Source organism: Callospermophilus lateralis, chromosome 13 (assembly GCF_048772815.1).
Source record: "Callospermophilus lateralis isolate mCalLat2 chromosome 13, mCalLat2.hap1, whole genome shotgun sequence".
NCBI classification, from domain to species: Eukaryota; Metazoa; Chordata; class Mammalia; order Rodentia; family Sciuridae; genus Callospermophilus; species Callospermophilus lateralis.
Window position 1 is genome coordinate 69,111,214 of NC_135317.1, and position 72,089 is coordinate 69,183,302.

The 72,089-nt window shown below is 39.0% G+C and overlaps 1 long non-coding RNA gene across 1 annotated transcript; it reads left to right on the forward strand.

The window, feature by feature from the left end:
• Positions 1-5,130: 5,130 nt before the first annotated feature.
• Positions 5,131-54,034, forward strand: LOC143379348 (uncharacterized). Its single transcript, XR_013088471.1, has 4 exons — positions 5,131-5,242; positions 5,794-5,881; positions 13,461-13,578; positions 52,819-54,034. It is a non-coding gene; the product is annotated as an uncharacterized LOC143379348 (long non-coding RNA).
• Positions 54,035-72,089: the final 18,055 nt, after the last annotated feature.

A 72,089-nucleotide genomic window follows, 5' to 3' on the forward strand; every position in this document is an offset into this window, starting at 1 on the left:
GAAGAACCTTGAGTACATTATGCTAAATGAAATAAACCAGTTACAGATGGATAAATACGGCAGGACTCCACGTTCTGAATATCTAAAAGAGTCAAATTCATAGAATCAAAGAGAGGAATGGTGATTGCTAGGGGTTGAGAGGATGAAAAGGAGAATTATTCATTAATGGGTTTAAACTTCATTTAAATAAGATGAGCAAGTGCTAGAGCTCTGCTGTACAGCATGGAACAATAACATTTTGTATACTGAAAATTTGTTGAGAAGCTAGATTTCATGTGAAGTGCTATTACTGTAATGAAATAAAAATTTGGGAGGGGGTGGTTATCAGGGATTGAACTCAGGGGCGCTCAACCACTGAGTCACATCCCCAGCCCTTTTTTGCATTTTATTTAGAGACAGGGTCTCACTGAGTTACTTAGTACCTTGCTTGTGCTGAGGCTGGCTTTGAACTCACAATCCTCCTGCCTCAGCTTCCTGAGCCACTGGGATTACAGGCATGTGCCCCCATGCCTGGCTAAAATAAAATTGTTTTTAAAACCTAAATGGCTGATCATTCCAGATCAATGTGCTGTTACTTGAAAACAAAAGCAAACCTGCCTAGTCAGATCCAGGAACATAGTCACAGAACTTCTTTTAGATGTGAGATCAGGTGCAGTGGAGTCAGGAAACTGCCTGGCTTTTCAGCTCCATGTTTTTCAGGTTCAGTATTGTTTTGAAGAGCAGACTAAGAAAATGCTCAACTATTTGTGAATTATTGAAGTATGTTCTGCCCTAGAGATTTGACTGGACATCTTATGAACCTTTAAAGTAAATGGCAATCTTTATCTTACTTGTTTTTAGAGAAATTATGCAAAAGTAGGAAAAAAAAGACAGATATTAGGTCAACAATGAAGAAAATCAGTAATGAGCCATTTCAGGCGAGGAGTCAAAGGTCAGCCTTGCCAGGTATCCAGATGTTTCCTCTTGCCTCGCTTCATCTCTTCAATTTTATCTCTGTTGCACTCTTGCCAGTATCTTCTACTTAAATGCTCTTCCCTCCACTACCAACCAATACTCCCCATTATGCCTTTAAATGAGTCAGAGGTCAAGGGTGGAGGAGAAAGCCTGTTGACAAAAGTGATCACTACACTCCAAGTAATATCTACTTATCCGTAAGTGTAAAAACACATCCTTATCTGTTTTCAACTCACTGAATGATATTTCCATGCCATCTCCAGAAGGTGTTAGTGTGCCCAAGCCACTAGCCTGTCTGAAGCCATGGAGTAAAAAAAAAAAAAAAAAAAAAAAAGGATTTTTCCCCCAGAGGACAGAAGACTATTTATGTTGGAACCAAGCAGATATTTTCCAGGCTCTGGTATTGTCATTTCAGCCAGCGACGAGCGGAAGTTAACTTCTTCTGATGTGCAAAGGAGGGCAGTGTTCTCACAGTCCTGATGTCATTCTCTGATTGTTATTTTTATTATATTTCTAAATAATAGGATTTGGGCATAAAGATTTATCTCAGGATTTCAGCACAGTCGTGTTCCGAGAGCAAGGGTCACAATGATGACAGATTCATACTGCCTGTGATTCTGACTAATTTGCTTTGAGTGAAATGAACACTTGGAAAAAACAAAACATTATTCCCAAGATTTTACATCCTAACTCAAAATATAGCAGGAAATATAGGGAAACAAAAACAATTTATTTTTCATTATGGAATGAAGAGATGGACTTTCTCATTTTAATAATTAAAAAAAGATAAATCCAGTTGTGGTTTTTTTTTTTTTTTTTCCTTACAGAAAAATGACAAGGCCTTGTCGCACTTTTTTCCCCTCCCTTTTTGCCAATGTAAATTTAGCGGGGAAAAGTGAATGTTTTCATGGCTTTCTCCTTCATCCTACAGGGATGCATGCATTAATGCTTTCACTCTCCACATCAGGGAACCAGAGGGGTCTGTATTTGTCTTCTAGGGCAGGCATAACAGAATATGACAGACTGGGTGGCTTAAACGGCGTTTATTTTTTCACAATTCTGCAGCCTGAGGGTCTAAAACCAAGGCTCCAGCAGGGCTGGTCTCTGGAGAGGTCCCTTATTCCTGGCTCGTAGATGGCTGTCTTTGGTGACCTCCTATGTCTTTCTTCTGTGCCTACATGCTACTAGTACCTCTTCTCTTCTCATGAGGACACTCATCCTGTTGAATCAGAGGCCTCACCCTTGGCACCTCATTTAACCTGAGTTACCTCCTTCAAGGTCCTGTCTCCTGGTACAGTCTGTAGAATTGGGGGTACATGATTTAGTCCATACCAAGGTCTTTGATGGGAACCCATCTTTGACAAAAGGGAAAAGATGTGTGTTGGATTCTGATGTTGGTCGGGGGATAGGGGAAGAAAAACATCACTTATATGTAACTGAGATCAGGTAGCTATTTGAAATTTATATATATATATATATATATATATATATATATATATATATATGTATTTAATTTTATGTTTTATGAAAAGTAGATGAATTAAAGAACTGCGATTTCCCTTCCTTTCAGGAGAAGTGGCATGGCACTCCAATGTCATTATACAGTGACAGGAGGACTCTGGGTCCAGGCAGCAAGGCAAAGTTCTCGCAAACCAAGACCACAAGAAGAACAGCTCTGCCTGTTTTTTGATGTGTGAGAACTTGGACTGAATCAAATAATCTCCTTTAACTTGGGGAGTTTCTTGTACATGGTGATCAGTCAATCTATTTTCAGGCATGGGACATTAACTTGATCTTTCTTTTTAGGCAGTATTAATCCCTTCTGGTTTCCTGCATAAAATCTGAGTTATGTCCAAGTTTTCTTATAAATAAAAGTATGTTGTTTTGTAATTTGTCATCAACTTGCTGGAGTGGAATAGAGAAGGTATTTCTTATTTTAAACACTGTGGGCATACACTATTTTAGCACTGTAAAAGTTAATTCTTTTGAACCCTTATAATACTCTCCTGAGGCAGGGTATTATACCAATTTGAAAACTAACTCACTGAGAAGTTTATACTTTGCTCAAGTTTCCTCATCTGGAAAAGTCTGGGTGATTACTTAGTCCCACCCAGGGCTGTGATTCTTAGTGGAAGGTTTTTTTCCCAAGTAGCTTCTGCAGTCCTTCATCTCCAGAGGTGTTCTGGAACACATCTGGACATTTCTGAGCTTTGCTGAAAGATCACACAAATAAGGTCACCTGGGAAAACCAGTCCCAAAATTAGAACACAGAAGAAAAGCCGCCATCCATGAATGACTCCTTGTTCCAGGCTCTTCATTCCCACATGCCCATGAGCTCACAGTGTCCCCTGAGGATTACTCATGAACCCAACTTTATAGACATGACAATTTTGGCTTACAGTGAGTGGGTCAGTAATGTACCTAATTTATAGAACCAATTAGTGTGGGAGCAGGGATGGAAACCCACGTGTACCCAGCTGTAGAGATCATTAGTTATATCACATATTAATTATAGTTGGATTGAGAGGTGGTGTGCAGAGTTCTGAGGACCAGAAGTTCTTGCTGTGTGGGCATTTGGATTAAATTAAATAGGCTTTGAATGAGCTTCTGCAAGTAAATGGTTATTATCTTTTTCTAATTCCTTAGCCATAGACGGTCCTAAAATAGATGCCGTTCAAGGAGCTTGCCCTCCACCCACTCCTTCTGGGAGAACTATCTACATACAGCTGAAGGAGAAGCAACTTCATGGGCTCCTGTGTCATGGAGGTGAGAAAGTGGCCACCAGGTTGTTGCTAAGACCCCAGTTATCCCCAAGGCTGGCTGCCAACCTACACATTGTAACTTTCGTGCTTCTTCTTTGGAAGGGTCCCTTTTTCCATTTAAACCAGTTTTCTTCTGCATCTGTGTGTTGACTAAAAAGACAGAAAAAGATGTGATTAAGACCTGGGTCACACACTTCCCTTGGCTTGCCTAATGCCTACAAAGGAAGTTAATATGATTTTAAAGAAGTTCATTAGATTTGTTCTTGGAAACTATCATCCATCTGTTATTTTCTTTTAAATAGTATGATGTTTTGCATGAACAAATAAGACAAACTCTGCAGGCCTTCCAGTTACTAAAACTATGAAATGAACAGGGCCGGATAATATAAAATAAAATGTTTTTTTAAAACAAGGGTCTGCAAATCAGAATTGTGTGGCTCTACATATCACTTTTTAAAGCAAGAATGCAGCAGCAACTAGCTCATGTAGACCATAAGTTCTTCAAGGGCAGGGACCACCTCTTTAATTTTTTTTTGCTTCCCCCTAATGCTCAGTGCTTAGCACTGGGCAGGTGTTGGGTAAGTGTTTGTTGGCTGTCAAGCCAAGTGTTAATACGCAGAAGCTTTATTTGTCTGCATGAATCTGTGCTGGGGGCCATGCCTGCCAAAGTAGGCCAGTGAATTAAAGATTCTATAATTAGAGCTACGGTGTTACAGCAGGCACTCTGTGTCCCTACTTGTCAGTGTGTCCCCACGATGGCGTAGTGACAGTTGCCAGTCTCTCTGGGGCCTGTGCTCAGTTGATGAGAACGTCACTTTCACTTTATTTTTATTCTTGGCAGAGGAAAAACTCATCATTCAAGCCAATTACAAAGGGCTGTCATTTTCCAACTCAAGAAAGATTTCCCCCAGCTACCCCACCTAAATTTATGAGTAATGGGTTGGAGGCTTAAATTAGAAAAAAATTTAAAAAGTCTGTAAAGAAAAGCAAATGCAGCGTGAGCAGGCTGAAAAGGGAAACACATGTACAGCATCCTCTCATTTGTTGAGAATTTATTATGCCTCAGGAATTTTGCATATAATGTTATTAATCCCAATTTATCATCACAAAATCCCATGGTGAAACTATTATCTCCCCATTCTACAGATGAGGGAATAAGTTCAGAGAGAGAAAATAGCTTGCTTAATGCTTAATGTCATGAAAATGGTGTTACGTAAAATTTATTGGGGTCCATTGATTTGGATTGAGCTCCTGTATTGGGCCCCTACAGAACAAACTGAAATGGAGTCACTCATGTTAATGATCCATGCAGTCAGATTGAAACTGAGCTGTTTGACCTTTTAGAAAGTCAGGAGAGAGAGAGAGAGAGAGAGAGAGAGAGAGAGAGAGATAGCCAAATCCTGAACAAGGCCAGCTTTAGCTAGTACGATATGGGAAGTCTGCTTAACCCTTACAAGGAAAGGAACTTTGAAATGACCAATTGCTGTTCTTTCCTTGTTTCTGCTTTCTTCAACCTCTTCATTTCTGTAAGTACTCACTACTATTGTTACAGAGTAGAGCTGGCTGCCCGATTAGCAAATAGTTACTTGCTCAAAAAACTGTTAAGTGTACTTTGTACTAAGTTTTTCTTTCATCAATGGTGTCTGGCAAGAAACCTTCCTCCCTTCTTTGGGAAGCCTGCTCTGGCTCTCCTCCTCTCCCTACCCTTGCTTTCTATGTGGCAAGGGAGGAGGCACGGGGGTATGTTTGCAGGTACTTTCCTTCTTTCTTGCTGTCTGTGGTTTTTGCTGAACAGACAAATCTGCCATTTTTCTGGAAAATACATATGGTTGTTCTGTTTGTGAGCGCTTTCCTGTAGGTCTCTAGCAGCAGCTATATATATATTTCATAATTTTTTCAAATACTTTTCTCTTCCAGTTCTATTTCTTTAGGAGAGAGAGAGAGAGAGAGAGAGAGAGAGAGAGAGAGAGAGAGAGAGGGAGGAGAGGAGGATTGAGGAGAATAGCAAACACAAGAATCCATCATGTCACAACTGACTTAATTGTGTTTTATTTGATCCTTACAATGAATCCTGGAGGCATAAGGAGAATTATGGCTAATTGTCAATGACCCATGAGGAAGAGGAGCCCAGTGTTTTAAAGGACATGCACTCGGTCACTCAAATGGTGAGTAAAATTTTAAAGCCAGATAGTTGACTCTACATGTGAAAATACAGTGGAGTGTGAGTTACTTGTTCAGCTTCCAGAGCTTTCCAGGGCATTTGGGGCCAATGGCAACTGACTTCATCCCACTTCCCCTTCATTCCCAACTCTAGACCTTGTTGTCGGGTCCTGAGCCAAGCAGCTGCAAGAGATGGCAGGTGGCTTGCAGCAATTAAGGACACAAACTCCATGGGAGTCCCAACAACTGGGAGAGGCCCCTATGATCAGGAAAAGACACACAAAAGGACACATCCAAATATCCAAGGACACATACAAATCTGAAGATCAGATAGAGCAACATGAGTCAAGCAGAGCAGCCTTGGACATATCTGTTGACTTGAAGAACAATAAGACCACTTAAGGAAATTCAAAGACAACTCAAAAAAAAAAAAAAAAGACTTGCCAACAGAACACTGATTTGGAACCAGGGATGTAGTTCAGTGGTAGAGAGCTTGCCTAGCATGTGTGAAGCCCTGGGTTCATCTCCAGCACAACCAAGAAGCAATCAATAAATTAATTAAAACAAAACAAAACAACCCCCCCTGTAATTTAAAAAAGTCAAGTTAATAATTTGGAAGACCAAGTTGGGGGATGGATATCTTACAGCAATAAAGAAAACAAAATCAACCAAATAAGGGAAGCAAATAATAGGGAAAAGATAAGGAAATTGAAGAATAAATCCTGGCTGGCTAACATGTGACTGTAAGTTTATAGAATATGAAAAGGGCTGGATGCCATGGCTCAGTCCTATAATTCCAGCAGCTCGGGAGGCTGAGGCAGGAGGATCACATGTTCAAAGCCAGCAACTTGGCAAGTCCCTAAGCAACTCAGTGAGACAGCATCTCTAAATAAGATATAAAAAAGGACTGGGGATGTGGCTCAGAGTTAGTTAAGCCTCAGGGTTCAATCCTGGGTACAGAAAAAAAAATAAATAAAAGAAGGATAAAATGGGAGAGATGGAGGAGAGGCAATAATAAAGTAAAGAATAAGAGAACATTTCTCTGAATCAAGGCTACAAAAGAAAAAGGAAGCAGCTCCTCTAGCTCACTGATGCAGATCTGATCAGCAGTGATGAAGATGTTATTAATTTGCACTTTTTTGTGTATATACTTAAATATGTACATATGTTCCTAATCTCCAGGTATGTGTATCTCTTCATACCTCACACTAAGTTTTCAAAGGCAAAGTCTATATGTTCGTGTCCTTTGTATGTCTCTTTGGTGGATTATATGCTGAATCTACAAGAAAAGGTTGGTGACTATACTTTTATCTTTCTGTTCCATTTCTTTTTCTTTGCACTCTGGCCAGAACTGCTGGCCCTTGGTAAAGACTTGTTGAATACTGTTGCTTAAGGAGGAAAAGAAACAAGGAGAGATGAGTGCTGTGAATATCTAAAGTCCTAATTACTTAAGAGACTGAGGCAGGAGGATCACTTGAGCCATGAGTTAAAGATCAGTCTGGGCAACAAAGCAAAAGAAACCAGGTGGTTAGCATTTTTTTCTTAAAATTCCAGCTGCCCTCAGACAAAGTTATAAAGAGTCAGGTGGTTCCCTGACTGCCTGTCCCTCAGGGTCAGATATCTCCTTTCTCCATCTTATTCTCAGCTACCTGTCAATGGAGTCCCCTGCCCAAATAGGTATAATCATGACTTTAATATTCAAAACCTCCCAAGGCTGTGCTCCTTCCTTTGGAAACAACCTAAAGGAATAACTTCTGAAGAGGTGAAATTTCAGATATTGCAAGTCATAGAAGAAAGTATTTGGGATCAAGAAATCCTTTCCTGAGCTCCTCAAATGACAGGAACTGCCCCCTAGATGAATCATTAACTCATTCAGTCTCAAGTTTTTAAATATTTCAATGAAATTAACACAGGTAGATAAAAAATAGGTTGCAAATAATAATCTAGAGCTTACATATCTTTTACATTTTTTTCCATAAATCATTCACCTATTCCTTTTTTTCCGAAAGAGTAGAACTCTAAAAACATGATATTTATTTTAAAAGTTACCCCAAGTGGTTTGTTTATTGTTTAGTTTTTTATAGGTGTCTGGGACGATGGGACTTAACAGGATAAATGAGGAATACTAGCAAGTGTGAAGGGCAGTCATTCATCCCAATTGAGAAAGAAGCTGAGCCAAGGGGCTGTCATTCCAAGGTGGCATCCAGGTGGCCACCTTGTTTTTGTACAGTCTTCTTTCTCACACCCCTCTGGACCGCTCAGCTCTGGAGGGCACCTCACGTCTAACATACTTGGGCTGCTTTTAAAGTCCCAAGAAAGGCTGACAGAAGAGCACACAGCACGGATTGAGGAATGCTGGGAGAAGCTGAGTAGAAAGAGAGAAGTAAGCAAACAGTTGAGAGAGCTTCCCATTAGTATTAATTTAGGCATCAAAGAGAAACCTGAAAACACAATGAAAGCACTAGTCAAAGACCATGGTTATAAGAATAGAAGATAATAAGGCAGGATTAAAGAGCTGTAAAACACACAGGGCCAGCCCAGCACCTCCCCAGAGCCAGGCATGGCAGCTCCTAATGAACAAGGAGGGGGAGAGGGAAGGCAGGAAGAATCAGGTGCTGGGGGCCCTGCAGACCAGGCCTGACACAGAGAGGAGCTCCAGAGAGATGGGTTTATCCTGATTACATTTATTCCACATGGACATGGGAAGTCAGGAGTGGTTTATAGGTAAAGCCAGCTGGTTAGGGCGAGGCTACCACCTCTGTTCCTCCCTGATGATTTAGTGTGCATTCAAAGAGGATGCTCCATGAACGTTTGCAGAACACCAATTATTTGCATGAAGCTTGATCTACATTTAGTTGAGTCTTGGCTGATGGTAATTTCTCCTTTTCCTTATTCTCGATATAGAGTCTGAAATGGAAAAGAGAGGGCCAGTTATCTTTTAATAATCTGGGGAAAATGCAAAAGGAAATAAACTGAAATGAAACACACAAGAAGTCCCTGGAGGTGAAAGTATAACATTCAGATCCAGGGATCTGGTTTACTAGTCAGGAGGTATAGATCCTTCTTTTCTCTTCCTCCTCTCTCCCTCCCCCAGTTTCTTTTAGATCTTTAGAAAATATTAAATTTTTGAACACTTTTTAATTTTGAAAATACAAAATAATATACACATATATGTAAATATACATGTGTATACACACACACACGCGCGAGCACGCGCGGAGAGAGAGAGAAAGAGGGAGGTAGAGAAACATAGACAATCTCTTAGGTATTCCATTATAGTTTTAATGTGAAATTCTCTAACAACAAATAATCAAATAATGCTGGATATTTTTTAATATACTTATCTGCCATTTGATTATCCTCTTCAATGAAATACCTGTTTATTTGTTTTGTTAACTTTTAATTGCATTATTTGCTGATTGTTGAGTTTTCCAGTTTTTATATATTTTGTTAACAAATATGTGTATTACAAATATGTGTATTGCAAATACTTTTTCAGTCTATGGATTACTCCTTTATAAATGATTTGTTGACTAAAATTTTTTTTTAAAAGAGCAATAAACAAATAAAATTTGAAGATGAAGCCAGACTTGGGAGGGCTTATTTAGGCCTTTGTTAGTTCTCTCCTAGACCAATGCTTTTCAAATTTTGATGTGCATTCATCACATGGGAGATCTTGCTAAATTGAGGTTCTGGTGCATTAGGTCTGGGGTGGGGTCTAGATTCTGCATTTCTAACAAGCTGTCAGATAACCAACCAGTGTTTCTTGGTTCATAGTTCTTGTTTCCTCTTGAATTATCCAGAGAGGTTTTAAAAAGAATGATTTCTGGCTCTCACCCGCAAAAATTCTGATTTTACTGATCTGGGTGTGACCTAGGGTTTGAGACTTTTAAAGGCTCCTCAGATAATGTGCATATGCCAATCAAGGTGGAAAAGAGCTGATATAGAAGATGGGGGTGGTGTGGACACACATGGGCTGTTTCACCCTGGGGTAAAATCCGGATCTGCCTTTGATTGGCTAGGTAACCTTGGATGTGTACCACCTGAGACTCCCAGGGTGAGAACAGGGGATAATAATATCTCCGTCTTAGAACTGGAAGGTTTAATTAAATTATGTTCAGTTCCTAGGACAGTGCTAGATATATACAATCAATATGATTACAGTTCTCCCTTGGTATTCATGGGAGATTGATTCCACAGGGCCCTGCAAATATCAAAGCTTGAGGCATCTCAAGTTCCTTATATAAAATGGAATAACCCTTGTATATAATCTATACACATTCTCCCTCTACCTTAAGTCATCTCTGGATTACTTATGATATTTAATACATTGCAAATGCAATGCAAATAGTTGTTGCACTGTATTATTTAAGGGAAAGTGACCAGAAAAAATCTATATATGACTGAATAGTCATATCCAGTTTGTGTGTGTGTGTGTGAATATTTTGACACACAGTTGGTTCAATCTCTGTATGCAAAACCCTTGGCTATGGAGGGCTGATTGCATTTGGTTCTTTCCCTCAGGTTCCTTTGTAGTTTAGCAACACCTAGAGCAAGAATAAAACTCAGGTTTTATAGTTGGTTTGGTCAGTAAATGAATTTTAATTGACTTGGATAGTATTTAGAAAAAAATTCAAAGCAGTCATCTAAACAAAAATCTAGATACTGGCTTCCTTGGAAGATTATGAAGATTGGCAATAATAGGTACCATTTGACCTGCTTGGAGCTGAGTACAGCCTCTGTTCAATGAGCAGCTGCCACTGTCTTCTTCATACTGCGACTGTGTGTGTGTGTGTGTGTGTGTGTGTGTGTGCACCTGGGTTGGCCTTCCAACTTGATCCATGTGCTTCACCTCCCTGGGTCTCAGTAACATTTGAGTTTGCCACTTCTACTCTTAGAACTCATATTCCAATTCCTCTTTTTCCAGAATCTGGACACAAAACTGCCCTTCCTTCTTATGACTTCTTTTTCTTTGGGCATATGATGCTCTTGGCATACTCTTATGAGTGAAATCACCTTCCTTCTCTATGTGTTAATCATTGCATTTATTCATTTAGTGGGGGAAAAATGGGTGGTATGGACTGTTTATGCACCTGCCCCCGAAAATGATACGATGAAGCCCAAACCTCTGGTACCATTGAATGCGACTGTATTTGGATCTAGAGTCTTTAAAGAGGCAATAAGGTTAAATGAGGCCATTAGGGTGGAGCTAGCCTAATCTAAGTGTGTCCTTAGAAGAAGAGGAAATTGGGGCCTGCAGGACCCAAGGATGTTCTTGCCTAGAGGAAGGGCCACATGAAGACCCACAAAGAAGATAGACATCTAACCCCAGGCAGGGAAGAAGGCTCAGAAAAAACTAGCCCTGCTAACAATTTGGTCTTGCACTTTCAGCTTTGGAACTGTGAGAAAATCCATGCGGGCTGTGGTTCTCCATTATGGCAGCTCTAGGACACTAACACAGTAAAAAAAAAAAAAAAAACAACCCTTTTTGTTTTTGATCCAATCAGCTCTTTGAAAGGAGTATCTAGTTAATGACACGGAATAGTCCAGCAGCTTTCCACAGCTTCTATCTTTTGGTTTGTCTCAGCTTTAACCTGAGAGATTTTTCCCACCTAAAATGATTCTTTGTCTTTCACTTTCATGATTTAACCTCTCCTTTATATAGTTTTTCTGAAACTGTAGTAGGTGTTTCCAGGCCAAGAAAGATGGACATCTCTCTAGTTGACAATGAACCTTTAAATTAAAGGAAAAAATGTTTTTTAAAAATTTAAAATACACATGCACATAGTTTGAAGTCAAATTGTTATGCAAGGCTAATTATAAAAATCACTAATGCTGCCAGGCATGGTGGCACATGCCTATTAATTCCAGTGGCTCGGGAGGCTGAGGCAGGAGGATCATGATTTCAAAACCAACCTCAGCAACTTAGCAAGGCAGTTAGCAACTTAGTGAGACCTTGTCTCTAAACAAAACCTAAAAAAGGTCTGGAGATACAGTTCAGTGGTTAAGTAACCTTGGGTTCAATCCTCAGTATCAATAAACCAAACCAAACCAAACCAAAACAACAACAAAAAACCACTACTGCTTTGTACACTTCTGCCTCCCTTGGCATTAAATACTTCTGGCTCCTCTGCCTTTTCGTCTTATTTTCAGGTACTCAGAATTCCTCAGTTTTAGAAATCATTCTTAAATGGAAGAGAAACATTTTTTTTTTCTTCTTCACTGTCCTCCTCCACTATACACAGATTCCTTCTTGTCCACCCACCTGCATCCTCCCCGTATATTTAAATTACACTTTCAGTTAGACTCCTATCCAGCATTGACATTATTCAGACTATATGAGTGCTCTTCACACGTGAGCCATGTAATACATTATGATTATGCCTTTTTTCTTGCACAATGGTTTGTTTTCCTGAGTTGATGACTATCTCATGTTTTGCTTTGCTTGGTTTTCTATGTACTCATCAGAATTCATCCTTTGATCCCATCCCCAATTGTCTCCCTATTAATAAGAGCACTCCTACCTGCTCCACCCCCGCCCCCTTCCATCAAGTTCCCTGTATTATTTCTCCACAGAAAACTTGCTATTATCTCTTCCCACAACTATGCTGGATTTTCCATGGGGAGTATGGTCAAGGAAGGAGGGAAGAGATGCATCCATCCAATTTCCTGATGAGTTGCTACAAGCCTTTCCTGCCTGACCTGCCCTTAGAAAGAACTGCCGGCTAAGGCATATATTGATGGCCAGGAGAACTAGGGGCTGTGGGGAAGGCTGAAAAGATATGCAGACTTGTAGGGGAAAATCCAAAAAAGTGAAGGTTAAGTGCAGGAATTGCTAAATTTAAGTGGAAATTCTTTGGAAAGAGTTTGAAAGGCAATTTATCTTTGGACTCAAGATTTAAGTTTGAAAGGTTTATGGTTATAGAGAACAGGATCATTCAAATATCTTCTTTTACAAAATGAACAGGAATAGTCCCACTCCAAAAACTCTTCTCTTAATTTTAGATTTAGTAATAAGAAAGATATCTGGATGGAATTGAGCAGAAGTGTTACTGAAGAATTTTAGGAGCTGAGCATGCTTTTCTGCAAATAAGCAGCAGGCTCGGTTTTGCAAAGTATTCTTTAATAAATGTCACTAAGGATGGAGCTTCCATTCATTTTTCTCTGAGTTGGGTAACTCATAAAACCCACAAAAACTTTACCCAGTGTTTTTGTTTGTTTTTTTTTTTTGGCGGGGGGGGGGGGATGATGTGATAGGGACTTGGCCTAAAAAGGAGAAAGAAGATTTAGAACAAAGCCAGCTTCTTAGGACATTTGGCTTAGTTTTAACCAAAGGTAAAAAGGCCAGGCCATAAAGAGTGGCAGCTGATGGGATTACATTGTCCTGAACAATCATCAAAAATGGGCAACTCAAAATCCACTTTTTCCTGTCTGCCTCCTGGGTCCAGGTCTCATTGGCTTTCATTTTGGACTTCTCTCGATATTCCTCTGTACTCCTCTCACCCTCTCTCCCTCTGTTTCTCAGCTGCCATGAGGTGAGTAGCTTTTTCCATCATACAATTTTCCTATGATGCTTCATTACAGGTTCAAAAGCAATGTGGCCAGCTGATAATGGACAGAAACCTCTGAAACCTAGGAGGATGGAGATAGGGAAGATTTGAGAAGAGAAAGGAAGGGAAGAGGAGACCCACTGTTAATGGAGGTTTGCTGTGTCTATTACACACCCTGTGGGAGCTTGGAACACAGGGGAGAGGTCTGGTCTGGAGACTTACTTTGGCCCCATTGGTCTATGGGAGATGTTCACAGAGAAGGGTCTGGGTGGCTGCATGGTAGTGGAGGTCCGGAGAAAACTCGAATTTCTGAGTCAAGGAAAGGCCAATATGCTCCTAAATGTTGTCAAATAGTCTTTGAAAAAGTTTCACCAAACTAAACTTACCAATACCCCAAGAGAATGCTGGACTTGTATAATCTGGGGTAAAAAATGGGTTATGGTTTTTTTCTTAAATTCTTATTTATTTATTGTGAATGAAATTGAGCACATTTCTAATGTTTTATTGGCCCTTTTCTTCTTTTTCTTATGGGTTTCCTGTTGTCCTTTGCCGATCAGTAAGATTAATTTATAAGATTACTGATTTATAAGATTTGCTGACATAGAAATTCATGGACTTAGAGAGGCATTCTTAGAATATTTGTATATAAAGATATTAATTCTTTGTCATATGACTTGCAATTTTAGATTTTTTCTCTTGATATTTTTTTTTTTTTTGTACCAAGGATTGAACACAGGGCACTTAAATACTAAGCCACATCCCCAATCCTTTTTATATTTTTTATTTAGAAACAAGGTCTTGCTAAGTTGCTTAGGACATTGCCAAGTTGCCACGGCTGGCTTTGAACTTGTGACCTTCCTGCCTCAGCCTCCTGTGCTGGGATTGCAGGCACGTACCACGGCGCCTGGCTTTTCTCTTGATTTTAAAAATGCTTTTTGTAGTTCAGAAGATTAAGATTTTTATGTAATCAAGTTAATCATATGTATTCTTTTACAGCTTCTGAGTTTTCTTTTACACTTGAGAGATCTTATAATCTAATGATACGATTCTCTGAGGTTTTCTTTAATTAGAGTTTCCAGCATGTCTTTGGTTTCTCTCATTTTCATGGCACAGCTGCTCAGGAATGAACCCACAGAAACTTCTTTCCTGGATCATTTGGCCACATTGTACTGCTGGCTGCTGATGAACCAGGAGGAGGTTCAATTGCTCTTCAAATCCAAGTCACAACAGGTGCTCAGCTTTGTTGAATGATCTCTGCTGACTTGTGTTTTAACTCAACGGGGATCCACTCTTCCTAAGTTGCCACATACTTTCCCAACTTTATCACACGCACAGCGCCAAGCTTTTCTCCCCTAGAAAGAGAGGCTGTTGACAAGGATGGGGTGACCTGGTCAGCTCCAGCCAGAGCTGGACACAGCTTTATGGAGTCAACACCTTGCAGGGCTGCAGAGGTAGTTCCTCCTCGTCATTACCACTTGGCGACAGAAGAATTAAAACCAAAACACAAAAAAACCCCGACGATTTCTACTTAGGAGCAGCCTTTGAGGGAGGATTTATTCCTTTAAATAAAGCATATTGGAGGTAAAATGCATTTTGTCCTGCTAGTTGGGAACTAGACTGGAGGTAGTGGTGGGGAGTCCCACTGTGGTTTCCAGTCCTTTTCTTGTCACTTCCTGCCATCTACCGGCCATAGTATGAAATACTCTGCAATTACTTCAGGAGATGCCAGGGAGGAAGTTGAAAGCTTTTCAATTTGAAGTGTGATTTCCCAGATAAGCTGGGTCACAATGCACCAGTATCCATCATTTATTTCCCTGAAAACAGCTCTAGGGAGACTGAATTTCTGAGAAATCGTTTTATTATTTTTGTTCCTTTGAGAGGCAGTGTTTGAACTCTGATCACATGTGCCTATTTTTTATTTTATTTGTAAAAAACAGATTGGTGCATTATAATCATACATATTAATGGGATCTGTGGTTTCATAGTCAATTGCACCTGAAGTAATTTTGACCACCTGTGTTTAAATCTTGACTCTACGTGATTTATTGTCTGTTTGATGTTGGGCAAGAAATGCAACCTCTTGCTGCCCCAGTTCCTCATTTTTGACTTGGAAATGATACTAGATCTTGCCTCTCAGTTTTGACTCCTGAGTTTACCTATGTAAAGACTTTAGTACCGGGCACCTCTTAAGCACTCAGTAAGTATTATCTGTTACCTGCTTGAAATCTACTTAAGCATTTAGGCAACCGTTAGGACATGGAACAGAAAGCATTTCCTAAATTAGTTGTTGTAATTGTTGCCTGCTGTGTCTGTAGCAGTGTTGCTTCCAGACTGCCTCCATTTAAACTTTGGAGACTCAATTCGAAAGCAGCAACTTTCCTTATCACCTCTTGCTGGAATAATTCATATTCCTTGTGAGCTCTGACAACCCCGTAACTAGACGTCTCTTGGACTGACGATTTCCATTATGGAATCTAGATCTGCCTTACCTTGAACATTTCTTGGGTTCCTAAGAATCAGAACCACTCTGGTACATCATCTTGTATGTTATTTAGCAACTACTCAATAAATGTTTATTGAAAGGAGGAATGAATAATCTCATTTGATTCCCCCAGGAATTCTGAATCAGATAGAAGAAATACGAATTGTGTCCATCCTATAGATGAAGAATGGAGAGACTTGCCTCACATGAAATGGCACTAGGATTTAAGGCTGGGGACTTTGTGACATGCCAAAAATGTACATGAAGAAGGACAAAGGGAAGGACAGGGAATAAGGCTCACCTTTAGACTGTACGCAAGGAGTTACGTGCTGGATACTAATTTTTGTGAGACTAAGATGTGGGTTCATATCTGAAGCTGGTCTTCCATGCCTCATCCACATCCTGTGGAACTGTATTTTCATAGCCTGATGCCAGGTTCCTTACCTCTGCCATTCCATCATTGATGGTCAGTCTCATTTGTGCTGAAATGACCTGAGCTTTGGGTCTAGATGTCAAAATATTTATTCCCCAATTTCACTTGCAATTGTTGAGAGGTAAACAGAAACCCATCAGAACATCACTGCTACCTTTTATTAGATACAAAGACCCTGGTCTGTTGAGACCCAGGGACCATGTGGGATCACTAATCTGTTGTTCCCTGTGATCCTTTTTACACCTTACTTCTGCAAACCGCAGCCAAAGGAGACTTTCTTAATGATATTCAACATTTATTCATCACATTCTTATTCAGCACCTACTATTGTGCCAACAAAGGCACCAAGTGACCAAGTATCAAGGAAAGGTGACCCCTTCCCATACCCTCAGCTACCAGCTGGGTATTACCTAATGAGAAGGCCCACTGAGAATAAAAATGGTACATCTTTACAATCTAAGTTCCCAGAAACACCAGGACAGGGGTTTGAATCTTCTACCGCTAAATTTGCACCTGTGGGCAAATCATTCACCTCTTGATATTTATTTCCTCATCTGAAAAGTAGGAATATATTCTTTTCAGAGCTGTAATAAGGATTCAAAATGTGCATAAAGAATGGATTGTGAAGAATGTGTTTCCTTCTTTCAAGGGACTTGGAGTCTAGTTGGAACACTAAAACCATCATCATCATCATCATCACAATAATAGGATCTATAACAAATGCCTTTGAAAGTCAGATAGGAGTTGAAAGCAAGGAGGGAGGCATCCCACCACATTGTTACATCTGCTCAGTTTTGTTCAACATGCATTTATTAAGCTACCATGGACTACCATGGACCAGTCCAATTCACAACTTCCAGAGTCAGAAAGACTTGGGTTGGAATCCCATCTCTACCACTTACCAGAGGTGTGACTTTAGGCGGTTACTTAATAACCCTCTGAATTCGTTACTGAGTTTCCTCAGAATAAGGTTGTTAACAGTACCTGCCTTATAGGTTGTTGTGAAGAATAAATAAATTAATGCATATACGGGATGTAATGCAGTCCCTGGTACACTGTAAATTCTCAACAAATTATAGTTGCTACCATAATCATGACCACCACCCTCGCTGGTGTGTGTGTTTAACCTAAGGATTTAAAAAATGAATAAAAGATGTTCCTTGTCCTCAAACCCCTCACAGTTTCATAGATTCTGGAATTTAGTAACAGCCTTTCATAAGTGATCCAGGTAGAACATGGCCTACCATTCTAGAAAGGGAAAAGATTTTCCTTTGAAAATTTGCAATATTGTGACCTAGAGGAGGAGGGTTCTGGCTTTTACTTACCACACTCACTTTGTTTCTCTAGAGCTCCCTATGAAACTGGGATAGAGATTAGAGTCTTCACTAGACCTATTGGTTTTTGCCAGGCTGAAACTTAGCCTTTTTAGTATTTATGTGCATGGACAGACTTCTAGATTAGGAGGCCCGGATTTTGTGCCTTTTATTATACATTTATGCCAAGCTGTGACTTATATTGTTCAGGGTATTCCCAAGTTCCCCAAAATAAAATAGGCTTGAGTGCTATCATATAGCACAGGAGTAGCTAATTAGGAAAGTAGCATTTTTAGCATTAATGGCCCAGAAGTTACAAAGTGTGTTTCAGAAGAAGAAGAAAGGGAAGGGGAAGGGGAAGAGGAGGGGGAAGAGGAAGAGGAAGAAGAAGAGGAAAGGAGAGGAGGAAGAAGGAAGGGGGAGGGGTAGGGGGAGGGGGAAAAGAGGAGGAGCAGAGGAGGAGAAGAAAGAAATTCCATTATCTAAACTGAGAAAAGGGCCTTTGCTGGTTTATAGCAGGGAGGAGATGGGGAACCAAGAGTGTTTATTAATCTCCTTTAATCTAAGAATTTGCAATGTTTAAGAGTAACTGTTCAGAGGTAAGGGCCACAAAGCAGAGGACTTTAAAGTTTCTTTTACATTGTGATGTTTAGTTCAGTCAGTGAAAGGATGAACAGAAGAGTTAAATGGTAACCCCATCAATTACCAGCAACACTGAATTCTCCTAAAAAGTTTTTCAAGCTGTCCCCCAACTATCTATAACAAGTTCGAATTCACTAAGGGGAAGGACATCTGTGTATTTTTAGATGGGAAAGTGCTGTCTCCTTGTCATTTTGTAGAAAATGCTTTTCTCTCTGCTTCCCTTCATTGGCCTTCTGGTATCTCAGTGGGGAAAGGAGCTACCTGGTAAATAAAGATAAGCTGTGCTTATTAGCAGAGATTTGCAAGGGAAGAGGCTGTTTAAAAATGGATAAGGAGGTCATTGTGTTCCTCTGGCTCTAAAGCAGGGATTCCTTTTCCTCAGGCAGGGCAGGGCAGCCAGCAAGGAGCTGAGCACGTTTGCCTGCCACAAGGTGTGACCCCTAGTCCACAGCAGGAAGCTGCACTCCTTTCAGGGACCCTCTGGCCTTTGAAACTGCTGGGTTGTTCTGACAGTAGATCCCTTCTGTGCAGGACTGAGGCTCTGCCAGGAAAATAAAACACCATCCTTTTTAGTTTGTCCTTTGGAAATAACAGAGGCCGCCATGCAGTGAGCCTTGGTGCAAGGGTTATGTCTGACCCAGGTACCCTGTTGTGTCTCACTATCCTCTACTCCCAGGTGGAGGTGAGGGAGCACCAGGATAATTTAGGGCTCTCCAACAAAGCCTCTCCGAAGGTTCAGGTAAACAATTAGCTACGGAAATGACCACCACAGGGGAGAGGACATTGTCTACATGGTGCCTAACATTAGTTGGAATCTGAATATGGTCAGCTCTCCAGGTGTTTCCACAGCACAGATGTTTGCCCAGGGGACTACAAAACAACCTCCTGGCCATTTCCATCTGATTGTTCTAGAGAAACCTGTCTCTTCTATCACCTTTGCATTTAGACGGGAAGAAGTGATCCAAGCTGAAAGATAAAGGTTTCCCAGTTTCTTTGCCTCAGGTGGTTCTCTGGGTTTCCCTCCATCCCGCCCCCCTCCCCCCAAGCTTTGTAAAGCGGGGAGCACCAAGCTCAGGGGACTTTGTCTGCTCTTTGTCCAAGCCTGAGCTTGGCTTATCCTGATTGTGCTGGCTCTGTGGGATTCCCAGAAAATGAAAGCCAGGGATAAAGCACCAGGAAAGCGGCCTGGGCCACTTGAGCCTGTCCTCTTTCCCAAACTCCCGCAGCCTGTGAGCAAACCCAGGGGAAGCAGAGGTGGACTTGGAAAGGAACTGTGGGTTCCTTTTAGGTTCTGTGTTTCCTTCTTCTCACTGTAGCTTATAACAGATGTGTGTGTGTGTGTGTGTGTGTGTGTGTGTGTGTGTGTGAGAGAGAGAGAGAGAGAGAGAGAGAGAGAGAGATCTCCCGAGGTATCATGGAGCAGAACACAAAAACTGTTTCCTAGAAGTTAGTTGGAGATTTATTGTCACCCTTGTCCCATGAGGTTTTTGCTGAAGGTATTTTAGATATCATCTGGTTATTTGGTTGTTTCTGAGGAATAGAAAATAACTGAATGGAATGTTATTAAAATATCCACTTGTAACTGATTTTAATTGGATGGAAATCCTGTTTTTAAATGTTTTAATATCATGTTTTTCTGTCACTTCCTTTCAAACTAACAGATTCCATACACTTCTGGAACAAATCTATAACTCAAGGATACCCTCAGTTATAGATGGTTTTATCATGAGTGAATGATGCTTACTGGCTTCTCACCTCCATATACTGTTTCCAAGGCTCCAAAAGATGTTTATGGACACACACACACACACACACACACACACACTTTTTTTCTTCTTTTTATGTGGTACTGGGGATTGAATCCAGGGCCTTGGGCATGCGAGGCAGGCACTCTAACAACTCTAGCCCCCATGGATCCATATTTTTGTTAATGTTCAAAAATAAGATACTTTAGTTTTTAAAAAAACTAAATGTTATAAGCTTTAGCCCCCTGAGCACAATCTTATATCATTGGTGATTAATTTCTTATCAGCTGCCAGTCTTCATCTTAGTAAGGGAGTCCAAATTAGGCTAACTTAGAATAATTGAGCAGAGGATTTTTTTTTTTCTTTTTTGCAATTTCCATTATCCTTTCAACATGCAAAACACCATTTATTATACTTTGATTTGTCTTGAGGAAAATAGCTGCTGATGATTGAAGAGTTTCTGGAGGATTTCACAGCGCTAAATAACAAGGAAGAAAATAACAACTCATGTTTCATGATGGGAAAGAGCTGCCTCCCTGCTATTTGGCAGAACATTAGCTCTTGACAAAAGAACTGCAAGGCACACTTTCATCTATCACTTTTTGGGGGTGACAAGGTTTGGACCTAGACATTTCCTGTGATTGGTTGTGATGAATTGAGCAGTTCCAGACAGGCAGGGAGAAGACAAGATCCTTCCAGCAGCCTGCAGGCACAGGAGGGGACTTATAAAGCTCTCTGAGACTCTGGGTTGCATGAACCCCATCTTTGGTCCTCCTAACTACACCATCACGAGGGAAGATTGGTGAATCAGAGGCAGGACATGTGAACTTGATGTACCCCAGGATTTAGTTAGCAAGGTGTCTCAGTGTGTTAACTTACCCCTCTCTTTTCTTCTTGCTCTCACTATGTGTTAAAGTTAATTCAGTAACCCGTGTTATTGGAACACTTTCCCATGCTCACTGAGCTCTTCTGTTCTGTGACCACTGAGGCAGTGTGCCTGGTGATGTACTTGAAGGCTGCCAGGTGATTTCCACATAATATTCATCAGAGCTGTTTCATTCTGGTAATAACAAATCCCCCATCAAACTCATTTAACAAACTGGTTTTTGGTTCAACACCAATCCAACACAAATTTGACCTAGGGATAGGGAAACCTGCCATCTTACGGCCACACATCCTTTAATCCTTGAAGTTCTCTCCATTAAGTGGGCAGATAGGGAAGTTTATACGTGGAAGGATTTTATGGGCCAGAACTATAAGTGGCCTGTTACTCCTGTCCACATTCTATTGGGCAAAACTAAGTCACCTGACTTTTCAAATGCAAGGGAACCTGGAAATGTAGTCTAGCTGCGTGATCAGGAGGAAACAGGAAACTGGACTGTCAGCCACCAGCCAGTTTCTGGTTGAGTGTGACTACAAACTAACAGCTACTGTGAAGGGAGGCTATTTTACTGAAGGCAATGTAGTTGAAAATGGTGCCTTCTTAAACTCATGAAAAATGACACAGTTCTTATTTTTGGGAGAATAAGAAAGTAAATACAGATTCAGGCAATTACGTAATACACATTTTAGTTCATGGTGTAATCTAGTGATACATTTCTGCTGGAATGTAAGGAGCAATGTCTTATGATTACACTAAATCATAAAACACTTTTAAGCCAAGAACTAAGTAGAATAATAGAACTTTAGGATTAAAAATAAACTTCAGAAATTCTTTAATCCAAAGTTTTCAAGGAGGTTGAAACTGAAAGCAAAGCAGAGGGAAGCTACATTTGCTGAGCCCCGGTGATGTTCTGAGGTTGATACTCTTTCCATTGCACAGAGAAACATAATGACTGGACTTACCCAAAGTCAGGCTGGTGGTGTGAGAAGTGAGCCTGGGATGGAGCACTTCAGATTATAAGCCAGTGTGCTCTTCACATATACTTAATGAGTACCCCTGGGGTATCTGTGTATGCATTCATGCTCCTCTACCCAGCCATTCATGTGAGCCTTATTTATAGTCCACTGGAATGGAAGGAAGATATGACAGATATGCGTTATTTTCAAAATGTGAGGGTCCTAGCTGGTCTGTATTATACATTGTAATAGCATCATTTTCAAGTTCCAAGTGAAACAAGATATTCTTTTCACTGGTCTGGAAAAGAGCAAGTTGCAATGGCTGACTTCAGAATGACCCATTGTTCCAAGCCTAACAGGTGCAGGTTTTGACACTAAGGGTCGGATCCCATCACCACTTGAGTTGCATGGATCACTGACCTCGAAAGGGGATTGCACACACATCAGTGTGGGATCTGTCCTTTAGGAACCATGGCCACTAATCTGAATGGCTATTTAGAGTGTGAATGGCATTTAACTGGCGTCCCTCCATTCTTCCATGCTCATTGAAGAATCTCAGTCCTTCTCCTCCTGCTCATTAGAACTGACACTTCCCAGGCCAGAGGGATGACCAGGGTGAATCAGAAAGATGAGGTCTTCATCATGAAGGACAGGGTACAGTTTGGGGCCAGCTGGGAATGAAAGCAGGCACTATAGGACTTGAAGCTTATGATTGTGTCTCCATTATAACGAACACACAGTAATGTGAAATATCTCATAGACACTGTAGCTTAAACCTAGGACGATCCCATCAATCAATCTGGTTTTTAGTTTAAACGAATGAATCCTCCAGCTCTCATGTGTACACTACTCTTGCCTGGTCCTGATTTCCCAAATAAACAGACATTTCTCCTCTGAAGCTGGTTTAATATTCTGTTTTCATTTTTATTAACTTTTTTTTTTTGGTATTTAAGTTTACTTTTATATGCATGGAGGTCCTATTTAGCTCTTTAATTTCTTGAAATTAAAATATAAGAAAGGGTACTACAAATATTTTAGGGACCCAGCTGAATTTTGAGGGCACATGGCCACTGTACAGCTAGCTATTTCATGGAGCAAATGTGTTTATTTATTACTGGGTACAAATTAGGCATTTGCCACTTGCAATCCCCTGGTTATAATCAGTCATTCAATTGATTTTCTACAGATTGATTGAAGGCACTGGTATTATATAGATGCATAGAAATAACTTTGGTCTGAAGAGGCCAATTGGAAATGATTTTCTTGGGGTTTGGTTAGCTAGCTATTCCATCTATTCTAATTAAAGTAGATGCACTCGACAATGTGAATGTGATTATAAGGAACGATGCCAAAGGGGAGAATGATCTTTTACTTGTATACTTTCAGGGCTATTAGGAGTGATCTTTAAAAAAAAACAACACTCTGGAAACTTTTCTATTACACTGAAGAAGTAGCACTGTGGATTGCTCATAATAATTATTTATAATTTTAATTAATGCTTTCATTCATTCATACAGCAAATGACCTTCCAAGGAAGGTCTGCATTCTAGGCAGAAAAAGTAAGTGTGCACAGAGGGCCATAGGAGTGTTCAGGAAGGGAAGAATCTTCAGTGCAGCCAGAGTATGGAATTCATAATGCAGTAAAGTAAGGAGGAGGGTAGCAATCTCTGTCCACAATTTTAGGTACAAGGGGTGTAGGACTCCATTTATTTTTCTATAATCAACTTATTTTTCAGAGCTCTCATTTGTCATGTGTAGAATATTGAACTTCCCTCAATCCAGGAATCCTCTCCCCTATTTTTTAGTTTCCCCTAAATCCCAGGGCTTTAGGAAGACATTGGTGGATGTGGAAGATGGGGGTGTCAGCCCTTCAGTCATCGACTCTCCAAGTTGGCATCTGATGAGATGACTAACATTATTAACCTGCTGACTCTCATCAGCTCTTGATGGTTACTCCTAGGTCATTCTGGAAAGACTGCCGTGCTGCTCCCAGGGTGGCAGGACCCAGCTCTGGCTTCTTGGCTCTGTGAACTAGGTCTTGCTTTGCTTCATCACAGGCACTTCTTTGAGTTCCAGTTGCCACCTATTTAGGAAGCCGGGCAGTGCACCCTCTGGTCTTGGAGCTTGCAACTGCATCATTTAGGGGTCTGTCTCCCTTCTGTCCCCCACTCTAGGATGGTCAGGGGCAGGGTTCCCATTTCCCAGGGACTACCAGCTTCAAAGCTTTCATTACCTCCTTTTGGAACTTTCTTTCCATTCCATTCAGGAATTTTCTTTCCATTCATGTAAATGAAAATGTGCCATATTTTTCTCTAGCTTTTGGAATCTTCAGGTTGTGGGATAAAGACATGGGGGTAGTGGGAAAAACTTGGCTTTTAGTTTTCATGTATTTTCCAAATTTTTTTGTTTAGGTCTTATGTTCTCATTTTCTCTGAGATATCTCTCAAATCTGTGTCTTCCCTTGTCACCTTTTCTGAGTTACAGAATCCAGGAAGTTCTAGCTTGGGGCTCTCAATCACACGTGTATATCTCTTTGAGCACCCAAAACTGATACGCATGCAGTAAGTCCACTGGCAGAGTTTCTGATTTGATGGGTCTGGAGTGGGCACAGGCATGGGGGTTATTTTAAAAGTTCCTCAGCAGGTTCTAGCTGTAGTTAGGTTTGAAAACTGCTGTTGAGCCAAGTTGTTAAGGACAGATCCAGAGTGTTAGAGAAAATGCAGAAAAAATATCACCTAATATAACAAAGTGTTATCTAGTTCCAGGAGGTTAGAAATGTATTTAAAGATCCATGCTTTCTTAGGGAATTTTGAATTTGTCACATTGGGAATGTAAAATATCAAAAGAAAAAACTAACTAACATCTCCTTGTTTACCCTGTGCAAAGTGTTATGCTTTACTTATTATAAAATTTTTCTTGTGAATTGATAAATTATAGTTGTATATATTATGGGATAATGTTGGTTTATGACTACAGTGCAGACTAAATCAAGCCAGACTGCTAAATCTATCACTTCAAATACTTCTTTTTTTGTTGTGAGAACATTTGAAATTCACTCTCAGGGATTCTGAGATGTGCAATAGCAATACACTATCATACCATGCTGTGATACTAAAAAAAAAAAAAAAAAAAAAAAAAAAAAAATCAGACTAATCTCCTCTCTAACTGAGGCTTTGTTCCTTTTGACCATCATCTCCCCATTTCCTCCACTTCTCCAGTTTCTGGTAACCATGATTCTACTCTATGCTTCTGAGAATCCAATTATTTCATAATCCACATGTAAATGAAAATGTGTGGTATTTTTCTCTTGTGCATGGCTTATTTCACTTGACATATTGTTCTCTAATTTTATCCACATTGTGGCAAACAACAGAATTTCTTTTCTTTTTTTTTTTTTTAAAGACTGAGTAAGGGCTGGGATTGTGGCTCAGTGGTAGAGTGCTCGCCTAGCATGTGCAAGGCCCTGGGTTTGATCCTCAGCACCACATTAAAAAATAAATAAATAAAATAAAGGTATTGTATCCAACTACAATTAAAAAATAAATATCTAAAAAAAAAAAAGACTGAGTAAGAGTCCACTGTTTATATATACCACATTTTCTTTTTATTCATTTGTTATTGAGTGCTAGATTCATTCCGTAATTTGGCTGATATGACTGGTGCTGTAATGAGCACGGGAATGCATACATGTCTTCAACATACTGATTTCACATCTTTTGGTTAAATATCCAGAAGTAGGATTGCTAGATCATAGGGTAATTCCATTTTGAGTTCTTTGAGGAACCACCATACAGTTTTCCACAATGGCTATATTAATTTGTATTACCATCAACAGTATACAAGGGTTTGCTTTTCTCCACATCTTCACCAATGCTATCTTTCATCTTTTTGATAGTTGCCATCCTAATAGGTAGGAGGTGATATCTCATTGTGGCTTTATTTGTACTTTCCTAATGATTAATAATGTTGAACATTTTTTTTTTTTTTTGTATATCTGTTGGCCATTTGTATGACTTCTTTTGAGAAATGTCTACTTATGTTCTTTGCCATTGGTATGCTTTATGCTTTAGGTATTTATCAATTCTAGCCAGAGATGAATCTTGCATTGTAGGTCTTATTTTACCATCAGTTTTGCAGGTAGGGAAATGGGGATCCATGAAATTGTATGAAATTTCTAAAGGTCTTTGGTTAAGAAAATGGCAGATCAGTGATTAGAATCTAGTCTGTCTGATTCAAAACCCAGGTTATTTTGAAATATTGATGCCTCCCAAAGTGAAATCATAAGATAATGTACTAATTGAGTAAGTTAGTGACTAGTTCTAGCAACAAAATGGTTGAAGGGCAAAAGTGGAGCTCTAGGAAATGAATTAGCTTCTTGGCTATAGTTACCTTCTCTCCTGGTGCTTGTTAGCATCTGTTGAATGGTTATTCTTTCTTAGGCCTTCAGCTTTCTTTCATTGTGGATAATTAAGGGAACCAGAATTTAACACAATTTAACACACTTGCTTGTATTTGTTGTACAAAAATATAGTTTTTCACTAAGTAAAAAGTTTTGTTTTGTTTTGTTTTTTGGTGGGGGAAGTAATTGGGATTGAACTTAGAGTCCTTTTTTATTTTGAGCAGAGTCTTGCTAAGTTGCTGAGGCTGGCCTTGAACTTGTGATCCTCCTGCAGTCTCTCAAGGCACTGGGATTACAGGCATGGGCCACTGTGTCTAGCTAGCAAACAGTTTTTTAACAATAGATTTTAGTATTTTTTTGATAAGTAAAATAAATGTCATAGAGCAAAGGTAGAAAACCAAAGTCTAAAGTATTTTTGCTATGACTGTGGATGAGTTTTTTTTTTTTTTGCTAACTTTTTTTTTTTTTTTTGAAGTTATATATGGACAGGATGCCTTTATTTTTATGTGTTGCTAAGGATTGAAACAGTGCCTCACACATGCTAGGCAAGCGCTCTGCCACTAAGCTACAGCCCCAGCCCTGTGAATGAGTTTTAAACCTTTGCTTTTTTTTTTTTTTTGGATGGTGCTGGAGCAGGCTAGGCAAGTACTCCACCACTGAGCCACACCCCCAGTCCTGCCTTTGCTTTATTTATATATTTTGGAGGAAGGTCTTTATTTTATTTTCCTTCACCTGTATGTTATTTGAATCCATTTTCATCAAAGTTATCAGCATTATCAAGTAAAAGTTGCTAATTATTTTCTTAATGGTGACAATTTTCTTACTTTCTGCTTGTCATTATTTAGGGCACATAAATATTCATGCCTAAAGTCTCTATTTTTATTTCTTAAGGAGAAAGTGAGCAAAATTCCTTCTTGAAAGCTCATTGCTGAAGCATGTGCATGTGCACAGTGGCACATCCTGGTTACTCAGCTTCTTAGGAGGCTAGGGAAGGAGGATTGCAAGTCTGAGGCCAGCCTGAGCAATTTAGCAAGACCCTGCCTCAAAATAGAAAGAACTGGGATATAGCTCAGTGGTAAAACATTACTAGGTTCAATCCCCTGTACCAACATACAAACAAAAGCCAAAAACACTTATGTCTGCTGAATAATTTACTTGCTTAAATATTGTCATTCATTTTATATGTGGTTTCTTATAGAAGATTCCGGAAAACCAGAATCTATTCAAAGAATGACTGGCTTCCACTGCCTATCCTGTGTTTACTTATCCCAGTAACTGAGGCTCTCGTGGAGCACCCATTCAGCTCAATACACGTTGATTCTAATGTGATCTTTGTGTTAAAACACTGTGGATGAGCCAAACACAATTTACCATCCAGTGTGAAATGCAAATATCCTTGTTATGCATTGAGCGTCCAGAGGCCTAAGATTCTGATTTGAGAGGAATGCATAATGAGTCCCTCCTCTTCCAACATACAACATTAATGCACAACCCTCCCTGGACATGATGGTGAGCTTTCCTTTGATGTCCCACAATCTCCATATTTGTTTCATTTCCTCTTCTAGTCCCACACACTTATTTATTTTCCCTGTGTATGTTTTGGGGATGTATCTACTTAGGGAAAGAACATTTGCAATAACCTCTCCTGCTTTTATGATGTTTCTGTTAGCCTTATTCTTTTATTACACAAGTTCACCTGGGCCCCATCAAAGCAGGAAGAGGCCTTCTGGATCCAGGTAGGACAAAATAGCAGTGGAAGCAAAATTTGGTACTAAACCCCAGGGCAGTTTGAAAACTGGAAAACTGATGGCTAAGTGGAGAAGTAATGAAGGTGGGTGGTGAGAGCAGAAAGGTGTGCCGAAGGAGGCATGTGTGTTTTTGAAAACCAAGGGTGGAGAAGAGAAATGGCCTAAGAGCTAAAACGTAAATATGTTGGTTCATTTTAAAGAATTATAGTTGAATAGGAACCCTGATTTTTCAAGTCTCTGATGAATTCTCTTGGCTTATTTACATTTGCATTTTGTTAAATCCTATTTTATTATTATTATTATTATTATCATTATTACTGAGTCCTCGATGTTGTTCTGATCCTATGTTAGAGGAGTGGCTTGGAGGGCAGAGGGGAAATAATTTTTAAGAGTATATAATCTGGGGACTGGGGTTGTGGCTCAGAGGTTGAGCTGAGTTGTCTACCATGCGTGAGACACTGGGTTTGATCCTCAGTACCACAAAAAAATAAAATAAAGATATTGTGTCCACCTATAACTAAAAAACAAATATTAAAAAAAGAATATATAACCTGATGGGGGTTGTTTTGAAAGTTTCATGGTCAAAAAGGGAGGGGCAAAAAGGAATTGGGTATCATTCTCCTACCAGGAAGGAACATTTAGAAGTCATGAAGTTTGAGCAACTGCTCAACTTAAGGCATCACTTTAAACTGCAGGGTTTTTAAAGAGGGGAGGATGGAAAGAAAGAACAGAGGCATTGAAGGAAGCTGCTGCTCAATGCTGTTAAATAGTTATGAATTTGATGCTTACTCTGTGGAAATTGGTGCCCCAAATTTGTCTGTATTTGACCCCCTTGGAGTTCTCTGAGCTGGTTCAGCCTCAGTTCAGGATGAGGCTGACTCTTTCTCTTTTGTCTTTTATTCCATTTTGATGAACGAGGCCTGGGTCAGTGATAGTAAGCAACTGGGTTGCCATGTAGGAAAATAAGATGGAGGAAAATGGTAACAAAATGGTGGCATGGAAATGGCTTCCTTAGCCAGGCATGGTGCACGCCTGTAATCCCAGTATCTTGGGAGACTGAGGCAGGAGGATCACGAGTTCAAAGCCAGCCTCAGCAACTTAGCGAGGCCCTAAGTAACTCAGTGAGTCTCTAAATAAAATACAAAAAAGGGCTGGGGATGTGGCTCAGTAGTTAAGCACCCCTGGGTTCAATCTCTGATACCAGGAAAAAAAAAAAGAAAAGAAAATGGCTTCCTTCAGATTATAGATAATCGTACACAGACGCCACATGCTCTCCCCAGTTTCATCTCTGTGGAATTCTACTCCAACTCAATTAATCTCTTTTCTATCAAAACTATCCTACATCCCCAGGAGGGCATATATTTGCTCCCTTTTCACTGAAACAAACAAACAAACAAACAAAAAAACATTTTCAGTGTTCTTTTATTCTTCCTTCAGAAAGTCTGTTTTAAAGCTTTAACTTATATATAACAAGCGTGTAATAAATATTTTTTAATTAATTGCAGGTTAAAATGCATGGAAAATATTAAAGCAATGTTTCCTTTTGGATTGAATTGGCATGTTCTGCTTTCAGTTTCTGTATGTACACACATGTGCACTAATCTTTAAATGTGCATGCACATGTTTGAAGGCAGTGGCAGTAAGAGGTCTGTCATTTTGCTTCTGGGCCCATGGCCCACCTTGACTCTGTATCCTGGATTTGCCACTCCCCAGCTGTGTGATCTTGGGCAAGGTCTTCAACCTATCCTAAAGATGTGTGTTCCTTTGTGTAACTGGGGATAATTCTAGCATCTGTCTTGTAAGACCAATACTCAGAGGACAATGACATAATGCCTGCAAAGGATTTAGAACAGTGCCCTTCACTAGTAAATATGTGATAAATATTAGCTATTGACATCATCATTATTATTAGGATACTCTTGCTTATAAGTTCTTTCATCTGTGTAAATCTTGTGTCTTGTCCCAGGTTATAAACTCCTTTTGGATAGGGACTGTTTCTCTTTATTCTGTCTTCTCTCTCTTCTGTAATCCTAAGCATAGAGCAAACCTATATATGATTACAAATTCCTTAATTGTTGGAAGTAGAAGGACACATCAGAGTCCAGAGGACCCAGGGTGCTTCCCAACATTTCCCTGAAACATTCCAGGCAGTAAAAGTGTAAAGGTAAATGATAGTTCTGAACCCAGAAGAAAACCATATTTGGTCAGAAAGGCCAGTGGCCTCTGAAACTTTCTGAGATAGTCATAAGAAATATTTATAGCTATAGGCAAACCTTTTTTCAACAGATAACATTAAAAAGAAACTATATATATTCCATGCTCTAACCAGGCCCATATTTTAGGGGTCCTACATTCCATGGATGATGAATTTGGACAACTTTTGTTTTTTTCTTTTTTTCTCTTGTTCTTGTTTTATTTTAGAAATATGATTTGAACTTAAAGTTCTGCTTCATTTCTGTGTCCTGAATTAATCTTATCTAGGACAGTGTTGGTTTCTAGTCAGTGCAAAATTAGCCTGAGACTATTTAGTGCAACTTTTTAGTCTCTGCATTTGAGAAGGAAAAGGAATAGAGGGCCAAATAAGACTGTGGTATTAGAAAAATGTCTTCATCTCCTTTTTGAACATTTTGGAATGAGTGAAACCCCACATGCATATTATTAATAAATATCTCCTTTACCACAAAACTGTCAAATATTACAAGAGAAATTAAATCCTTCAGACTCTGATTCTTTTACACTCGACTCATCAGAATCTTCTTTTGTAAGAGCAACTTGATAGCTTAAAAAAAAAAAAAAAAAAAAAAAAAAAAAACCTCAGAGCCTTTATTCTTGAACTAAGAGATCACATTTTTGCCAGCACTCATTGCAACTTGAACCGAAGAGAATCTCAAGTTCAAATTTAGAACCCACAACCTTGAAGAGTTTCCATGCTGATAAAATCCACCCTCCCTGCAAACTCACTCGGGTTAGATAGGTTGAACACCTTTGAAAACAATGTGTTCTAGGGAAGGAAAGCACTGTTGGGTCAATGGAGTTATGTTCAATGGGTCAGGTGATAGGCAGAAGTCAGTTCCTGCTGTGACATTCTGGGAAAGCTGAGAAGTGGATTCCAAGGTAGTGTACCATGAGCCAATCAAAGAATACAATATCAGGGGTGTAGATCAGGTGAGTGGGCTTTGTGGACTGAAATCTCAATGAGTTATCCATAATGAATACTCATTATATGTTAACATATAATGACTATATGTTATGTGTTCTTTATATGTCATTATATGTTATGTGTTTTTTCTTTCTTTCTTTCTTATTGTAGATGGACATGATACCTTCCTTTTATTTATTTATTTTTATGTGGTGCTGAGGATCGAACCCAGTGCCTCACATGTGCTAGGCAAGCTCTCTATCACTGAGCTACAGCTACAGATCATGTTCACTTATTCTTTTAACAGATACCCATTAAGTAGATGCTGTAAACAAACAATGTACAAACATCAGAAATACAGAAATAAATACAACAGAAGTGTCCCTTCTGTCACAGATAACCAAAGCAGGACACTAGATCAACTGCTCAGGACAGATTTTAATTAGTAATAACTACTGAAATAAGAGCAAAAGCCCAGCATGAACTGAACTAAACTTCAATTTGTATATTGGCAACTGAGTATTTTACAAATAGAATGGGGGAGAAGGGAGAAAGGTGAGTTGGGGCTTGACAGAATCAAAGATGTGAAACATTACCAAAGCAGGAAGGGGTTGTGTTGGTTCATGAAAACCATCTGGCCTTGCTAACTGGGGCTTATTGAAGTTAGGTTCCTACCTTCCCACTGAAACTGGGAGTCAGTGGCTCTGTCTTCAGCTGTTAACTGGAAAGAACAGAAAATCCTTTGTAGAAAGAGTGCTTATTATACACTCGAGATTGTCCTAGCAGAACTGGTAAAGAGGTAACTTATTCACTTTACATGAAATAAATTAACTTGGGAAATATATGCAAGAACCACATGGTATAGTGTATAAATGAGGCCATCTTCTTTTTGAAGTGTTCATTTTCAGGTTCTCAGAAATTGTGTTGGGATGCCTGAGGAGTCAGTCCACTCTTCCACCTGGCATAGCAGAATGCGTGGACACTATGTTCAAGACGAATGTCACGTTCACAACCTGTGAACTCTCCCAAATCAAGGGTTCAGATGAGTCAATTCAATACATGAACACATACTTCTTCCCCTATTTTAATTTTAACCAGATGATTTGAACTTTTAGAATCAACCATGGCCCAATTCTTAAGATAACATCTTAACTCAGTCACTCTCTCAGTACCATCTTCTGACCATGGTTTATCTTTTCAAAGTGGGAAACTCATCATCTCTGGTCACAAAAAATATGAGCAAAAGTAGAACCCGAGTGCTGGTTTCATTTCCGTCCTACTTGCTCCGTGATACAGGATAAGTCAACACCTTGGTGCTTCCATTTTCTGCTCTCAGCTCAGCAGGATGCAATAAGATATACCCAGATGAAGGAGTACAGTGATTACCGGAACATACCCTGTGTGTGTGTGAGTTTCTATTAATTTCACAAGTACACATTGTGCATGGAGCATCCAGCTCTGGATTAGGCACCACAGAATTGTCCCTGTGCCTTCACATATAATAGCAGATGAGAGATGAATCAACAGCAAGGGCAAAGCAGTGGGGGGTACAGGACACAGTACAGGTCCCTCTGGTACTTTCCTTTATATAAAAATCATGCTACATCCCTCTGGGGAAAAAACAGTCACAGCTTAGGAAGGGCATTAATAACAAAAACTCGCCGAAAAGCCCAAAACGATGGAACCCCTAGGCCTGATTTTCCTTTACTTGAAATGCATGTTGTTGCAAAGGCAAGTGACCTTCCATTATTGATGAAATACCTTGAAATCTTCTTTCACAGTTGGTGGCTGCCATGCTCCACAGAGCATATCGTGCTGCCTTCCTGTACTCCCTAGAGGAACACCTCAGGACCACACTGGAAAAAGTGAATGATCGATTAATGATGAAATTGGCCAACTTGCCAATAACAACAAATCGCTTTGTTCAACTCACAGCAAGGATGCCTGCTCAGTGTGTGGCCTTGTGCCTGGAGGAAAAGGATGGGAAGTCTGGTCAAAATTAACATAGATGAGTTTTCAGGCCCATAATGAGCACAGTAACAACAGTAAGAGTGGCTCACACGTCTCTCTTGTTTTTGACCGACTTTGTTTCAGGCAGTCTCAAGATCAGATATTTATATTTGCAGAAGAAATGCAAGAGATAATGGAACACTTTCTGACTTTGCAGAAGATCAGCAATGGTAGCAGTCAGAATTTGGTCAGAGCAAGCTTTTTTCTCCTTTATGCGCGTAGATGAGAGTGTCACAGATGAACATGCAAACTTCAATGTGTGTAAAACTCTCTGAAGACAACAAAACAACTAGAAGATCCACTAGGAATCAGCAGTCCCCTTGAGGAAAGAAAATCTGCACATGAAAGAACATGAAAATAAATACAAAACATCATGTCAACAAGGACAAATTGATATACACAGTCACTATTTTTATTGAGTATTTGTGAAATCATGGAATGAACTTTTGGCAAAATTCTAGAGTAATGTTAATTATCTTATGCAAAATTTTAAAAATACATAAAAAATAAAGATGAAAATGAAGTAACTATTAACTGCAATTGACTCTCTCGAAAAAGGAAAAGTCATCACTGACCATTATTTCTTTTTTCTTTTAAACTTAGACTTTTTAAAAATACCTTTATTTTACTTATTTATTTTTATGTGGTGCTGAGGATTGAACCCAGGGTAAGTTTTTTTTTTTTTTTTTTTTTTAGTTGTAGATGGACACAATACTTTTATTTTAATTAATGAATTTATTTATTTATTTATATGTGGTGCTGAGGATTGAACCCAGTGCTTCACACATGCTAGGCAAATGCTGTCTCTGCCTCTGAGTTACAACCTCAGCCCTAAACTTATAGAGTTTGATCAGAGAAGAATTATGTTTACTCATAATGTGAAATTTAACATTGGGAATCAATCTTAAGTGTTGCTAGCTGGAGCTAATTGAAGTTAGGTTCTTCCCTTCCCCTGGAAACTGGGAGATGGGCTTTGCATCCAGTCATTGACTGGACCAAGCAGCACTGTGAAAGGGCACTTGCCTATTATGGAGCCAATTCTCACCTTTAAAAATATTTATGTATACATAGATGTGGTAGGCTTGGATTATGCTTATTTTTATAAGTAACGTATTTTCCTAGTGTGAAAAATGAGCCATTTTTAGTACAGAAAACACCCATTCATTTAAGAAAAAAGAAGGGTAAATTTCGCTGATTATCTTTGCAATGTTTTTCCATGTAAGTGTGTGTGTGTGTATCTCCATCATTAATATTTGAATTTATGAAGACAAAATTATACCAAAGATATCAAATGCCTTTTTCTTCAGCATGATTTTGTAAATTATCTTATGAAACTAAATATGTATATTGCCTGATGTTTTTCTGTTTCGTTGTAGTATGGCTTCATGCAGTTACGATCCATAAAGAGGCCAGATGGATTTAAGATAAAGGGAAGTGAAAGAAGGATTGTAACCCATTAGGATGGAGCTTTCTGGAGCAAGCCCCACATCCACTGTACCTGCCAAGCTCCTCTCAGTTGTCTTCTGTGGCTCAGGCCTCTGAACCTCGTAAAGCATTGCAGGCTGGGTTCACTTTCTACTGTAGGTGCAGGACAAGGGCTCGTTTTGTGGATCCTAGCGTTGTAGGTGTCCTCCCCGTTGGAAGCCAGGCTTCTCGGTGAGAGGCGTCCTCCTGATAGACTCTAAGATCAGGGTGCTCTTACTGAGCACTGACTTGAACATCAAATTGGAGAGGAGATGATACGGAAGGGCAGAAACTTCTCTGCTGCCTGCTAAGGGATTATGTTTCAAGGTACACAGAGAATTTGTAAGCACTCCTTAAAATATGTAATCATTTCGAAAAATTTCAAGCTCTTATAACCAGTAGCACGTAGCCAGATTATAGAAGGTGTGAACTGTGTCCTGGGGCTCAAACACATTGAGGCCCTGTGTTTATAGCTATCCTCCTTAACTGGCAATTCATATCAACTGATGGTAAATCATTTTGTGCAGTAGCCACACAGATTGCAGACAAGCTGAGAGATTTGCACTGAGGTTGTCTGTAGGGGTGAAGTGGCATGTGCGACTGAGGTTATGGTCATTCACTTACTATGGAAAACCCTAAATACACAAGCTTCTCAGTGTAAAGAGATCTTACTACTAGATCAGTGGAGTGATCTTGGACAGTCTTAACTTTCTCTGTGCTTTGGCTTCCTTTTCAGTATAATGGGTTTACTACACTTTTTGTGAGGCTTGTTGTTAGTAGATATGGAAATACTTTAAAATACAATAAAGATATGTTATCGTTTGAGGTCTTTTTTTTTTTTTTTTTTTTTTTTTTTTTTACAGTGGCCCAATAAAACGATTTGGAAAATGAATTAAGAGTACAAAATTTGTTTTCCTTATGGATTCAAGTAACTGAATGGCTATTATATTTGGCAGTATGTGGGGGAAAACTTTCTATGTAAATGTATATTAACATAAACTCCTAAGAAAAATTGAGCATCTTTAAAAAGACATATCACTAAAAACACACCTTACTAAAAGGAATATAGTTATTTTCTATACAGCCTAATTTCATTTTCTAATGACCATGTTTAAATTTGCATTAAGGCATCTGGTTGCTGCTTGGGGCAAGGACTGTGAATTAGTTATAGCCCCATCTCTAGCGATTAGGACAGCGTCTGGCACATAGAAGGCATTCTATGCTTATTGAATGAATGAATGAATGAATGAAAACTGGTGCTAGACATAGGCTTTAGCTATTTAGAAGATGATATGGTAGTTACTGACAGCTATTAGAAAATCTAGTTTGTATTAGATACTAGGCTTTTGCTCCATATACTATAACATTAATCAAAAATTTCTTGTAAAATACTCTTATGTTATAATTTGCTATTGCATGATAATGACTTGTTCCCCAAAAGCACACAAATGAAACATGGATAGAATATGAACTATTTGCACAATTCATGCAAGCTATGGGACACACATATCCATCCACTTACCATTCAGCAAATACATGTGCATGAAATGAACACACACAAACATGTATATGAGCATGTACACATACAAACATACACACTAGATAGAAACACAATGTGTATTTCCATTGTCTGATTGGGTTATAAAATCTCATAATTTTGAGGCAAACCAGAAAACAATGTATCTTCTTGTTTTATAGTTGAAAGAGTTGCTGAATGACTTTGCTTAAGGAGACACAGCAGATTAGTAATATCTGACTTTCTCTGATGGGGACTCAGGGGACGTTGATTTGGATTGGAGTCCAGGGATGGGTGTGTGCAGAACTGATATGTGACAGCAGGTCCTGGAAGTCAAGTCTGAGACCCAGAGATAGACCTCTGAAGGGTGAAACTGGGGTAAAGTTAGCATAGGATGATTTAAGAAGCAGATCCCGTAGGGTAACTCAAACAACACTAGGTTAGGAAGGAGAGACAGTGTGTGAGAGTAAGCTAGCTTTTTACCAGGGACCTGCCACACAAACTGTTAAAGATGCTCAGCTAATTCAGACCTGTGCAGAATTATACCTAAATCCTGAATGTTTTGACTCCTGGAAATTCCTGAAAACCAGCACAGAAAATTAATACATTCTGCTAGCAGGACAATGCACCGGGCATATTCCAAAAGTAAAAAGCCCAAAGCAAAAGATCAGCATGGTGCCTGTTGTGATGGGTGCTCCGCAGGTCCCTGCTCAGAACAGAGGACTTTCCCTCCTGCTGGAAAACCCTAGCCTATCAGTTGCTTCTAGGCATTTGCCTTTGCTGAAGAAACCCTTTCAGGGAATGCCTGAGTCCAGTGACTGCTCAAATAGGGAGAAAAAACTTAACAGCCTCCTCACACCAATCCTGAAGGGGCACTCCAGCCTCAGAGCTCCAAGCAGGATGGGTTGAGGACTGCAGAGTTGGCCTCACAGCTCAACGTTCCCCCCTGCCCCTTTCTGTTCCTTTCTCTCTCCCCTCTTCCTTCATTTTCCCAGGTGTTGATCCCAAGAACACACCCTAAAAATCATCTGTAAGTTCATCTCCACCCTAGAGCTAATTTTCAAGGCTGACCGGCTTCCTGGTTGACATCAGCTTGTCTTTCAGGAAATTAGTAGTTACACTAGTTTGTTAACATGGTATGGAAAGCAATGTTAAATTTTAAAGAAGTGGGAAGACCCGATAAGATCATACAAGTATTTTACTCTTCAGGAATACAGTCAGTTCATTTTAAGTTTTAGCCTTTTCCACATTTGGTCATCTCAATAACCTTGTAAGGTAGGCAGGACAGGTTTGTCTGTTTTTGCCCATTTTGCAGATTTGGAAACTGAGGCTGACAGAACAAGAACCTGTGACTAGAAAGTGCAGAATAAGAACTTTGGACTGAACTCTTTCAATCCTGGCTTTGAGCCCTTATAAAATATGATGGAGCTGTCCTAAAAAAAAATCTAAAGGATGGAGATTTGTGGGAAAACCACTGATAGGGAGGCAGAAGAATTGTAAAAAGGATCTACTGAGGTATATGGCATAATTATGTGACCAGTGAAAATCACAGCAACGGAAATGCCCGCTGGCCAGGGAACTCTCCCAGACCCTGGGGGTGAGAGATATGGGGATCCTTGAAGATGCTTGGCGCTCTCTGATGAAACTGAAAACAGACCTGGTTAAGGGTTTCTGGGGTTGATAACTCTGTTAACTGAAAAAGCAACTTTTCTGTTTCGGATTTCTTGGTCCTACGTGACTCACACCCCTTCCATCAAGATGGTCATCTTTTCATAACGAAGGACGATTCTCTCTTTGGTTGCACAAATGACACACATGTACCTATAGATGTGACATTTAATTTTCTACTGTATGGATGTTGTCTTAGATCTTATATATGTACCCCCCCAGTCCCCCCGAATTGTTTTCCACGGCTTGCTGTACTATTTCCAAGCATCCGATATTTTTGCTGCACGGACGATTTCCAGATTAGTCTCTGATTACATTTATTTCTAAAGGCTATCCTGCGTCCTAAAGCACACGCAGGAGAGCAGAGCGCGGGAGCTGTTTTCTCACGGGTTCCTGTCCCCGAGCTCGGTGGTGCTCGCTCTGAGCGCTCACGGGCAGCTAAGGGCTTGGCTCTTCTCGCGCTGTGACGAGCGCTGCCTGCCCGCTCCTCTTGCTCTGCCCTATCCCCTGCATCAGACCACAAGGTACAAGACGATGATGAGACCGAGAGAACAGCCGCTCTCGGGTGTCTGTGACCCGCTAAGGCGACCGCGGAGAGCACACACCGATTCCCCATTCCTCGTAGGCAATTAGCTGATTGCTGCCCGCCCGCAGCCGCAGCCAGCGAGCGAGGAGCGCGCAGGATCTCGCTGCCTGCCCACCTCTCCTGCAAACAGAGGCACGTTCTCTGACTTTGATAGCTCCCTGGGTTCCCGTGAAAAACAACCGCCGCGTTTCCAGAGCGTGTTTCTCAAATACCAGCATCAGGGGATCGCAGAATTACAGCAACAAATGTTACGAGGTAATATTTTCCAAATAGACACGAGGAAAAAAAAAATCCAAATAGGACCATTAAATAATAATCTTCATTAAACCCCAACCAAACCAAACACAATCATTCTTAAAAGTGTATTAAAAAGAAGGGGAGAGGGTGAGCCTCAAATGTTTTAAGAGAAGATTAATAATTTGCTCATTAATTTGATTGGATAATTACACACCATTGGTCTTTCCGGAGTAGTGCACTTTTAAAAATTATTAGAAAAGCCTTTTAGATTTCTCCCATGCAACATACTCATCAGGTGTGCAGAAAGCTTTTTAGCATGCAAAAATGAATCACGATATTAGACAATGTACTGATGTTTTTTTTTTTTTTCCCCTATAAGGAGACAGCCTTTCCTAAAACATTAATCTGCTGCAAAAAGATGCTCCTAATTTAGAAGAAATTAGACTCAGAGTCTACTCAGCAAACACCTCTGCTAACGCTTCATTAGTATGTATTTTCACATAATTCAATTAGCCAAAACACATACGCATGCTAGCAGAGCTTTAGCTGCTCTGGGAGTGTCAGCAAGGCTTTAAGCAGATCTGAAACAAAATTGCATAAATGGCATGTAAAGCTCTGTGCATACAAAGATACCTTCAGGGTTCTAATAAATTCATGAAACTTTTTAAAGTATGATTTCCTAGCAGGCAATCACTTTTAATTAACAGGATCACCTACAGCAACACATGTCCTTCAAAAACTTACATTATTTTTTCTTTTTGAATTTCAAAGTTTCTGTAGTAAAAGTTGAATAGCTGAGTAGCTTAACCTCAAAAGGATTCCAGGCTTTTATGACAGTTATAAATCACTGTGGTGCCTTCTTTATAAGAAGAAAAGATTCTTAACACAACAGAGAAAGAAGGAAATCTCTTTTTAGTCATAGCTAGAAGCAAGCATTTTCTCCAAAGGTCAAAAAACTTTTCCTCAGTTAAAGAATAATTTTAAGGACATTGCAGCTACTTGTACAAGTAATCTCTTGTAATTTACTCTATGAATTAAACATTCAATTTCTAGGATTGTGGTTTGACACAGGATGGACTCCCTGCTTTTTCTGGAGCTAGCTTTGTAGAGTTTTCCCTCTTTTCGTTTTTTAGTAAACATGGGCCATGGCTGAATGTAGGGTCTTACACTTAATGAGCCCTTCTCCTTGAGGAAAATCAGAATTTTGTAGATTCGCCCAAAGATTCATTTGAGTGGTTCTTGCCATTTCTTTTTAAGGCCTTTGTTTGAAAAATAGGGATATGCTCAAAGGCTGTCTAGGGCTAATGATTAGGTTGCAGAATCAGAAAAAGAGACTTTGACAATTTTGAGATGAAGAATGAAGGACACTGAAAAGAAAACCTGTTCTCCTTCCCTCCTGTTGTCCTCAAGCAGAGTGGATCATTGCGGAAGGGTAACTGCAGCTCCAACAGGACACCTTGGTGGAGAGACTTGCCCTAGTCCCTTTCTGCCTCCCTGCCACAGCCCCTCAAACCCAGTATTTTTTCTCTACCTTGTGAGACTCCTTTGTTTTGTGATTTTCCCAAGTGCAGGAGAGTGATCACTCAGCGGGACATGTGGGGAGTGTAATCAGGATGGTGACTTCTGCCCTTCAGAAAGTTGTGAAGAGACATGATCAGGGGGCAAGGGAAGAGGGATCAACCTTTGTAGATGGTTTTATATCTAAGCATTTCTCTCCACCGAAGGGTATTTCCTGAAGGCAGCCAACATTTCTCAGGTGACTGTAGAAGATTTGGGGTTGGTCCACCACCTCTACGAGTGCTCCTCTCAAACCCATTCTCCATATTGAATTCATTCATTGATATATATTTCTTTAGTTGTAGTTGGACACAATACCTTTAATTTTATTTATTTATTTTTATGTGGTGCTGAGGATCAAACCCAGCACCTCGCACATGCTAGGCGAGTGCTCTACCACTGATCCACAACTCCAGCCCTCATTCATTGATTTTTTTTTTTTTTTTTTTAAGAAATTAGCCTAGCCATAGACTTTATTTAATGTCAGGGATGAAGAACTTTTTCAAAATGTAAATCTGACTACTAAATGCCCAAATTTGGAGCAAAACTACTTTATGATCTTACTCTCTGCTTATATTTTCAGCTTTAACTTTTGCTCTCCTTTTACATATTTGAGTTCCTGCCATATGGGACTATTGGGCTCTGCCGCCTCTACCAGGTTATTTTCTTTATCCTTTTTTTTTTTTAAATGTGACTTTTTAGTCCCACATGTCTCCAAGGTACAGACCCTTCTAGGCTGTGTCAGCATACCTTCTGTCTATGCTGGTGAATATTTATTGAACACATAATCTGTATTGGGTACTGTTCTGGAGACACAATGATGAATAAGACAAACCTATGTTCTAATGGAGCTTATATTTTAGTGGAAAAGAGATATCATATAGCTACTCAGTAAATAAATAGGAAAATTTGTGACTGTGATAATTGTGATGAAGGTAGGAGGCCAACTTCAGGCAGGTATTGAGCAGGTCTCTGTGAGGAATACAGATCTGAACTGAGGTGTGACTATTGAAAAGGAACCAACCTGAGAATATCTAACAAAGCTCATTTCTTTGCAGAAGAGAAACAAGCACAAAGTTCCTGAGAGAGGTAGGAGATTGGTGTGTTGAAGACAGAAAGCCAGTGTTGATATTATGTATCAAGCATGTCATACTTTTCAGGACCTGTCTCAACCTGGGGTCCTGTTAGCAGGCCCATCCTTTTTACTGAGCATTACAACTAAGACTTTACCAGAAATAAAGTTGCTATTTCTTTTCCTTCTTTTTAAAGTATTATTTATTTATTTATTTATTTATTTATTTATTTATTTTAAAGAGAGAGTGAGAGAATTTTAATATTTATTTATTTTTTTTAGTTTTCGGCGGACAACATCTTTGTTTGTATGTGGTGCTGAGGATCGAACCCGGGCCGCCAGCATGCCAGGCGAGCACGCTACCACTTGATCCACATCCCCAGCCCAAGTCATACATGTTTAAAGTATAGATATGATGTTTTCACACCACATACACAGAACAATGATTTCTGCAGTTAAACAAATTATCCATCATCTTTACATAGTTACCTTTTATTTATTTATTTAGTGGTTAAAGTACCTAAAATCGACTCTATTAGCAAATTTCCAGTATATAAGACAGAATTAACAACTATAGTCCTCATCTTGTCTGATGGATACCTAGACTTATTTATCCCATATATCTGAAATTTTATTTCTCAGTTTGAAATAAGGCAGGGTAGAGGGGTGTCATTTATTGGTTTCCTCAAAAACTTCAGCATTAGTACATTTGTCTTTTTTTGTTGTTGTTGTTTATTTACTTTACAGAGTTTCTTTACTCTTATTGTTTGGATGTGAGGTGTCCCCCGAAAAAGCTTACATGTGAGACAATGCAAGATGGTTCAGAGGGGAGATGATTGGCTTGTGAGAGCCTTAACCGAACCAGTGAATTGATCACCTGATGCTATTGATTGAGTGAAGATTGGAGGCAGGTGGGGTGTGGTTGGAGGAGGTGGGTCATTGGGGGTTTATATTTTGTATTTAGCAAGCGGAATCTCTTTCTCTGCTTTCTGATCATTGCATGAGCTGCTTCTCTCCGCCACACTCTTCTGCAGTGATGTTCTGCCTCACCTTGAGACCTGAGGAATGGAACCTGCTGTCTATGGGTTAAGACTGCTAAAACCGTGAGCCCCCAGATAAACTTTTCCTCCTCTGATATTGTTCTGGTCAGGTCTTTTATTCACAGGGGTAAAAAATCTGATTAAAACATTTAACATGCCAAACTTTTTATTTTTTATGAAGTCAAATTTACTGTTTTTGCTTTTATAGTCATATTTCTTTTATAGGTCATAGTTAAGTTTTTCTCATTCTAAAATTTAAAGTTTCTAATTTTTTCCTAGTACTTTGAAGGTTTCATTTTTTTCTTCTTTGCATTTAGATCTTTGATCTTTCTGGCATTTTTTTGGGGGGGTATAATATGGTAGAGATCCTAATTTCTTTCTAAAGTGCCTATACAGTTGTCTTGAAATTTTTATTGAATAGTCTATCTTTTTTTCCTAATGAATGTCTGAACTAACTTTATTAAGAATTACAGTTTTTTGTTTTTTTTTTTTCTGGGTGCAATGCATCCCTGTAACCCCAGTGACTCGGGAGGCTGAGGCAGGAGGCTTCCAAGTTCAAAGCCAGCATTGGCCCTAAGCAGCTTAGTGAGACCTCAAAATGAAAAATAAAAAGGGCTGTGGATGTTACTCAATGGTAAAGCACCCCTAGATTAAATCCCTAGTACCATACCCCCCAAAACTGCATGTCGGGGGGCACTACATTTAGCTGTTTATATGTGGGCTTAATTATTTGCCATTTATTCAGCTATTTTAATTACCATATCTTCATAATATTTTATATCTTACAGGGTAAGTCACTCTTATTTTTTTCCCTTGTATAATTTTATTATGTATTTATGTATATTTACTTTTTTTGGTTTGAAATTGCCTTCATTTTGCACTTAATGGCTTCTGTCTACAGTTACAGCTTGATGGCTAGTGCCCCTCAGCATGGTGGAAGATAAAGTTCCACTGAGTTTTGGCTTCCATTGTTGGGGTTAAAAGCATGCTGTCAGCTGGGCATGGTGGTACGTGCCTGTAATCCTAGAGATCCTGAGGCAGGAGGATCCTGAGTTCAAAGCCAGCCTCAGCAACTTAGAGAGGCCCTAAGCAACTCAGTAAGATCCCGTCTCTAATAAAATATAAAAAAGGGCTGGAGATGTGGCTGGAGATGTGCCCCTGGGTTCAATCCCTGGTACCAAACAAACAAACAAAACCCCAAACATGCTGTCTCATCATTCCTTTGTGACTCATCTAGCTTTTCTAATTTTTTAAAAACATTTATTTATTCTCTGATTGCTTTTAAGAATTTCTCTTTGTCTGATGTTATATAACATGTCTACTTGAGAATTTCTTATTGCTTGGTGCTTGTTGTGATTCCCAAATCTGAGCATTCTATTATTGGAAGTACTCATTTCCGTCTCTGTAATATTGTCTCTACTCTTTTCTTCTGATATAAATGGAGGTATATATGTGACCTTGTCATTTTGTCTCTCATACTATTGATCTCTCCATGGTTTCCCTCTGCTCTACTTCTAAACACCAGAGTGCTCCAGGACTCAATCACTCTCCTTTCTCTTCCTTGGTAAATTCATCCATCTTATGGATTTCACACCATTTCCATGCTGATGACTCTTCAATTTTATTTTCTGCTTTTTCTTTGTTCCCTTCTGACTTATGCATTTATTTGCCTCCTTGCTATTTCCATTTGAAAGTCTCAGAATGCAGCTGCCTATTCCTCTAGTCTGCTCTTATTTCAGAAAATGACACTGTTTTCATCCTGTAGTTCATACCACAAACCTGAGTCATGTCTTTCCATCTTCTTTATATATATAGAAATCATATATGTCTTTTAAACTTTTAAACGTTTAAAAACTTTTAAACGTTTAAAAGTTTATGTCTTTTAAACTGTTAAAAACTTTTGTTATACTTTTCAAACTTTTAAAAGAATATCGAAGTTGTCCTTTTCACATAGTTTTTTTTTTTTTTTTTTTTTTTTAATCACTACTCTCATCCAAATCACCCTTGTCTATCATTTAGACTTCTGTGCTAGCTCTAACTAGGCTTCCTGCGTGCATTTATTTCCTTGGGCAATCCTTTCTCCCCTCAAAGATTTTCTTTAAATGTAAATGAAATTGTACCCTTGTTAAAAAACCTGTTAACACCTTCCTATTATTTTGTAAAAATCTACATGGTCTGATCTTATACTCAATTTCTTCAACATCATTTCATATCATTTTGCTCCTTTATTACCACATTGGAAACATAAGATGTGTAAGATAGTTATCTATAAAATGGCTATCTTTGTTACAGATATATATATCCAGAAGTCTATTTTGTCTTATATTAATGTAGTTATTCTAACTTTATTTTAATTTGGTATATGCCTAGTATGTATTTTTTGTCCTTTGATTTTTTACCTATTTCTTCTTTATATTTAAAGTATATGTCTTATAATAGGCACACTGTGGGGTCCTGCTTTCCTTTTTTTTTCTTTCAGGATGACAATCTCTTTCTTTTAATTGGAGCAGTTAGAACATTTACATTTAATGGATTGCTTGGGTGAAGTTGTTTTAACTTACAATCTTACTATCTGTTTTCTATTTGTCTTTTTTTCTCTCTGCTCTTCCTCTCTTTCTGTTTTCTCTTTCAAGGAATTAGCTATTTTCAAATATTTCATGTTATCTTCCTTGTTGTGTGTTAGCTACACTTCATTTGGTTTTTAATGGCTCCTTTGGGGTTTGCTCTTTGTATTTTTAACTTATCACAGTTAAACTTTGTGTTAATTGGCTTTTAGTTGCTGTGTAAAATGCCTGGCACAAACAACTTGGAGGAGGAAAATTTATTTTGGCCCATCGTCATTTCAGAGATTGGAGTCCTTGATCAGTCAGCTCCATTGCTCTGAGCCTGAGGTGAGGTAGAACATCAAGGAAGAAGGGTAAATCTGCTCTGCTTGTGGGAACAAGAATGGGTGGTGGTGGGGGAAGAGAGAAAAGATAAACTCTTCCAGGACACATCCCTAGTGACCTACTAGGGATGAATTAGGTCCCACCCACCTCGGGTTAGTTATTAAGCCATGAATGCATTAATCCACTGAAGAGGTCAGAACCTTCATGATCCAATCATTTTCCCAAAGCTCCATCTCTGCACAGGTGGGATTTTGGGGGACATTCAGGTCCAAAGCATAGCAAACTATAAATTCTACCTTACCACTTCATGCTTAAAATAAGAAACTTGTAATAATGTACTTTCTTATCCTATTGTTTTTGACATAAACTGTGTTCTTTACATATGCCGTAAGTACCATAGTATGTTTTTTTAAAGATTTTTTTTTTTTAGATGTTGATGGACCTTTATTTTATTCATTTATTTATATGTGGTACTGAGAATCGAGCCCAGTGCCTCACAAATGCTAGGCAAGCGCTCTGCCACTGAGCCAAAACCCTGGCCCCATGGTTTTATTTTTTAATAAATAATCACGTAAGGGGCCGGGGTTGTGGCTCAGTGGTAGAGCGCTTGCCTAGCATTTGTGAGGCACTGGGTTCAATTCTCAGCACCACATATAAATAAATGAATAAAATAAAGGTCTATCAACATCTAAAAAAATTTAAAGAAATAATTATACAGACATGTAATTATTAAAATATAAAGAGTATTTTATATTAACTTAATATGTATCATTTCCAATGCCCTTTATTCCTTTGAGATGCTTCCTGTTGCTTTTCTCAAAATATTTATTTCATTTTATTTTTTTTTAAATATTTTTTTTAGTTGTATATGGGCACAATAGTTTATTTACTTATTTATTTTTATGTGGTGCTGAGGATTGAACCCAGAGCCTCATACCTGGGAGACAAGTGCTTTACCACTGAGCTACAGCCCCAGCCCCTTTATGTACATTTTGGATGGATATTTTTACTGGGTATAGAATTCCAGGCTGGCTTTTTTTTTTTTTTTTAATTCCTTCAGGACTTCAAAGATTTATCATGTTGTCTTCTAGCTTTAATTGTTTCTGATAGGAAGTTTGACATTCTTATCTTTATTCTCTTGTGTGTGATATATTTTTTCCATTGGTGACTTTTTATGATTTCCTTTTTATTCACTTGTTTATATCAATTTGATAATGATGTGGCTTTCTTATTGAAAAAAAATAATACAACTTCTTCCTGAAGTTTTTTTTTTTTTTCTTGATCTCTGGGTTTCTTGCTTTCAAGTTTTGAAAATTTCTGATCATCATTTCTACAAATAATTTTTCCCTTCTCTGGTATTTCAGTGTACATATGTTACACTAAATGACATAATGTTATAGTCACTGAAACCCCTTTGTTTGATTTTGGATAGTTAACACTGATCTGTCCTCAAGTTTACTGACTTTATTTACATAGTGTTCAACCTTTAATCTCTGATAACTTTATCCACTGAATTTTCCATTTGAAATATATTTTTTTTCATGACAGAAGTTTCATTTAGTTATTTATTTTACTATCTTCCACTTATTTCTTCATTATGTTTACGTCTTCCCCTAAATTATTTGGCATACTTATAATAGCTGTTTTCAATATTCTTGTTTGCTAATTCCATCATTTCTGTCTCAATTTCTATGGACTTATTTTCCTTCACATTTTTTTCTGCTGCTTGTCATGTGTGGTATTTTTGATTGGGAGCTGGACATTGTGACCCTTACATTGTTGAATGTCTAGAGTTTATTGTTCTTATATTTGCATAGAATTAATGTAATTAAGTTAATTAAAGACCAGCTTTCTTTTTTTGACCTTATCTTAAAGCTTTTAAAGGACTGGTCTAGAGTAATTTTTATTCTACTCAGAACTAAATTAAGTAGCTCTGGAATCTCTGCTGAATGAACCAGTCTCTCCATTTTAGCTGGTTAGACCTTGAACTCCTTTTAGTATTGTGTAAGTTGCAAAAGGTGTGTTCAATTACAGCTCCTAGTTGTTCCTTGTTTGGCTTTGTGGATTTTCATTTTGTGTATTAATAGCATTTTCTTCAGTGAAAGGTTCAGAAAGTCTCCTACACATATTTTACCAAGTTGCGCCTCTTTGGTCCTCTACTCTATAAATTCTGGGTGATTATGCTTCACCAAACTCTTTCCTTTTCCTTTTCCATTCAGGGTTATTTCCAGATTCAACTTTGGAAATAACTTGTGCTGAAGTTCAGAAAATGCCCCCCGGTAGTAATCTGGGATGAAAAAAATCCAAGATGACATATTGACATGTGGCAGAGTCCACATTCAAGCCTAAGTCTCCGAGTCTCTAGAGCCCGTGTTCTCTTTCCTAGGGATGGTGCAGAACAAGTCACGCTGGTTTTCTGGGCTGCAAGACTCAGAGGCCACATAAGTGAAATGCCTTTCAATCTGAATAAAATGACTGTGAATTAACCAAGGCTCACTGGCCAAAGCAGATGAAAGAATTGAGTTTGTAGACAATCAGTAAGGGAGAAAAAAATAGAAGAAGGAGTATGAACATACATGATTATTGCACCAGATTACTTTTCAGTTTTATAATTGTTTTTGTTTTATATTGTTTTTTTTTGTTTGTTTGTTTGTTTGTTTGTTTGTTCTCACCTTGACTGATAGGTAGCAATAGTACATTAAAGCTGGCAGGTTGTCAAAAGTGGTGCTATAGATGTTAGCTTGGCAGATCAAAACATTTTCATCCAAAACTGTTTCTTGCCAAAGCATATAATACAATGATCCTTCTTTGATGTTCACTAACAACATGTAGATTCTACTAGAAATTATTAATTTTATTTCTCTATAGTTCCTTTTGCTTTCTATTTTTAGAGTGGCTGACCAAACTAATAAAAACTGCAATAAGTCAGGCATCCCTGGTTGGAAAATTCTAAAAATAGCAAAAACATCTGTGCTCAAGTTTGCTCTTGTTCTATTTGTGAAGGATTTGTCAAACAGGTAGAAGTATCCATTCTTTTAATTGGATGTACTTATTTCAGATGATGTTTATCTATTCCTTAAAGCCATTACTCAAATGATTTCTACTTGAAAATTTCACTGAAAGCAAACTATGAAGGTATAATTTTGTAATATTCTTTCATGAAGAGTTTTCACTAGGTCATACTGGCCTTCCTCCCTGTTCACATCATGTTCTAGTGCTTGGTTATATTTAGAGACCTGCAGAATTGATTTTTACTTGCATTATAGCATAGCTCATCTCCAACTGCTGTCACCTCCCAGACAAAACTTATTTCTTCTATAGGAGGAAGCTGGTTTCCTAAAGGGTACCATGAGCTTTCAGAGTTTTGTTTTATTAGCTGTTGCTGCAAGTACCACATGGGTAGAGGCTGGGAGTGTTCTACCTTAGCAGAGGCTGTCCCCTGCTCCCCATTTCTGCCCTGCTACCATTGCTTTATTCAGTGTCACAGTAGGACTCACCTACTGTTGTTGCTGAATGGCAAGCTTTTCAGGACTTTACTGTTAGGAATTTTAAAGACATCTGGGTAAGACAGATTTATTTGACTTTTCAAACTACTTAGCAAAGACAACAAGTTTGTAAACAGATACCTGAACATCCAAAGTTAAACTTGTTATCAGAAACAATTGGGCAAGATATTTAAAAAGAAAAAAAAAGTAGAAATCAGTGCAAATAGTAACATTGGTCTCTCCTTGCAAACTCTGGAGAAATTATTGAGGGAACACTTTCTAAATGGAGTTGCCTCTGCTCTTGCATACTATGCTCTTGCTTTCAGATCTCTTGGGTTTTACCTCTGTAAGGACTCTCAAATTGTGGTGAAATTGAATGTGGAGCTTTTATGGATGAATACTAATTTAAGCAATGTTGTATGTGATGAACTGTTATCTAGCAGGATGGTGATCAGTTGTCTATTGCTGCATAACAAACCATTCCAAAAAGTTGTGCTTTAAGACAATGATTTATTATTTCTCATGATTCTATAGTACACTGGGGTGGTCCTTTTGTATTCCAAGTGGTTTGACTGAGGATCCCTCGTGTGCTTGTGTGTTTTAGGTCCTGGACTTCTTCACAGCAAAGAAGAGAGAGAAGTTAGCAGCTACCAAGCATAAGATAGGTCTGCAAATGGCACATTTCTTCTACTGAAGTCTGTTGGTTAGATTAAGTCACGTGGCCAGTTCAGGATTCAAAGGGAGAGGAACTAGACTCCATCTCTAGATAGGAAGAGCAACACCTTCACAGACTCTGGAGAGAGGCCATCTTTGGAAGCTATCTAACACATACACCAGCCCTCCTGGTGTCTCCCCATTGTCCTTCAATAATTACTAGTACCTTCCTGTACTCTGACAATAGTCTTTGTGTGCATTATAAATTATATGGTTGCACTACCCATAAAATACCTTCTAATATGCCACATAACAAATTTTAACTAGTAAGACTGTTGTACCATGGAGTGAGGCCAAGGCTCCCTCTTGGTTTAATATCTAGCAAGGTTTTTTCCTCAAATAAGCACAATAATGGTTTTGCAAGTCAGTCTTTGTATTTCTGGGTCAGCTGCTTGCTGTATGGCATTTGTGAAGAGGACTTTGTATCTGTGCAGCCTAGACAGAAAAAGATAATGATCCTCTCTTCTCTATCTCTCTGAGGCATTTTAAGTTATTTATATCAAAAATTTCCTAGCAGCAGACAGATACAGCAGAACTGGAGCACAGCACACTTTGTGATTGTGTAGGTTTTAGCTATGTTCAAATCACCTGCAACATAACTAAAGGATAAAGATTTAAGGATGTTCCCTGGGCTGGGAACACATGTAAAACTGTGACCAAGTAGACCAAGACTGTGTTAATATCTTAGTCTCTCCATCTCCTCTTTTTCAGTCTTCTAGGACCTTCGAATGTATCCCTGTCTATAGTACTTATTTGTCATCCCTCACTTGTTGTGAAATTTTGTACAAAGATTACCCAGGTATGGTATACCAGTCTCTTCCTCTGATACAGCCTCATCTTCTCCTGATAAAATGGCAATCTTTGCTCAATATGTCTATTGTCCTTAATTTGGGAATAGATGAACACTTCAATATTTAAGATGGAAATGTCTGTAAATGTGTTCTGTCTTCAAGGCACATGGTTCTAATTTTTATAGTAGGTTTCTTCTGATGAGTGCTAATGTTCCTTAATGTTCCTCATTAACCTGTAACTGAAGGGCAATTTCTTAGCATTGATTAATACTTTCTTAAGGGCTGGGGTTGTGGTTCAGTGGTAGAACATTTGCCTCACACATGTGAGGCACTGGGTTCAATTCTCAACACTGCATATAAATAAATGAATGAAATAAAGGTCCATCAACAACTAAAAATATATATTTTAAAAAATACCTTCTTAAACTCTCTCTTCTCCATTACTCTGTAAGAAGTCAGGTCTTCTTCCTATCAATGAGTGTCCTCAGTGCCTCCCTACATTCCTTGGTCTCTCTCATTTCACTCTCTCAATCTGCTTTTCCCTCTCCTTCACCTTTAGGTACCCTACACCCTATAGTCCTGCTTGAAAACCTTTAGTAGGAAGCCATATCCCCACCTTTAGAAGGGGTCTAGAGTTAACTTTATTGTCTTAATGTCGTTAGCTGCTGTTAACCCATATGTTTAGCTGCCACTCAGGTTTATATTATAGAGAAGTGCAGTCTGTGGACTGTCTGGTATCAGTCTGTGAAATATTTGTAGCTGGATCTTGAGGAGAGAAGTATAGACATTGAAAGTCAATATGCCTCTATCTGGCATTTCTTCAGGCTCTGGAATTTATTGCCACAAGACCAAGTCTCTTCTACTTGCTCTTCATATTGAAGAACTTAATGCAATGATGTATATGTGTTTAAAAATAAAACAGATGTTAACTTTCTAGAATGGAAAATTCAAAATGACATGATCAATGGTAGTGATAGGTTATATTATTTATTCCTAGTTATTTGATTCCTCCCCTTCATTGTCATGCATTGTTGAAGGCATGATAAATTCCTTACCCCTCTAACCTAGAATTGGACCATATGACTCACTTTGGTCTATGGATATGACTGTCATAAAATATAAGCTGAAACTTTAAATGTGCTTCTGTGAATTGTCTTTACCTCCCCTTTGGTCTTATGCCCTCTCCCATGGGGAAAACTTGCTGAAGTAGTGGGTGGTCCTTCATCCTGGGCCTCAGGTAGACAAGATCTGTCAGGCCAATCAGAATCCCACTGGAGCCCCGAAGAACCTGTGGAGCCAGTAGAACTCAGCAGAACTGTTCTAACCCATAGGCCTCAAGCAACATGGGCAAGAAATCAGTGCCAGTTGTTAAAAGCTACAGATTTTTTTTTTTTTTTTTTTTTTTTTTTGTGTGTGTGTGGTTGGTGTAACAACAAAAGCTGATTAATATAGGAGGTGGTATCAAGAGTGGGTTTTACCATAATAAAACCTTCAGAGATGTGTCATTGCTTCAGGTATTGAGCAAATTATAATAGGGATCTGGAAAAACAACAACTGCAGTGTGCATTAATGAAACACTTGGCAAAACTATCCTAGGTGGATAGTTTGGTACCCATTGAGTTTGTGGTTGTGTGTCACAGGGCTTTGAGACAGAATGTTGTGGGTGATTATTACCTGCATTTGATCAGAAACTATGAAAATGATAAGCTGAGAAAAGAATTGCCCTGTTTACAATGAGGAATGAAAGGGGAAAGGGAGAACCAAAAAATTCTGGGATTTGCTGATTTAATATATGCTACTGCTTTGCCCCCGCCCCTGCTCCCCCAAACGAAAACAAAAACAAAAAACAATTTCTCATTTTAACAAATAACCTGAGGGGAAGGGAATATAGCTGCTAAAACAGCCTGGGAATAAGACCAAATCAGATCCATGGCTCACACCTCTGGTTCAGATGTTTGATTGGATTAATAATGTGGCTCCCAGTGAATTATTTCAGTTGGACAAAATAGCTTAGAGCAAAAAAGGAGGGCACGGTCCCACTGAGGTCTGACAAGCTAAAGGTTCCTGTAATTAAGGGAGGAAAGTACACCAGAGAGGGAGGTACATGAGTTGAAAATAATTGTGCATGTGGCTATTAACAAAGAAGTAGACTAGAATCAAATAAATTAAAAAATAAGCAAACCAAACACTCCAATATTTAAAATAGGCCTATGTTACCAAAAGTGCTTTTAGCATGGACTAACAGAGACTTCACTGTGATATAAGATAACTTTGTAAGGACAGGAAGCAGGGTTAGGAAGCTGCTTGACCACCAGGAGATGGTATTTTCCAATGCCCTTTTCCAATATGGCTAAGGATGGAAATAAAAGAGAATGGAACTCCTGCAGAGTGGAGGAAGTAGATGGGGGCAGTGCTGCCAGGGAATGGGAGTGGGCCCTGGAACATTTTCTACCTGCAGTATTTTCTCAGTGAGATTTCAGAATAGCTGTGAACTGGTGCTTTCCATTCTTCTCCTTCTGAACAGAAGTATTCATTGAGGTTTCCTGTTCTTGACTTACTGCTGCATGCTGAATGTGCATATGGAGGTGGGAAAGGGAGCACTGATTGGTCTTTTAAATTCACAGGTCTCCAGATCAAAGGAAGATGCAACCTGATTTAATGGACACTAAGGGATCCTATGCTTGAAGCCCAAAGAATTGATTGGATGGGACTTTGGTTCTCAGGAAGAAAGCAAATATTTGTGATAAGAGCATGGTCTTATACTGTTTGTTTACAATTATTCATGCTTTCCCTGCCCTTGCTTTGCTTCCTCTAGTTGGAATATACTTTTCTACCCTATTGACTTCTGGGTTGGCCCTGTGATTTTCTGGGCAGGGGAATGTGACTGGACATGATATATGCTTGTCCAAGCAGAAGTTTTAAATATGCCTATATGGTTTGGCTTGTCTCTATCAATCCATGATTTTCTACTTCTTCTATGAGAACCACAGGCCCTGGATCATGGGTGCTCCTTCATCCTGGGTCCTGGAATGTGAAGATAATGTGGACTCAATTGGAGCTCAGAGGAGTCCAGAACAGTTTAGAGAGGCCCACTCTTTTCACAGTTCTACCTAAGATCTCAGTGAGCAAAAATAAGTGTTTATTCTTGGAAGGCACTGAGAAGTGGGGGCTATTTGTTATTGCAGTAAAACCTGACTATTGCAAAGGTATTATAAAATAGGAGAAGAAATCATGCATGGAATGGGAAATATTATGCAGGTCAACTAGATTGTGCAAGTGACCAAAATGATGTTGAAAATAGAGCATTTATTGCATATAATTTTGGAAAGAAAATAAAGAAATCAAAATAAATGAAAATTCCAGTTTTTACATTTGAGATGATTTTATAATTGAAGAATTACAGAAAACATCTTTCAAAGTTAGGCCCTGGTTTAAGAATGTCAAGAGCAAGCCTGTAGTAATGGCACTAAAGTGGTTGATTAGAGAAAAATGAACGTGGCAGTGGAAGTAGATACATTCTTTATGTCACATTACATGCATATTTTAAATTTGTTACCAGGAGACATGATATCAACTGATAATGATGACATTTTTTGTAACACTTCAAAGATCATGTGCCCTCTTCTCTAGATCTGCCTAACTATGAAACATAAAATTTGACCTTAAATCTACTCAAAGATGAATAAGAGACTGTTAACTAAATGCTGTTAGATCAATTAGATTTAACTTACATAAGATAAGAGATTCACCAGTTAAGAAAAATGATAGAAAATTCAAAAGGAGACTGTAGATGTTGGTAGAAAATGAAATTAATTGAATTTGTGCTACACATGATTATTTGGTATAAACTCTAAGTTGCTGTATAATGTCATAAAAGATTACAAAACACTCAAATAGTTCTAAGCTTGGTTATTTCATTTACAAAAATGGCTTAAAATACTTTTAAGTTATACAGAGAATTTTTTTATATTCAAAGGAGTCATGTGTGATATATGTAAAAGCAAAATTAAACATAAATAAAAAATATGAAAGCAAAAACAAGGAAAGAAAAGCATTTATACGACCACAGAAAAGAAGCAACAAGAAGTAGTCTCAAATGAAAAGAGATTTTTAGTAAATTGAATAGCATAATGCAAAATTTTTGGCTTTTTTCCTTAAATAGTCAAACCCTGAAAAAAATTGAAAGGACATGGGAAATACTGTATCACTCTAGACACTGCTCTAAGAGATAATGAAATCACAATATGAGTGATAATTTATATGATGAACATCCAATACTTCCTAATATTTTCTGCAATGAAGGTAATCTTCATATATGACTCCATTAATGTAAAACTCATGGTGTATTACTGAATCTAAGTATTGCTTTTTCTACTGACAATTCTGCTTCCTATTGCAAAGTCTCTCCAAGTTGAAATTAGTACAATGATTATTTCTCAATGGTTTAAGAAAAGTTAATAAACTTGGTATCACTGAGGACAGAACACAAATTACGTGAAGTTTTTTATCATAATGTCATTAGTGACTTTGCTGAAATAAAGGTAAGATAAATAAATTTTATGAATACAAATAATGAGTATTTTATCTCTGTCTCCCTTTTCCTTCCTTTGTCTCTCCAGTTTGTGTGTGTGTATGCATATACATTTAGATCTATGTGTACACATAATATCCATGTATATATATGTATATATATATATATACATATGTGTGAATAATATATATATATATATATATATATATATATATATATATATATATGTAATTTTATTGCTCATTCAAATATTTCTGGCCTATCAATATAAAATTTAGACATGTTCAATAGTAACTGGCTGTTTGATACTTTACACAGTTGAATGTAAGTATATATATATATATATATATAAATTTTAGCTTATTTTCCACTTGCTTCTCTATTTTTTCATTGTGAAGAAATGCTTGCCAAGGAGAAGACTAGAACATACTGCATTTAAAAGTTTGTGAGTGCCAGGTATGTGGTCGCACGCCTGTAATCCCACAGCTCAGGAGACTAAGGCAGGAGGATCATAAGTTCAAAACCAGCCTCAGCAACTGAGTGAGGCTCTAAGCCACTTAACAAGACCCTATCTCTAAATAAAATACAAAAAAGGGATGGGGTTGTGGATCAATAGCTAAGTACCCCTAGGTTCAAAGAAAAAGATTGTTATTTGATTTTTAACTTTTAAATGTTCAGATGTCTGACATATAAGCTTCCATTTGTACTCTTGTCATGGTTCCTGGAGATGACAGAGCCATTCTTGGATAGAGGAACCACTTCTGAGACCTTACATTGCCCCTTACCAACTATGTCACCTTGAACAAATTACTAAACTTTCCTGAATCTCATTTCCCTTATACATAGGTTTATGATAATATCTTACTCACCTGCCTTTTAGGGCTTTTTGAGAATCATCTGAGATGATGATAGCTGGAGTTGATGTTCAAATAGAAAGTTGACCTTGAAAACTTCAATTGCCATTACCACTTTGGAAAAGCTCTTATTTTGAAACAAATATCATAGGCTATGTGGTTCATGGAAACCACCCTTTTAACATATTTGTGATACTTAAAATTATCTCAGATCTACTAATTTGATTTGATTTGTACAAGAAATAGAAAAGTGAAAGGAGAAGATGAACCAGTTACAAATCAGATAAATAGCTCAAAAATCCCTTAAAAATAAAACCCCTCCAATTTCACACACACAAAAAAAAAAACATAGAATTTTTCTAATAAACACAATATTGAATAACTGAAACATTTAGGATGATTTTAGAAATAGACAAGTAATTTATAAAGTCATTATTTTAAAAGTCTGTTCTAACAACTATACATCACATTGTATTACTATAATAGTGAGCCTACATGTAGATTCATCTCAATCTTAAATGTTTTACAATTTTCATAGAATTGCTGCCTACAGAAGAGAGAAAAGCAAACTTCATAGACATCAGATGCCAGATGGTCATTTGAACTCATTCACCATGAAAGGCACATCTTGGGTTTTAGCAAATGGAAAGGGACATGCCCTGGGTCCTTGGGGCCCCTTGTGAACAGCTGAATTTTCTAATGTTAAATCTAGGAAGGATGTGGGCTCCACCATAACCATGTCCATATATGGACCATAGGGTGTCTAAGTAAAAAGCTGGTAAAGTCTTTTAGGTAAAAGAGTCAAAACTTAGGCATTCAAATAAAATTTCCTGCAAAGTTATTGTCTTAGGATACTGTATTACTCAACTTTTTCTTACTATAATGAAATGCCTCAGATAATTAACTTATAAAGAGAAAATGTTTATTTTGTCTCTCAATTTTGGAGGTTCTCTCAAACCTATTGCTTTGGACCTTTGGTGGACCATCCAGATGGCAACAGTGGGGACCATGTGGCTAGGAAACTGCTTACCTCATAGCCAGGAAGCAAAAGAGGAAGAAGAAGGAGATAGTGTCCCATAATCCCTTTGAAGGCACACTCCCAATGACTTAAAAAGCTCCCACTAGGCCCCACCTCCTAACCCTTCTACCACCTCTCAATAGCAGTACTCTGGAGACCAAGTCTTTTACATAGGGACTTTTGAAGGGCATTTAATGTTCAAACTTAGCAGATACAATATCCTTTTTCCTTATTTATCTTTACTTAAATAGAATATCTTTTGGGAAAATTATTCTAAAATTTCTCTGATATTTTGGAGACAGGAGTTAATTTTTGTTTGTTTTCATCGTTTGAGATGCTCAGGAAAAGTGATTACTATTCCAGCCACACTCTCTCTTTTAATTACAATTGTTGGGAACAATGGCACTCTCACACCAGTGAATGCCCAACTAGCTCCCCAACAGCACTGCCGGAGCCATTGGGCTGTGGATGCTGTGTGCTCAGTAAGGGGAATCAAGAACATTCTCTCACAGCAGCACCGGCAGATTGGGTTCTGGTGGGAGGCTAATGGGCGATATGTTAAAAAAAAAAAGAGTTTATATTTAAGCAAGTTTAGGAAACTGCTTAAGAAAATCAAATGTGTCTGTTTTTCCATGCCTAGCCTTCTCAGAACATTTACTATGTTAATATACACTGTGTTCTCTGCAGGGGGCTATTCAAACCTTCTGGTTGATGAACGAGCACACATTTAAGGAATGATGCTTGTAGCAATACTTCATATTTCCTAGTTAGTCCCTCCCAAAGGAATCGGGTTGTTGGCGGTGGGGGGGAAGGGAGTGTAATTTTAAGGCTGCCTCTGAATGTGAAAGAGGTGGAGTAGAAACCAGTGAGCCACACCTGCCTGTCCCTCCCCCTTCTCAAACAAGAACATGAATGGCTCCCCTCCCCCCACCGCTTCCTTTTCTCCCTCCAAGAACAAGAAGCAGGGCACTTGGAACAAACAAAACTGCTTGTGCAAAGAATCGGGCACAGTGGTTCTGAGTTGCTCTAAGGCTTATGCCTGAATTAAAGGCGAGGCCACATGAGAGGAAATAAAAAGGTCTGCTCAGAGATCAAATGAAGCATTTGTATAGAACCTTATTCAAAATGGATACAAATGCATCAATTCTTCAGAATTATAGGTGAATCAAAGGAAAATTACATCCAAGGAGATAAAGCAGCAGCCAGCAGTCGAACCACGTATGGAACAGAGATGCAACTTTGAAGCTTCCGGCCTGGCGTGCCAAAGGGCCAGATGTGGCAGGTGGAATTATAGCGGCTCCCTCTCAGCATCTGGAGTGTATAAATCTGTCCTACAGAAAATTAAGAGGTGCACAAGAAGGTGGTGAGAATGACCAGTTGAAAATATACTTTTAAAGAAAAATTGCTTTGAAGAACATAGAACACGCTTTAGGGAAAAAAAAATAAAAATAGGTCTAGGTGCAATATTGCTCTATTTATTCAGGATCGTTTGAAAGGCTCTATATTTCTATATGTGGGTGAGTATTCTTAAAGTTCCAACATAGCAAAATTCCTGAGATTTCCTCCCTGAACTTGGTGGGGTGGGGCACATAGGAAGAAGCTCAAGGTAAAACCTATTATTGTGTGCGCGTGTATATATGTGTGCGTGTGTGTGTGTGTGTGTGTGTGTGTGTGTGTGTATATATTTATATGATGCTGTTTGGGGCCAGTGCCGTCTGTTCATGGTGAGGACCCCAATTCAGTCGCTCTCCACATCTGAAGAAGGTTTCTTGTGTAGATTGTGGCTCTCTTCCCTAGGACTTCCTTCTTCTGGTCAGAGAATTATGATTGCTTATGTTACTAAAAGACATGTAAACTATGTAAAAGAGGTGTCCCAGATATGAGCAATTTCATAATGACAATATGCAGCAGTACAATTACTGCTGACTACTAGGCATTAATGTAGGTTACTGAATTGTGTGGCTTGAAGGGACCTTAGCGATGATCCAGTCAACCTTGTCATATTATAGAAGCTGCAACTGAAGAAAAGCAAGGACGATGATTTGTGTGAGGAAGGTCCAGCTATGGCAGAATCAGGGGTGCCAGCTCCCAGATTAGGGGCCCAGGAGGTCTCCTCAACCTTTCCTGACCCAGAGATCTTCACTACTGCCTCCACCCATTGGGAAGTGAAATGGAGATGGCCCGTGGTGTCTTCAGCTCCAAGAGGGTCTCTTTTCTAGCTTGTAGTGGCTGTCTACACTTTCCCTTTTTGAAGGAGAGCAGATGAGAAAGGGTCTTCAACTTGGGTGTTGTGGAAAGGTCTGGGAAGAGCCTGTGGGAGGTGACACAGCCTCATGGCATCTGTAGTCCTTAGGGAAGATTCTAAAAGCAGAGAACCATCAGTCGAATAACTCAATAACACACACGAAAGCTGTCATCTCCCTTGTACTGAGTGAAGATGGTGGATGGGGGACAGATGAGCCCTCCAGCTGGTGATTTATATACTGAGACTATCATCTTATTCAATTCTGTTCTGAGGCAGACACTCAGAAGCCGATGCTGGTATTCTTCAAGCTCTCTTAGCTTCGATCTCATACAACAGAGATTCTGGGAATTTAAATGATTTGCCCAAAGGTAGGGTGCAAGTCCAGGTAATCTGACTTCCAGATTTGTGCATTGCAAGCCTGTGCAGCTGCCGCTGTCTCTGTGTAATGAAGATGTTGGGGGCTCACCAGGATGGTGCTTCCTCTAGGAAAGACTTGGTGCACACCGAGTGGGTTAAGAACCGGGCCCTGCATCTGCAAAGGATGAATCAGGCTCAAGAATAGATTAATGGGGTGGGTGGGCCCTGATATGGTGGCAATTAGTGGGGGACACTTGCAGACAGGTTGAGAGATTTAGATTAATTCTGATAGACAGAGACTGCTATAGAGTCTTGCCTGTCAGGTGACAATGTCATGGATGTGATGGCACTCAAGGAAGATGATTCTCTCAGATAACAACAGCAACATCATCCACAATAACATCAACATCCTTCCTGTGCCTGATCTCTGGGGCTTCCAAATGTTGCCTGTCACTGTGAGAAAGATAAAAAGCTGTCTCTGCTGGAATCTGGCCAGCTAATCTCAGAGCTCCAGGACAAGGAGCAGTCCAGATGTGTCCTAGCAAGAAAACACTATGTGTTTGGATAAAGGCTTGCTCAGGTATAAAATATAGCTCTGGGGTAGGTGACAATTCCTACCACATGTGTAGGAAGAGAGAAAGTCAAGCTGGCGGGCATAACTGCTGCCTTTTCTTCCTACAGGAAAAATCTGCTCCACCCCTCTGTACATCCGAGGAAGTTTGGATTGCGCTCGGTTCGCTAACTATCCAGGGACTAACGTGTTTTTATTTGGGACAAGAATCAATTTCTTAACTTTTCGTTAAAGCTCATTAGAAAATACCTCTGGGCTTCCTCATCTTAGGAGGCACGTGATACTAAGGACAAAGCATTGAATCTGGAACCAGATCTATCTTTAAGATTATCTGAGCCTAATCTTTCTTTTTTGTTGTTGTTGTTTTTTAGGATAAAGTACTGATCTTTTTTTTTTTTTTTTTTTTTTAAATTTGTCCTGTTTAGGTACACATGACAGTTGAGTGTATTTTGAAATATCATACATATATGGAGTATAACTTAATTCTAATTGGGATCCCATTCTTGTGGTTGTACATGATGTGGAGTTTCACTGGTCCTATATTCATATATGAACACAGGAAAGTTATGTCCAATTCATTTTACTATCTTTCCTATTTCCACCCCTAAACAAAATGTTTTAAGACAGTGGATGTTCAATGAATTCTTGTTCTTGGTTAAGAGGGTGCACAAAATCAACTTAAGAGTTTTTCCAAAGGGTAGAAACTTACGCTTTTCCTATCATTCTACATACAAGTATCCTAAAGGCACATGTTTGGAATGAGACTGTGCATCTTCATTTTGGAAATATCCTGGGTAATTTTGGCTCTGTCTAAAACCCCTACAAAAATATTGTTGCTGTTGCTTTAAATAGTTCATGAAGAATTTAGCACCTTGTTTGTATGCAAATAATTGCTGTGTATGACCATATTATCTTAGCTATCCATTAAAGAATATTCTCTACTTGGAAATGGTTTAATATTTTTTGTGTTGTGCAACCATTAATATTTTAAAAACATGTATTTATATTCCATTTCATTCTAATGGGGATTTGAGATGGTTTTTATAAAACAACTTTTCAACATAAAATTTACTCTCCTTCAGATTGAACTTCATACCTAATTAGTTGGGATTAAGAAAGTTTTTCAGTTTTTGAGAATTAATGTTTTTCCCAAAGTTCATTTGTCTGAAGTTGCTCCCCTCTCTTCTTTTGATTTCTCTCTAAGGATGAATATGGCAGAAATGGTGAATTGTAATGGGTCTTGGGATCGCCTTAATAGAAAAACAGAAACCTCCAGATTGAGGAGGCCGTGTCAGATTCTATCAAAAGGATTTGGCTAAGCAGTCGGAGAGCAAGTCAGTGGAAGGGCCGCAAAGAGGAATACAAATGAGCTCATTATCATGTCAATTTCCCATCATATATGACTGCTCTGTTTCTGCAGGTGCTGTAGGGTCCACCAAATGTTCACCTTTTTTCTTCTCAGTACGAGAATAGGATGCCAAGCGAAGCCATTACCCCAGAATCACATCTACCTTCCTTTCCCAAAAACATCACTTTTGAAGGGAAGAAGAGAAGGAATTGCCATTTATTGAGCACCAAAGATTCTATGGGTTGTTTTATTTTGAAATCTTATAAGGAAATTGAAGAGATGTTTGAGAAGAGATAATACAAGGAGTAGATCAAGTTAAGGTTACAAAGAACAACTTAATCACCCAAATGAATAAAACCCTCCGAATACACCAAGTTACAAATAATGCTTAGTACTCAGTGGCATGTGACCTTTCTAATTCTCACTCCCATTTCATTAGCACTCGGATGAAACTCCTTTGTTTCAGACTCATCCATTATTTTGGTTTTGTATGTGGCCTAGTTAGCAGCAGAGTGTTGGCCACCTTCTAAAATGTAGCTGACAAATTAATTACAAAGGGTGCACAGACCTTCCATTTGCAAGTGCTTGACGTTCAGTGTGCTCATCATTGAATTTTGAATTCTGGAGCTGTCTCCATCCCTATTCACCAACAGCAAGCTCCTAATCCCCAGCTCACACCGGCAGAGGGCTGTGTGGGCCAGCCTGCAGCCTCTGCTCTTCTCTACTCCAGTGGATTGGTTTCTTTGAGGCATTTCCTAGACTCTGGGCTGCAACCACAAGGCACACAAAAATGAACTGTTAATTATTTAAATTATTAGAATTTTGAGGGTACATTTATTGTTTCTTCCTTACATGTGGAGAGTTTTATTTTCAAACATCAACTTTAAGAAGAATGGCACTATTTGCAGTCATTTGTTTGTACGTCAACTAGAATTCTATAAGAATTTATTATTTCTCAGTTGTCACTCATTTCTCTGTATTCTTTCCCACATAAGATATGAACTAGATATTTGTGAATGGCTTGTAAGATTTATCCTGCCTTCTTTTCCAGATCCCAGATGACTTTTTTTCCCTTTCTTTTTTTAAGTTGTAGATTATTTTATTTTTTATTTTTATGTAGTGCTGGGGATTGAACCCAGTTCCTCATGCATGCTAGGCAAGCACTTTACCACTGAACCACAACCCCGGCCCAGATGACTTTTTTATTAAATTAAATTTTAATTTTTTTCAGTAGCTTTTTGATGAGTAAAGAAGGATTTTGAAAAGGAGCATTGCTTTTATAGCATCTCCATTAATCTCACACATACATCTTGATGAGTAGCCTCAGATGATCTGTAATTCCTATTTTTACTAAATAAATTTATGCCTTTAGCATAACCGCCCCCCTCAAAAAAAAAAAAAAAAAAAAAAAGAAAGAAAGAAAAGGAATTCTAGGAGTTAAAGACAAAGCCAGACTCCCTACTCTTCTGAAGACATTCTTAACAAGGATCTGTTGATCCTGTCCTTAAGACCTCAACAACTATAAACCAACCATCAGTTATGATTGTCTATTCCTGTTAATTATGTCACCAAGGAAGAAATTGAACATGATATTGAGGTAACTATCTGTATCCATCTTTTCTCAATCCACATTGGTGTTTTTCAGCTGGTGGTTGGAACATATTCATTAATGGGTGTTGAAGTCCATCAAGTGGATCAAGCTTGACATTAAAAAATAGAATAGAACAGAATAGACTAATAGACTGAAAAATGTAAAGTTGTCATGGAACTTTTATTTTTTCCAGGTATGTGTATGTGGGCTGGAAAGAGGTGTGGTCCTATAGATTATGGTGAAAAATATTTGAAAAACAATGATACTGTATTCCTTAAACTTTTGTGTTACAGAAATGGTACTTGGGATGGCAGGTAGGATGCCCCTTACATGAATTCAACCATTAAAAACATGTTTTCTTTTTTTTAATACTTTAGGGGTACAGTGTAAAATTGCATTTGGAAAAATTATTCTGTTCCTAAATAAATAAAAAAAGATTGAAAAATTACTGATCTATATCTAGAATATGTTGATGGGTGTCCAGAATATGTTGATGGGCTCTTGGTTTAGAATTATACTGCTCTTCCTGGGAAATACCCAAAGGTCCCTAGGTTTCTTAGCCTTTTTTTTTTTTTTTTAATTACAGGTGAATATCATATCTTTATTTTATTGTCATGTGGTGCTAAGGATCGAATCCAGTGCCTCCTGCATGCCAGGCGAGCACTTTACCTCTGAGCCACAACCCCAGCCGGTTAGCCTTGCATGTTTCTCATAATTCTTATCACTATGTACCCCCTTTCTTATTTCTCCCTACCTTCCCAGAGTTGGAGGATAACTGGGGTATAGTTATCATCGTTCTGTTGTCTAGTTTACGTATTTACCCAGTGGCACAGGTTTCAACCCACCTCTGCAGTAGCTTCTCATTTTGCAGCATCTTTCAAATTTGAGTAAGTAGATCTTTATTTCGATAGCACCTACATAAAGACAGGCTATGCCTATCTCACTTTCTCTGGATAGCACTTCTCCCCAGCTTGTTGTATAAAGGGCCCCTAATCTTTCTGGCTGTTACCAATACTTACCAATGATACTTACCAATGATAAAGGATGTTGAGTTGAATTACAAATCAATTGAATAACATAATTTTAGGTTTGAAAGGGATGGAAACACCATAAACTGAAATAGTCATTTTTGATATTAGGAAACTGAGACCCAGGTAACCAACTAATAGGGTAACCTGGGTCGCAGGGTTTTTTAGCTTACATTCCCTTCTACTCAGAGGCCTTGTTAAAAAATACTTAGTTCACTAACCAACATCTATTAAACATGAGAGATATATCCTAAGCAGTGGCTTTAGAATTTTTTTTTAACTGAAATCCAGTAGTTAAAACCCAATACAGTATAAAGAAACATGAAGACAGTAGAATGAATTGAATATAACTTTCCTATCTTCATATATGAATACATGACCAGTGGAACTCCACATCATGCTCAATCACAAGAATGGGAAGTCATCCTCTACATACACATGATATGTCACAATACTTCTGCTGTCATGTATATCTAAAGTGAACAAATAAAAAGAGAAAGATAAAAGAAACATGTATGTGAACAAACACATGTACAATGAAACAAAATTTTCATGAAATAATAATTACCATAACAATAAGCAGTATGCTCTGATATTTTCTATTTATGTATAGTTACACAATAGCTGCTAGAGCATAGCGATCCAAAGCTCTTGCCTTAAATAAGATAAAAGTTTTTTTTTTTTTTCTCATGCAATGAAATGTTTCAGGACTGGTCACGTAGCTTTGTCTGACTATGTTGTTCAGGGACATAGTTCCTTCTGTTTTGCTGGTCTCCTTTGTCTCAGTGTGTTGTCCTTATTGAGTGGCTTGAATCTGGCTCATCCACAAATTCATGTGCTAGCCTACAGGGAAGAAGAAAGGGATGTCCCAACAAAACAAGTTCGTCTTTAAAGAGATGACCTGGATGTGGCACACATATTACTACTTTTCCTATTTCACTGGCCCAAATCTAGCTATATGATAATACCTGCAAATTTATTCTAGTTTGTGGTCATATGCCTGTCTACCTAAAACTTAGAATATATTCCCTGAAGGATAAATGGTGAGTGGGTATTTGCCTAAAAGTAGTGGCATTTTCTATTGTTCTATTCTATTCCAAATTTGCTGAAGAGCACCACTAAACTGACCTCAGAACCCACTCATAGGCCCCAACAAGCAGTTTTAAAATCCTTGTCCTGAAATATAATTGGCTACATGCTGAAAATAATTTTGCCAAGCCACCCTTCTGGGAGAAGTTAAAAAATAGATATTATTAAAATGTTATTGATTTTTAGCTAGTTTTAATTTTCATGAGTTTAAAGGGTGTGTCTCAAGTACCCACCAGCATTCCTACTACCTTTAATTTTTTGCTTCTTCCATTTTCTTTCTTTTTTTTTTTCAAAGAGAGAGTGAGAGAAGAGAGAGAGAGAGAGATAGAGAGAGAATTTTAATATTTATTTTTTAGTTATCGGCAGGCACAACATCTTTGTTTGTATGTGGTGCTGAGGATCGAACCCGGGCCGCACGCATGCCAGGCAAGCGCGCTACTGCTTGAGCCACATCCTCAGCCCCCCATTTTCTTTTTTAATTTTTTTAATAGTTGTAGATGGATCGCATGCCTTTATTTATTTAATTTTATGTGGTGCTAAGGATCAAACCCTGTGCCTCATCCAGGGTAGGCAAGTGCTCTGCCACTGAGCTACAGCCTCAGCCCTGCTTCTGCCATTTTCAACTCTGAACACTGACTCTTTTGACATTTACCTACATATATTCATAGAGCATATTAATATTTCTACTTTTTTGGTATTTTGGTTTTAGGTATTCTATTGATGTCTCACTTAAGAATTGAGGATTTGCCTTCCTGCCCCACCCTACACATGCTTCCTGTTCTTTCAGAGTTGGTTTCGATTAGACCAGTATTCAGTGTTCGTATTATTATGGCTGTGCAAATGCTATTCACAGATGCTCCATGCGTTTCCTAGGATTATTTTTCTTTTACAGTATTTTGTATATTCTTACTATTGCCTTTTCTAAAAAAATTCATTTAGTGTTTTATGTGCTAATCATTAGTTCATTTCCCCATTTTTTCCTCTCAGGTATGTAAATCTCTATTCAATACTTTCAAACACAATGGGCATCTTATTAATTTCATTTTCTCGAAGGAAATTCTCCCAGAGCCTCCTGGTCTGTTCCTACCTGGGCTGTCCACCAGAAGAGCTGTGTAGCTATTATTGTAGGTCCATCCTTCACCATCATATATTCATAAATGAATACATGACTGACCAGTGGAACTCCGCATCACGTTCAATCACAAGAATGGGAAGTTATCCTCTACATAGATATGATATGTCACAATTTCTAACCCTGTTTTAGTCAATTTTTAATTGAATTGGACATTCCTTCTACCCCCTTAATCATGGGTTACATTTTTTTTTTGGGGGGGGTGTTCAGTCTTCCTTTTTATTCTAGAGGAGCACATTCTCCAGTAATTATCTGAGAAATGGTGTAGGCGAAACACACATAACAGAGATCTTGTGTGTTTGAAGGTACCTTTATTTTACTTTGATACTTCATTCACAGGGATAATTTTTCTTCAAAAATTTGAAGGAAATATCTTCATACCATTCAGAATTGCTGGGGAAAAGTCTGACCCCAGACCAATGTTTGATCCTTTCTAAGAAACCTGGGTTTACTCTCTGGGAGGGTATAGCCATTCTCTTTGTCTCCAGTGTGCTAAAATTTAACAATGGCATGCCTTGACATGCATCTGTTTTTATTCATTGTTGGGAGTACTTAGTGGATTCCATAAATATAGAAAATCACATCCCTTTACCCTTGGGGAGATTTCCTTCAATTATCTTATTAATTATTTTCTCTTCTCCTTTTACTTTATTCTACCTTTTTGGACCCCAGTTATTATGATATTTGACCTCATGGGCCAGTTTTTATATTGAAGGTCCATCCTGCAATGCTGCTGCCAGTGTTCTGGCAGCCAAGTGGGGAAGGAGTCATGGTGAGGGGGCAGGATAGTTGGGGCTCAATATTCATGACATGAATTTTCGGCTGTTCTTTCTGTTTTCACTATAGTAACCCTGTTTTAGTCAGTTTTTAATTACTTTGACCAAAATACCTGACAAGGACATTTAAAGGAGGAAAAATTCACTTTGACTCATGGTTTTGGAGGGTGAGTCTCTTGTTGGCTGACTTCATTGCTCTGAACCTGAGGTGAGTTGGAGCATCGTGATAGAAGGGCTCAGGACACGGCAGCCAAGAAGGGGGGTGGGGAGGGAGAGAGAGAGAGAGAGAGAGAGAGAGAGAGAGAGAGAGAGAGAGGGAGATCGTTTTACTCACCAGGTAAAAAATATAAATCCCAAAGTCACATCCTCAGTGATCTACTTTCTTCAGCCACACCCTACCTGCCCACAGTTATTGCCCAGTTAAACCATATCTGTGGATTAATCCACTGATATAGGATACCCTTTTCCTAATCTAATTATTTAACTTCTGAAAATTCTTGCATTGCTTCCCAGATGAGCTTTTGGGAGACATCTCATCTCATTACAACTCCGAACCTCAAGTGTCCCTTGTCCTCTGTGCAGAGGCCTTCTCCAGAGAGCAGGTCTTGAGTCTTCAGCTGGTGGATCGGAGGAGGGGCATCTGTCTCCCTTATCCAAGGATGGAGATTTGTGCTTCTCACCAGACTTTCAACCAGCCCTTCTCTTTTTCAAGTCTACTTCCAAAAGTATAAGACTCTGGGTTTAAACCAACTTTATTGCTGTTTTTTTTTTTTTTTTTTGGTGTGTGTGTGGGGTGGCGGGGAGATGATGCAATTTTCTTGAATCTGCTGTCAATTATCATTTGGGCATCTGTTTTCCAGATTCCAAAATATGATTTTGTCCTTTTTTACCTCATCTTTGTTGTCCCTATGAGTTTATTTCTTAAATAAACAAACAAAATAAAAAGATTCTCATCTTGGTGGAGAGTCTGAAGGAAACAGAAGTTCAATGCATGTATTCAGTCTAAGGTGGACAACTGCTAAATTAGGTATCTTAAATTATTTTGAACAAATAGTTTTAACCCTTTACTTTTCTTCCCTACAATACTTAAAAAAATGGATATGTATGACAGTTATCTAATCTGCATGTCATCCCTATAATATTATCTTCCCCCCACCCCAAATGTATGAGTAGTTGAGTTGGGGAAGAAAAAAAGTGATAGCAACTAGTACTCAAACTTCATTATCTTGAGTTATCAAGAGGTGGTTGTATCTAACATTTTACAGATCTAACACATAAAAAGTATTTCTGAACACTGACATTTATGTAAGCTGGATAGATTATTTTTCTGGCGTCTAAATGTTTTTTGGGGAAACCCTTTAAATCTCTGCGTTTTTTGCCCTGTGTCCTGAAAATAATAGAAGTGGCCTTGTAACTTCTGGGACTGTGACAAAAGCCATGCTCATGGTTGTGGACCTTTGTTCTCTAATCATAAGAGGTAAAAGGACCCTTCAGATTGTGACAGGAATAATGACAGTTGTAGGTGAAGCGGCACCCAAATTTCTAGTGTTCATCCCAACGTGTACATGATCATTCATTCTACCCAAGAGTAGCAAAAGGGGACAAGGTGATTTTGGAAAGGTGTGTGAGATTTGGCATTTAATAGACCCAATGGGCCATGATCAGCTTCTGTGTGGCTTTATCACTCAATGGCTGTGAGAATGTGCATTAGTTACTTAGTGGCTCTGAGCCTCATCTGTAAATGAGGAATGAGAATTTCATCTTTTTTTGAAGGATTGGAGACAGCTCTTGTCCATTGCTGAGCTCAGTTGCCTGATACTTAACAGGTGCCTAGGGAGAGGTGGTCACCAAGTTATTATGGCAGAACAAAAACGTGGAAGTATCTTCCTAATGGGTACAGCAATACCCAAAGTAGTGTGGGGTGGAAGAAAAAAGGAAGGGAAAAAGGAAGAAAAACAAAACAAAACAAAAGAATAGGAAAGGTAGAGAAGAGAGAGCGAGAGCGAGCGAGAGAGTGCGAGCGCCCTCAGTTGGAAATCATATCCTCTCCATTCTGGATAAACGGCTCCATATGAACTATCCCAGATTAGTGAAGCAGGGAGATGGTGAAGTAGGGCATATAATTCACGCTGCAGTCCATTAGGATGGATCAAGTCTCCTCTGCTTCACAGAAAGCTCATCTCTTGAGCTCCATTTAAATAGTGTGCTGAGCCCTAGTGCATGCAAACCATCATGTCCCTAGTTACTGCCAGCAAATAACCTTTCTTTCTTTCTTTTTTTTTTTTCCTCCAGCAATAAACTCCAAAGCCTCCAGAAATTAGCGTGGAGTTAATTTTAGCAGAGACATAACAAATGAGGCAGCTTGAATTGAAGGGAGAAGGAGGGTAGATGCTATCTCCCAAGTAGGGCAGAAGCAGCAATTGAATTATGCAAGAGATCTGAAACCTCTAAGTGGACCAACTTTGGGTGCGTGCAAGTGTCTACATATCAACTCCGGGTGTGTTAGAAATCTGTAGATGCACAGATCTCTCTGCCACAAACAGCTTCAACAGGGCTGAGTGAGTAGAGACCCCTGGGAGGGAGAGATTCCAGGGGCAAGTGGTGAGACTAGGCAGAACTGCTTTGCAGGCACAAGTTCACCCCAGAGACATCCATTCTCTGCTTTCCCTTCTCCTGCCCCCGACTTATATTGCTTTATATACAGAAAACTGGTGTTTCCCACACTGTTTTAAACCATGAAAAGTAACAAGATTGCCTTGATCTTTTGTTCCAAAAGCCTTGAAAAATAATCCATTCGTGAAGCTGAAAACCAGGAATTTTTAAAAAAAGAAAAAAAGAGAAGGGGAGAGAAAAAAAAAATCCAGCAAAACCCTTGATGTTTTACTTGCCTAAACCAAAGTGTTAACTCTTATTCCTCTTCTTTCTAATAGTCATAAAACAAGCTTCCCTGGGCTGGGAGTCCCTTCATTCTGAAGCCACTGGTTTTAACAAGAGACAGCTGCCTTATAAAGAGAAGCAGCGGCACTCCTAAATAGCTTTTCTTTTATTTGTTTCTAATTTTATGGACCACCACGAGCAGGTTGCCTGATTTTACTGCTCACCATCGAGGGCTTTTGGGTGGTACAGAAGTTACGGTGCAAGGTGACGGCCCCTGGTCTGGCTTAGAACCTGGCAGCGAGGAGCGACTTCAAGCAGAAGTGTAGAATGTGGTCATTTGATTTGGGGTCATACTTAATGTTCTCTTTAAAGGCTGAAGCACTTATTAGAATAAGTGCAACCCATGTCTGATAAATGGGAACACATCTGGCTCTATCGGTGACACAAACCTCACAGTATTAATTATCCTGATAGTTAAAGCTGAGAAGGGAGTAGAACATTATTTATAGTGATCTTTGCTAAGTAAATCATTTTAAAAATGGCTTTCTAAATGTAATATTTCCCTTTTAAGAAGCCCTCCAGAATTAAAGGGGCTTTACAAGAGAACATGAACCATATTGCAGGGAGAGAGACAGAAGCTGTCTTGATTAATGCCCATGATTATCAGCGATGCAAATCGCTTTCACTTATTAAGTCTTGTTTAATATCCTAATGAAGGCTTCCTGAGCAGATTTGGTAATTCCAGAGAAAGTGACTGTGAACTAATGCCCTTTCAGCATGTTGAGAATGAGCAGTACTATAAAGAAAACCTCATTTACCATAATTCCTCCCCTGCCCAGGACCCTTTTCTCAGCTTCTACTTCACAGCAGGAGACAATTAACCTTTTCAGTGCCAGAAGTGATTCTCAGCACATTCCAGCTGCGAAGGCCAGCGGGGTCAGGGGAAGATGGAAGTCCTCTTTAGTTTGTACTGCCATAGAACAGTTCTAAGAAACTGGACTGCAGAGGAAGGGGTTCAAATGTAGCTGATGGTTAGGTTATTTGACTTGGGCATATGTGGTATCTCACACCCTACCAAAGTCTTTTCAAACACCCACCCCGGCCAGCCTGGTATTGCTTATTCAGCTCAAATCAAAGACCGCCTGAAATGAAAGCAGATACACTGAAGAAAGCCTATTTTTGCCCCTAAATGCTGGGCTGCCTTTGTGATCTGTCAGGAAGTAGGTTTTATTACGGTTGAAAGTCTGGGAGGTGGAGCTGGGGATAGTGATTTAGGGACTTGCCTTTGGCTTTCTTTATACCATCCTGCTCCCATTTTGTGACTCTACTGAGATGGGCCAGAGCTGGAGGCCGGGATGAGCCTTTCTCTATCCACCTGGGGACAGGTAGTGACTTCCTAACATCACCACTTTTTGTTTCCAGAAGCAATATGTGGAGCGAGGGGGTGAAGGACCCAGCTGGGGCAGAGGGAATAAATGAAGCCGCAGAGCTGGAGGAAGCTCTCTGACTTCCAGGGCCCCATTGGGGTGAATGCCTCCCCTGAGCATTCCCCTCTGACTTTCAGGAGTGTCCTTCTCGGTCTTTCCCTACCTTGATCTGGATGTGATGTGTCAATCCCTGTCCTGGTCTACAAGAAGAGGGCTTGTGTTTGGGCAAAGACAAAGAACCCAGCGATTTCCTGGTTTGCCTTGGGATATGAAACAGCTCCAAACTGACCAGCTGCGTGGTGGCTAAAGTGACCTTCTCTTTGCTCGAATGAGGTCAAAATCAAAGCTGAGCAACCCACAATCCAAGGACTCCAGTGGGCCAAATGTGGAACCTTCTCATTTCATTGGGTGAACCCGTGAACACTGGGCTATTGCTTAGGAAAGAAAAAACCATCACACATTTTCTTCTTCCTAAAGATTTTCAGAGCAGAGCAAGGTCTGGAGACGGGGGAGCAATGGGTTTAGGGGAGGGAGGAGGCTAGTGAGGGGCTGGAGAATGAAATGTTGATTCTCTCAGAAGAGGACAAAGGATTGAGACTGAATTGCAGGCCACATCTTGCACCCTACAGACCCAAGCTGGGAGAGAGACGGTCCATTGGGGCTCCTCCCTTGAGGAGTGGCACTAGGGTGCATCACGGACCTGAGATTGTTTATAATTTCAGCTTCTTACCCTGGCATCCAAATTCATGATATAAGTGATCACCTCTCCCTTTTGACTTATTTTTTTTCTTTCATTCTTCATCTTTTAGCAGCTTAGCACTTTCTTCAGTTGGCTTGTTTATGGCATAATTTGTGTTCCCTCTTGCAAGGATATAGGCACTACAGTGAATGCTTTTTCACCCATGGGCTCAGAACGATGTACCTGGCAGGTGTTCAGTAAAGACCAGCTGAACAAATGAATGAATCAGGGGTTAAAAGACCTGTGTTTCTCTTTGGCACGGTGGAGAGGTCTTAGCCTAGATGTTGGAGGAACTCATTTTGTGTGGCTTTG